General features: G+C 40.6%; 3 protein-coding genes across 5 annotated transcripts; 2 read left to right on the top strand and 1 right to left on the bottom strand.

Annotated features, from left to right (window-relative positions):
• Window positions 1-2,709: 2,709 nt before the first annotated feature.
• Window positions 2,710-11,678, bottom strand: umad1 (UBAP1-MVB12-associated (UMA) domain containing 1). Of its 3 annotated transcripts, XM_026156596.2 has the most exons (5): window positions 11,546-11,678; window positions 8,899-8,987; window positions 4,514-4,599; window positions 3,942-4,106; window positions 2,710-2,899 (listed from the first exon to the last, which is right to left on the bottom strand). In XM_026156596.2, the coding sequence occupies exons 2-5, from the start codon at window positions 8,978-8,980 to the stop codon at window positions 2,846-2,848; spliced, it is 387 nt and encodes a 128-aa protein (XP_026012381.1). In that variant the 5' UTR covers window positions 8,981-8,987; window positions 11,546-11,678; the 3' UTR covers window positions 2,710-2,845. The 3 variants fall into 3 exon arrangements, with proteins under 3 accessions (XP_026012381.1, XP_026012379.1, XP_026012380.1); XM_026156594.2 differs by lacking the exon at window positions 2,710-2,899 and having other exon boundaries at window positions 3,564-4,106; XM_026156595.2 differs by lacking the exons at window positions 2,710-2,899; window positions 11,546-11,678 and adding an exon at window positions 11,348-11,473 and having other exon boundaries at window positions 3,564-4,106.
• On the top strand, window positions 11,647-14,515 carry rpa3 (replication protein A3). The gene is made up of 4 exons (XM_026156598.2): window positions 11,647-11,966; window positions 12,101-12,175; window positions 14,149-14,260; window positions 14,341-14,515. Exons 1-4 carry the CDS (start codon window positions 11,868-11,870, stop codon window positions 14,421-14,423), a joined length of 369 nt encoding a protein of 122 aa, XP_026012383.1. The 5' UTR covers window positions 11,647-11,867; the 3' UTR covers window positions 14,424-14,515.
• A 6,251-nt stretch (window positions 14,516-20,766) lies between these two features.
• sdhaf3 (succinate dehydrogenase complex assembly factor 3) lies at window positions 20,767-22,657 on the top strand. Its single transcript, XM_026156273.2, has 2 exons — window positions 20,767-21,102; window positions 21,882-22,657. The coding sequence occupies exons 1-2, from the start codon at window positions 20,926-20,928 to the stop codon at window positions 22,074-22,076; spliced, it is 372 nt and encodes a 123-aa protein (XP_026012058.2). The 5' UTR covers window positions 20,767-20,925; the 3' UTR covers window positions 22,077-22,657.
• Window positions 22,658-60,948: the final 38,291 nt, after the last annotated feature.

The raw sequence follows: 60,948 nt of genomic DNA, 5'->3' as shown, positions 1-60,948 counted from the left end.
CTAAATGCAATCCATTATTATTATCTCACCGGGCCTTTCTGTGTGGAATTTGCATGTTCCCCTGTGTTTGTGTGGGTTGTCTGCAGATAGTCCGGCTTCCTCTCACAGTGGGGTTAGGTTAATTGATGATTCTTAAATGCCCAAGAGGTGAATGCAAGTGTGAATGGTTACCTGTCTCTCTGTGTCAGATTACCACACCTGTCCAGGATGTACCCTGCCGCTCACTCTATGGCAGCTGGGATAAGCTTCAGCCCCCTCATGACCCCCATAAGGGCAAATGGAACGAATGAATGGATGGACTAGACATTCACTTGAAGCTCTGTGACAACAAATGCATCCAACTAATCTCCCAACATGGCAGAACAGAAAGGCATGTTGCTAGCTGAACAAGGAGATGTGTGTGTGATGTTTAGTGATACATGTTGTACCTTCTTCCATTCATGGCTCACAAGACATTTTATAGAGTAAAGTAATCAAGTTCCAGGTCGAGAAAGATTAGGTCCCAAAACCAAACAAGTAAGCAGGTCAGTATGAAGACGGGTAAAGTTCTAAGTTTATTTTTGAAACTATGACATTCCCCAAAGAAAGCAATATAAAGAGTAGCAATAAAATGTCCAGATATTTTAAAAAAGGAGACAAAATAACTATAAGGACACAAGGTAAACAATGCTCAACAACAATTTAATGGTGAAAAAAAAATGTCCCCAGTCACAATCAAGGCCACACATTACCAACAGATTCCTCGAGGAATAGGATGGGCCAAAAAAAGATTCCATCTCAGCAAACCTCAACTTAAGAGGTCAATCTGACCACTGCTACACACACACAGCACACACACGCCCGTTCAGCTATCTTAGTGAGGACCTTAATTGACATAATGGTTTCCCTAGCCCCTTACCCTAACCCTAACCATTAAAAATGAATGCCTAACCCTAACCATAACCTAATTGTAACCCTGACACTAAAACCACATTTTGAGCATCAAAAAGGCCTTAAAATGTGTGAGGTGTGTGTGTCCTCACAAGTGACTGTTGGTTCTCAAAAGTATAGTAGAATGCAGATTTTGGTACTCACAAAGATAGCTAGACAGGAACACACACACACACACAGTGACGGAGTGCCACTAGTAACTGGTTAAAAAGCTTACAGGATGTTGAAACTACATCCATTGTAGAAACCCATCTGTGAATTCAGCATATTGATAATTTAATATGAATTTACCTAAAGGTAACGTTTGAGTGTCACCCATGACTTGCATGAATCCTCATGACATCTGAAGTACAAGTATCAATATATTAATGCTGATTACAGCAGTGAATGTTTAAATGCAAAAAGTGGGATACAATTAACCCGTGTATAGCATATATTCAATGCTCACAAGATGTTTTGCAGAGTAAAATGTGCACTAGCTCAGGAAAGGCAAGGTACCATTAGCATGTACATTTACTGGATTAAAAATACTGGGGGCTGCCAGGTCTACCTCTCAGCCTCCTAGTAAAAATATCCATGATAATGAAAATCCCAAGAGAATTTCAGAAAAGTTGACATCTGACGTTGAGGTTAAGGTCACAGAGACTCAATCTGAGAGTTTTATTAGATGAATCCATGGTATGAATTTGAATTTCCCAGGTGACTTCCTTCCGAAGTTTTAGAAAACTTGACCTCTGACCTTAAGGTCAAGCTCACTGAGAGCTTGACCTAAAGGTCTTGAAAGTCATTCAAGATTTTTTAGTAACTGCACCTAGGGTATGAATTTCAGAATCTGTTCAAGTGACCATGTTACTGACCAAGTCAGTGCCTTTTCAACCAAGTTCAACATCCTCACATGACGAGGGTTTACATTTCATAGTGTTTGAATTGTTGGCAAACAGACAAATACAAAAATTAGTTCTTTCTTGGAGGAAAAATCGAATTCATAACTTAGGCCAATTTTGTAACAGGGGCCACCATGCAAATGTTCAACCCCCCCCCCAAAAAAAAAGCAAAAAAGAAAAACAACAACAACAACAACAACAACAACAAACTTGACATGTTAAAAATGTTGATGAGGAAAAATAGGGACATTAGTCTTGTGAAGCAAGAAGGCAGTTCTGGGCATATCCAAAGATAATTTACTTAACTGGATATTAAAGGCTGGATCCAGTGCCAGAAAACACACCAAGCAGCTGGCACTGGCCTGGAACCACAGAGTTGCTGAGCACTAAACTGGAATCAGTGACATCAGTTGTTATGGGGATGTAAATTTACCAGTGATGTGGATTCTGCTACTATGTAACATTCAGTTCTTTGTCAAAATAATGGATAGTTCTTGGAAGACACCAAGGCAGAAGTTGCCCCTTTATGGCACAGGAACCAGTAACAGTGGGTTTAGGTCTCAGAGCAGATGTGCTGAGACCTGAATCCAAAGTGTATCTCGATCTTTACAGAATGTCAGTCCTCACTTAGACTGTCACATATTGTCAGGCAGTTGTGCAGGAACTCTGCACGTGGAAGATGGTGCGAACATTCGCATTAACAGCAGCCATTCTATTTTCATTGCAGTGGAATCCAGGCTAAAGATATAAGGTATGTAGCTATGGCTCTACAACAACCGTGAATGGTTGCAAGCTGTCTGCTGCATGTCTGTTTGTTGTCTGCCTATATAATGACTTTTACATAGTTATAGACAGCAGCAGTCTGTTTTATGAGAGACTGCTGGTTTCTCAAAAATTGTAGTGGCTCTGATTTTTAAGGAATCTGTTTTGAGCCCCAGCCAGCAGGTGGCCTGGTAATGGATGCTTGGAGGTACCCATTTTATGTTATGGTTTTTCTTCCTGAAGAAGAAAAACCATAACGAAGAAATGTCCTACAGCAGCGGTTCCAACAGTCGGAATGAGCCAATGTGCCTCAAACAGATTCTCTGGTACAAAAGAGAAGAAACAAATAAAATTAGAAAAAGAAAAACAGCAGAATAGCAAAAAAACCCAAACTGTTTGCTTTACTGGTTATGCAGTACAGCAAACTTTATAAACATGCAATGACCAACAAAACGGTCATTGCATGTTTATAAGGAAAACAAAATAGACACAGAATCTCTTCATTTTAGAGCAGAAATTGCGACATCTTATTGTGGTGGAGGTGTTTGTATGTCGTGATCCTAGGAGCTATGTGGTTGGGTCAATTTGCCATGATACGCTTTCCCAATTGTTCCTGGGTGAGGAGACCAATAAAGAGCAATTCAGAAACCATTGGTTTCTTTGCTGTCTAAGCAAAGAAACCAAGGAACAAGTCTACACTTGGGGGGAGGTTTCTGGGCTCTCACCCTGAAGCCAGGCCCGGGGAGTGGCCGCTGGCTGGGCCTTAGCCCGTGGGGCTGGAAACAGCTACATGGAGGTGAAAAAAACATGATCTTAACTGCTCAAAGGGATAGCTGAAGCGCTGACAATGGGGCCAGAGTTGTAATAACCTGGAGTTTTCCTTTTGCTAATCACAGTAACCCTATACTTCATTATATCTACAGAGTGTAACTTGAAAAAATGTCTTACCATGTTTTAGGCAATCACAACCTAAACTGTCCGTCTGCGTTTAAGTTAAGCAGCACACCATGAGCAACACACAGAGTTTAAGAAAGCCTTTCATTTCCTATAAAACTGTGACCTTTTTGGGATCAACAGTACAATTTGACCATATATTCATTATATTTCAGTAACCCTACATTTAAATTAATTTAATTTTGTGTCATTTAGATGAGGTTTGATTTGTTCTCTTCAATATGTTATAAAGTCAGCTATGGCAGCCTACCAGCTCTGTTCCCCATAGTGTGAACTATGGAATATTGCAGTTCAAAGAAACTAGGCGTTGTGAAGAATAGAATTCTCTAAAGTGAAGTCGTATTGAAAGCTGGCTAGATTATAATTTATGTCCCGGGACAGCAATATATCAGGGATGAGGGGGAATCCTGCCTGCATGGCCAGGACATGAGGAGCCAAAGTGAAGGGGACATCCCCGAGGAGATCTGGAAGAGTCGAATGTGCTTCCACTGCTCGAGGTCTCATCGTTGTCCCCGTGTTGTGAGAAGTTGCTGGGAACTTTGTGTCATACTGCGGATCTGGAGTTGAGCAGGACGACTATGAAGAAAAGGAGAGATGTTCCTTGTGAGTGTACAATGTTGAAACCAGTTTTGTGCAACATTCTGCCCGAATTCTGCCCTGAAGTTCAATTTATGTCTTATTCTGCTGGATAAGATTTAGATTACTGGGTTGTGTCAGACATTTGTGTTAATGTGGAGGCTCTGAATAGATGCATCTCACAGTTTTCTGTACAGTGAGACAATGGCGCAAACAGTAATTCACAAACATGCAGTTACAAGTATAATTAGAGTCTAAAGCAAAGTGCCCAATTAGACATAAAGCAGTCAATGCTAAAGTAGTGAGGCTTGGGAAGTAAATGTGAAATGATCAGAAGGCGAGCGATGAGGCTTCTGCTTAAGCTCAGTGTTAAAGGGCTTGAAGAGTGATCGTGGCATGCTGCTCACCTTTGATGCTTGCACTATGACATTTGTTGAGGGCTGTGTGACGTTCATGGTTTGCAGCTTCTGTCTCTGTTCTTCAACTGTCTCGGCTGGAGATCAAACAGGACAGACAGCTTAATGTTTACTAGAAACAAATACTGAAGAAACAAGAAGAAATAAGGCTTCTCACCCAAAAAAAATATATATTCTATTCATTAATAAATATTTATTTACCTCATTTTCAAGATGCATGTGAACATGAAACATCATAATCAGCAAACACAATTAACAGCTATGGTATCAATTATAAAACAAACAAATTAATTAATTAATTAAAAAGTTAAATCATACATTCCCTCGTTCTTGAGTTAACGCGTTCAGAAGATTTTCAGAAAACTGGACCTCTGATTTTGAGGTAACAAATAAGGGAATTCAGAATTTGATGGCAGCAAGAGGTCTTAAAAGTCGGCAAAACTGGGAGACCAGTGTATAGCACAGAGTCACATTACAGGTCAGTAACGTGATTGGTACAAAAAGACCGTCACAGAAAAGTAAAGCTAGACAGAGATCCACCAATCTTCAAAAAACTACAATAAAGAGAAGCCAAAATGAGACAAATATGGCCTCTGTGTCGAGTCCTGTCAGTGCTCTTGCTGTATCGTTTTAAATTAACTAAAGGTTGCTCAGAGAGTTTATATGGAGAGTTTTTCTTTAAAAACCAACAAACAAAAAAGAATTACAGTAGTCCAAACTAGAGGTAAAAATGCATGAACAGGATGATATTGTGCAAATGGAAGAAAGCAGTCCTACAAATTTGTTTAATAAGCAAATTAAAGGACTTATCCTGGTCACAAACTACTCCAAGATGTCTCATAGTGTTACTAGAAGCCAAGGCAATGCAATACCTGGTTAGACACTGTGTTTCTGAGATTTTTTAGGTCTAAATACAATAACCTCAGTTTTATCTGAATTTATAATTAATTATAAATTATATAAATTACTTCTAATTTATAAATTAGAAATCATCCTCTCTTTGTCTTTAAGACATTCATGTAGTGTAACTAATTGGTATATGTCATCTGAATCTGGATCCTTAGCTGGGAGAAACTGGCACTAACAGCAGCATTTCTTTGTTTATCAAATGTGAAGCTGCTTTTCCAAAGGGCCAACTTTGGAAAAGACTGAAATCCCCCTGGCTGCCTTTACTATCAAAGCTGAGGGGATAACAATTTGATGAAAGTGGTCAGAGTGCTAAAACAGAGCTAAGCAGATCATGATTATTCGTAATCAAAGACAAATAAAAAATACAAGTCTGATCAACTTGTTAGTAGAGAAATGTAGTCTGAGTAGAGGAAATGTCTATTCTAGTTGTCTAGATTTTGTGTGTATAGACTTGATCCATCATCAGCCCTTTTTACTCATGTCTGAGTTTGAGATGATAAGAACTGTGTGGCCGACCCATCATTATATTTTGGAACAAGAAAAACAGTGTTAAATGTTGGAAGGGTTAAACACAGAATTATGATGTGAATTATGTGAATTTGCTGAGAGTTAATTATGCTCAGTACTGATCAGCACATAATCAGTTAAATATAAAGATGTTTGAGTTTGGCTAAAATGATGAATAAGAATAAAAGTAAGAAAATAAAATAATGATTTTTTGAGACACGCCTAACTCAGACCTAACTGACAGCCTGTGTAGAAACAGCCTTGAGAGATGTGAGAGTGGCTGTGTGTGTGTGTGTGTGTGTGTGTGTGTGTGTGTGTGTGTGTGTGTGTGTGTGTGTGTGTGTGTGTGTGTGTGTGTGTGTGAGAGAGAGAAAGAGAGTGAATGAGAGCACATACAGGACACAACGCGCTGATTTCTGGATGTCTGACTTTTAAAGTGTGTGATTTAGTGAAAGGGGGATTGTACTCAGTATATTGTGTTGAGTAAATTGTGGTTAACAAACACAGATTTTTAAAGCATTTAGACATAAAGGGAGTATGCTAAAGAACGTGCTAATAAAATCTGAACTGAATGAAATGTGAAGTAAATCTTATTGATATGTGACTGAATGATCAAATGTAATTAAATTTTCCATGTTAACAGAGAACGATAGAGAGAGAGATAAGGTGGGGCTGAAGATTAGTGAATCTTATGTAAACAACTGATGGGTTAAATAGATATTAGAGAGAGAGAGAGAAGGGTGGGGCGAGTGGGGCACATAACAAGTATAAACTGGGATGCCTGGAGGCGTTGGGGGTCAGTCTCCGGAGCCCTGCGTGATGAGCAGTTCAAAGGACTGGATTCCAGAAGTTTACCGTTGGAGATTCCAACAAAGGCGCCAAGGGGAGTTTGTCCACGGTGGACTCACAGATTGCATTTGGCCCTATTTCATCATTATGATCATCATCAGGGTTGGATTATAATTCTGAGAAGGATTTGAACTTCCATCGTTTTCTAAGTGGAAGTTGCAGCTTCTCAAGACTTCCAAGCTGTTACCTGCTTTGTTACCATCTTTGAGAAGATGTGGAATCTATCAAGGAAACCTGGTTTACTGATTATTCCCATTAACACAGAGCAGTGAAGTGGAACACATCTTCAGTGCTGGAAGTGGCCACCACACCACCAACCTCTCTCCCCTCAAAGACAAGAACAAAACATGCATATAACCTTAAAGTGAGTTAATTAAATTAATAGAATTTAAGTGATTTGATTATTTTTTTAATGTTTTTCTTTTTATTATTTTATTGCTCCCGCCCAGCTGCTTTAATAAAAACCTGCAATTAAAGTCTAAACTGTCGACATTCCCTTTTTGACCCTTTGTGGAACAATAAAGGTATAAATCTAAGTATTAATCTATATTAGTCCAAATGCTCTGATTCGCTGCTCAAGCCTTTCCAAGTAATATTTTCCCTTGGGCCTGTTGTATGGGCCTCTAAAACCAACTCAGATTAACAAGTGCCACAAACGACACGGGAGCTGCAATAACAGGTGTTACTTATAAGATCTGACCTGCAAGGCTACTCTGGTTTGTTCATATCAGGCCAAGCAGGGAAGACACTTGGACGTCAAGGGAGTCAGGCTGAGCAAGTGGCCTCAGCCACATTGACTCCAGAAACCTGCACTATCTGGGTACGGATAACAGGATCAGGGATTAGATGTTTTAATGAGACAGCTGGAATCAACTTTCTGTATAGGGGTTTTGTGGGTCTACTGAACAATAGGGGATGACATTTAAAAGAGGAGTGAGTGTCAGGAAGTCCAAAAGGTACCACTTCTGTTTTTTCTCTCTTTTTTTTAAACTAATGGAGTATTAAGAGTTAAAAAGAGCATTGGACTTAAAAATGGATCCTTGGGGGATCCCACAAGTGAGGCGAGCAGGTGTTGAAGAAAACTCAATTAACCTGACAGAAAGCTTCTGTCTGTTAAATAACATCTAAACCATCAAAAGCAGTGACTCAACACAGCTCTCTAGTCTAGAGATTAGGATAACTGTCTCAGCACTTAGGTCTAAAAGCGTGAGAATTGCCCAAGTCGGTAATTAATAAATGACCATTAAAAACTTTTAAAAGTGCTTGTGCTGTGCTATGATGTGGTTTGAAACCAGACTGAAATGTGACACTATTAGCTTTCAGAAAAGCCTAAAGCTAGTGGAAGACAACTTTCTATAGCACCTTAGAGAGAAAGAGCAATTTAGAGATCTATCTAAATTGTGCGTTCTGTGCGTTCACATTTGCAGTTTTGTCTTGTTATACAATATTTAAAATTTTAAAACAACAAACAAAACATTTTTGGAAATATTTGTGGGTGTTTTCTTGTTTGTTTGCTTTTTGTACCACTTGAACAGTGGCCCTCACAAGAGGTGACAGTGCCAGCAGTGGCTCACAACTCATTTAAGTTTGAGACACCAGTCAGTAAAACTGTGTGTAGGCTCTACATAAGAGCAATGCACAACACCACTGGTCTTTTGTCATGCAGTACATGCTACAGGGTATGATGATGGTTGAAAGGAACAAAACACACAACTCCAACCACATTCATCCAGAAATGCATATACTATTATATATTGGACATATATTTATTAGTTTGAATGAATGTAGTCATTCTTGTATTTTGCTTGTTTACATTATTGTATTTGCACAACTCTGTTGCTTGTGAAGCTCGCACACAAGAATTTCACTCACATGTGCTGTACCAGTGTACCTGCACATGTGATGTGACAATAAAAGTGATTTGATTTGATTTGATTTGACATTCTGGAGTTGTGAGTTCATTTTAACATTACAGTGCTTCCTGTCAGAGGTGCATACCTGTATGTGAATGTGCAGATAACCATACATCACTAAGAAAAACTCTTAAAAATTTGTAAAACAAGTTGTAAACTTCAGCTTTATATATAGTTTCATTTTAATATGTTCCTTACCAACAATAACAAATCCTCCATCTACTTCCTTGTCTGGGGTTGACTTCTTTGAGTCCTTACGCAGTCCAAACAAGCTCCACATGATAAACCTGTGTAAAGAAAAACCCAAAAACAGAAGAAGCAATAGGTTAGATGAAGAGCCAGTGCATTATACGTTTCGCATTCATTCATTTTATCATGCTTACTGTCGAGAAAGCATAACAACAGACTGATTCACTCGAAGTTCAAATGTCAGTAAACAGAAACAGCAACCTTCAGGTTGTTATCTGAAGGTTAGTTTTGTAGAAGCTTCAGGGAACCCTTAGGAATGTTCTCAGGTTTTTACATAACTTGAGAAAAGTTTTAGGATTGTGCTTTAGTTTCTTGTGTGGTATGCAAATGCAAGTGATAAATGTAATAATGTCATGAAAAAATATACCCATGTCTTTGAATAACTCAGTTAACTGAGGAGACAGTTTCCCCTTTTTCTTTGTTTGAAATCACTGAATTTGCTACTAGACATTTAAATCTGTAAGTTCTACCACTTCTACCACAGTCAGGTAGTGTACCAATTTTTAGTCTAGAAAAGGGTCTCCCAGCACACCCTCAAAATATGTTTGGATGTGCCAGGTCTGGAATTCCAACATGTGAGTTCACAGGCATTACCTTCAGAACAACAAGGGTAACATTTTAAGGGAAAACTGCTTAAATTTAACTATTTTTGGTGCTGCTAATTTAACAAGTTGATGATTCTGTCATGTGTTCCTTACTTTGTGTGTTTTGGTGCAGCCCTGAAGGTGTACCTATCTGTGACTTTTACCACTGTGAGAGCAGCAGCACAGAATCCTTAATATTTGTTTAAAGATAAATGTCTCTCTGTTGGCACCTATGAATTCCAGCAAACAAATAGCACTACAGAGTACACTATTTGCACTTGTAAAAAAATGTATTCCTCATCCCAGCTTAATGGTCGCCTTCTTTTTTTTTGGCTGCTCCCTCTTTTAGGGATTTTAACAACAGATCATCTGCCCCTATCTCACTCTATACCCAGCATCCTCTGCTGTCACACCCATTCCAATGTTAAGAAACACAATTTTTCTTTTTCATTTAGCCTCTGAAACTGGATTCAAACTGAAAACCTTCAGTTGATCTACCTTTTAGGCTATACCTGTTACTTGTAGCTGTCCACCCTAACACAGCAGGCTTTAAAACTAGCTCTGATCCAAAAAGCAGAATCCATTCTTATTGGAATGCAACCAATATTGTTCTTTTTTTCTACTTTGAAGTCAAATGGTCTGCTATTGAAGAGGTCTGACTATGTATCCCATACATATCAGGTATATCACTGTTTACAGAAGATCTCAAGGAGCCGCGTGACAGGAAGAACACGAGATAGAAATGAGTCCTTCAGCAAGTCATCTAAAAATACTTCCTCATAAAGACATCTACTACACCACACCGTAACTTCGCCACGATATATGCATCCGGTTCTGTCATTCACTTATCGTTCTGCCATGCCTAGATGTTCTGCCACACAGAATATATCTTTCTACCCGCCTTTATATAATATATATAATTTATCAACATCCATTCTTTGACTTGAGCAGCCACACTGTGCTACTAAACCACTGTGTTGTTACACCATAACTATTATAGGCTGACATTTCATGTGATCAGTGCTGTGAATATCTGTTAGTGACAAATAAATTCATTAATAGAAATTACAGAAATATTGCACTTGCATTTGTTCAAAGTTTATGCTGGTTGAACTGCAGCAAACATTTAGAGAAGCAACCAGGAAAATATTAAACAAATATATTAAGAAATGATTTTATGCTGAAGAGTGAGTGCAGGTAACGTATTTCGGTTCTGGATCCCATCTTTGGGCCATTGTTTTGTCTCAATCCAGTTTATTTTTTTCCAGTCATTGTATTGGAACCACAAAAATAAAAATACATTATGCGTAGTGAACCACAGTATATTTCATTCGGTATCTCCAATGTGTGGAATCCCATTTTGAAAGACGCATCTCTTTAACTTCACAGAAGTCTGCTAACGACTTGTGAAATGTGTATTCTGCTGAGATCTCACTACATATTTACAGTCTCGGTGCTCTACAGGACTATTGCCTGATATTATCAAGAATGGAGTTTCGCTAAAAAAAAAACGTTCACAGAACGTCCTTGTTTGTTGAGACTTCACATCTTTGTTCTGAAAACTGACGATAAACGTCAAATCCGTTCTACACATAATTTAGTCAAAGAGAAAGCCAAGGCGAACGACGTTGAATCACTTTAAACAAACGGGCGTATTTAAGGTTTTCATGGGCATATGAATGTAGAAATGCATCACAACTTATTAGTGATACATTTCTTTTAAAGTGACCCTGGTCGCTGTCTACCCTTCGGTCGTGTTTTGAGAGCCCAAACAACAGCCATGGCTCTATAGAAAGTGAAAATGGCACTCTTACTATCGTTACTTGTCGAATTCAGAAAGCCTTAATAAAGTCAGTTCTTGTTCCTTTAGTGTTTACTGCCAGTTATTGGTGCCACTCGTTTACTTCCTGTTCGTGTTACCTTCGCTCAGCATTACAAAAAATATCAGAATATTCTATCATATTTTCGCCCTTTAGGATCACCCGAGTTATTATGACGGTGAATTCACTGACCTTAAAGCGGTCCTTGTCCACGTAGAAATTATCAGTGTTCTTTTTTTGTAAAATTCGTGCTGTCAGCAATATGTAGCGGAATGATTCGTTGTCGTTTCCGCGGAAGAAAATGTTAGAGCACAACGGATATGGCTTGGAAAAATGAGAGGCGCTTGTTTTGTATTCCCCTTTGGCCGTAATTTCAAGTGCCGCGTTTTTTCATGTAATGTGGGTAAGCCGCCCGCCTGAGCTGCGCCTTTGTACTAAAGGTCAGGACTACGCGTTTCCCGCGCTGTGTTGCGCTGTCGAAGGTCCAGGAACGTGAAAGAAGCTAACTGTAAAGATGGCAAGTCTACTGGACGCTTCTAAACCAAGAATAAACTGCTCTATGCTGTCACAGCACATTGGCAGAGGTGTCTGCTTCGTTGGGCGCGTTGAAAAGGTGGGTTTTGGCTGGTGCTAGTTAAATTATTTTTAACAATTATAAATATGGATTAACCTACACCTGCATATATGCACTGGCCCACTCTGTTAACAGCAAGGACATAAAGTATTAGTTTTGCTTTTCTTGACCAGGTTCACCCAACAGGAAAAACGTTCAGTGTGTCTGATGGAGAAGGAAAGAGCGCTACGGTAGAACTGAACGAACCTGTGAGTACTGCCATAATTTATGGCATCAGTTTGCCTACACGTTTCAGGGTGAGCGGTGCTGGTGGTACGAAGTATGTGGTACAACTGGTCTGTGGACCACTCTTGTTTGCTTGTACCGTTGTTGTTGGTCATATTCTCCGCGTAGGAGCTTCGCTCGCCGCCGCATCGTCATCACACAGTCACTTCTATTTATGCCTGCCCGCACAGGGAGTCGCTGCAGTATTCTGAACGACGTGTCGGATAAGCTCAACTATACAGCTGTGACTGTAATTATGAGGGGAGATTTCAGTGTTAATGATCAATTCCTAGATAGATTTCCTCCCGAATACAGCACTCATAACTTTATTCTGTCATAGTTATGTAGTTAGTCACAGTATGTTTCTTTCCGTGGTCAACACTACACATTTAATCAGTGATGGGAATAAGAGCGTGGGGAACATCACAAGCCTGATAACTGCAAGCTTGCCCATATGGAAAAAAAATATATAAATCTTATAAAGTTTGTATCTGTCTTGTGTGAAACTTGTATGAAAAGCATACAAGAGTGAAAACAGATATAAGATCCCTTGAAAAATTATATAATGAAACTTGTATGTTTTGGATACTTACTAAAACAATATATGAAAGTAATGAGAAAGTGGCCACTTTCATGAGTAAATCATAAGTTTTTACTATTTCTTTTCCATATGGGCCTTTATCTTATAGTGGACAGAAATTATATTTTGAAGAGGCAACAATAATTTATGTCCCATCTTATTTGATGCAGAATACCTGATTGTTCTGAATAGTTTGAAATGGTTGTTAGAAAAATGCATTGGCTGCATTTTTAGGTAAATAGCTGCATTTAACTTTGTTGTTTGCAAAAACTGTGCATAGGTTTTTAAAATGTACAATTTCTGTTTGCATTTCAAGTTATGAAAATGATTTGTTAAACAGTAAAAAAACGTAACTCTTCTACTCGGATTTTATGTTTTTAAGTCAGATTTTTAGATTATTGTGCTAATACAGAATGCCAAAATGGAAAAACTAACTGTAAATTCAGACATGTGAGGTTGTGCTGAAAAGAATGATACCAAACAAGTCAAGATAAACAGTTTTTAAAGGTGAAATTTAGAGGTAAATGAAAAGTAGTCAGAAACAGCCAATTATACCCTGGACCCCACAGGGTTAAACTTTTTTTTTTAAAGTAATGCTATAGTTACTTTACCAAGTAATTAGTTACTTTTAGAATATAGTAACTGAGTTACTAATTCACTTACTTTTTTAAAGAAGTAACTATTACTAATTACCTTTGCAAAGTAACTTGCCCAACACTGCATTTAACAAAGAGCATATCAATAAAAAAAAGCAAGAATTCACGAGACAAAATAAAAGAACTGAAATTAAAAAGGGTGCTCTTTTGTGCTTATAACATATAAAAATTGAAACAAACAAACAAATCAGTTAAGATACATCAAGCATATTCGATATATCCGCCCACCCGTAGTTGGTTGCAGTTGATAGACTCACATTAGTTTATGTTAGCTAACTAATAAGAGAACAGTGGAGTCAAGGAGACTAAAACAAAAAACAGTCTACAGGGGTCAGTGTGGGCTGCCCATGGCTGCAACAATGAGTTTTCTGTTAAGAAACCTACTCTAGCAGGGGAAAGAAGTATGTCCTATTTCAGGCAAGAATGAAATTCAATTAGAGCATTAAGGATTACTGGACAAATGAGTACAGACCAAGCCTTGATTGCTAAAGATGTAGCTTTGCTTTATTATATTAATCTGCCTACATCTATATTGTTTTAAAAGTATATTAAAATATAAATAAATTTAACTGAATTGAAAGTCTTGAGCAGAGATTGTTGACTTTCAATAAACACAGGGGGGATTAAAATATTAATGCAAAATGAAGGTGGAGTGTTGGCAAAATGGCTGGTTTAAAATTTCATTCAGAAACTTTCAATAACTATTTGGTTCTTTTCTTAGCTTGAAGAAGAGCTGAGTGGCATTGTGGAGGTCATTGGTATGGTGTCCAGCAAAGGAGTAATAACCACCACCACATACAACATCCTACGAGAGGACAAAGGCATTCCCTTTGGTACGTCTCTCTAGACTGATTGAGTAAAGTTTTGTTCCTGATCTGTGACTCACAGTGTGCTGTGTCTGCTTATCCCACAGATTTGGAGCTGTATAATGAAGCCCTGAAGGTCATTCACGACTTTCCTCAGTACTACCCGTTTGAAGTGGCTGCAAGTGGATGAAGATTGGCTTCATTGTTTTTGTGTCTCATTTTACATGTTGGAGAGAATAGTGTGGTACAAAATATTTGCATTAAAATGAAAACCTTTGTTAATCACATGTCACTGAAGGTTCTTTTTTTATGATAAACTGTAAAATAAGTGGGTAATACTTTATGTACTCACATATAAACAAATTTAAAAGACACAATAGAGTGACAGCAACAGCAGAATTTCATGTCCACAGTGGCACAGACTGGAATTTACAGCACTGACACTTGAATGGGAAGTGTTCAGCTGGCTAATTTTACTCTTGTCAGTTTCAGCTAGTTTCACATTATGTTTAGCTGAGCTTTCAAACCAATCGGAGAGTAGAATGCGTTACACTTCATAATTCATTTGTAATACATTTTCTTGGCAGCACAAGAACTAAGAGTCATAAAAAGGTTAAATGTAGAGACAAAATATAGAAGCTGAATGGCTTAACCAGGGGTCAGCAACCTTTAACACCCAAAGAGCCATTTGGAGCCAGTTTCCACGCAAAAGAAAACACTGGGAGCCGCAAATACTTTTTGACATCTAAAATGAAGATAACACTGTGTATATTGTTTTTTACATTTATGCTTTGTGTGAACAACTAAGGTGTGCTGCTTATGAAATCCATGAAGTGCTACAGAGAAAATGACATTTTATTTATGTAATTAACACATTTTGAACTGAAAGAAATATAACAAAAGGAAAGCTGAACTAAAATGATCCAGCAAACAAAAACTGTTGTGAGCCGCCACCCTTATATCGGCTTTTGGAGCCTTGACCTGACTTTAAAAAAATAATTGAAGAAAAAAACATTCTGCCTAAAAATGTATTTTACCTGGTTAATGTGTGTGGCGGGGCGTGGTCTGCAGCGCCGCTGCAGGGGAGGCGACGCACCTGAGCTGCACCCGCAATCACGCCTCGTCGCCTTAAAGTCTGTGCTCTCTCTGCTGTTGTGTTGGTGTGTGTCGGGCTGTGAGCTGAAAAGCTACAGCCGGCTGTGTGCGTACAGCAACCGTGTGTGAAAAGTGGTCAGTAAAGAGATGCTGAAAAGCGTGTTCATGGAAACATCGTCGGGTCTGCCGTGATATGTTTACAATGGGACTTCTGCTCCTGAACCTCTGCGCACAGCGTCTGCAAATCGGGGCTGTACGAAGTCACTTCATCTTTACGCAGGACTGTAAGCTGTCCTCTGTGAGGCGTGAGCGTGTTTGTTTTTAACATAGTTCACGGTGAAGAACTGCTGCTGACGTAATGTTGATCCGAAGATCCATAACTGGCCTACCTGGGGTTGAAAGTCTCGATAAAGGCACGCCGTTTCGGCTTCCGCGAGTGTGACGCTTATTTTGAGCGATGAAAAAATAATAGAATATAATTTTATTTTTATATTTCAATATCACAATAATCTTCCAGTTTAGAACTACAAGTTAAAAAAAACAGAACTAACATAAATAAAATACAGCCAATTACTTCTAATTTATTTTCCCAAACCACGCGGAACCGCAGTATAAGGACTAAGGAGCCGCAGGTTGCCGACCCCTGGGCTTAACAAACCCAGTTGCTAACAGGAAAAGAAATTGCGTCGAGGTAATTGTATTGGAAAGGAGTGGAATAGCCATTTTAAATGTTTTGCTGCTGCGATACATTTAGTCTCAGTTTTAGCAAAGTTCTGTATTGCTCTACATTCCTTATTACTAAAATTACTGTTGTAACAAATTTCCAAAGCTAGGCTAGGATAAATAAAAATTTTTTTGCCTTCTTTCTACACTCCCCCCCCCCCCCCCCCCCCCCCCCCAACAGCAGCCAAAAACAGTAAACACTTCTGTTATGAGCGTACTTGGCAGCAGAGGACAGTATAATCAGAGAATTTACCCTGAACAGAGAAGTGTTACAGAGGCATGGGCCAAAAGTACCTAAAAATAACGGGTTCTGTTATGTTGAAAAATATTTTTTGGGTGCAACAAATGATGGGAGCATAGAAGCTAAAGTGAAGACCTGTAATATGAACACATATTGGTTGTTTGGTTCCAGAACAACTGTTCTCTGAACAGTTCTAATAATAATGGATTGCATTTATAGTGCTTTTCGAGGCCCTCAAAGCGCTTTACAATTCCACTATTCATTCACTCACATTCACACACTGGTGAAGGCAAACCACAGTCGTAGCCACAGCTGCCCTGGGGCAGACTGACAGAAGCGAGGCTGCCATATCGTGCCATCAGCCCCGATTTGACAGCAAGTAAGATCAGTATTAAAGCAAGTAGGCCAGTTTAAACAGGTAGGTTTTGAGCTGTGACTTAAAAAGGAAATCTATATTTCTATCTATATTTCTATAAGAGTGTACATATATATATATATATATCTCCCCGCTCACCCCTGTGGGCGGTCAATCCTTCAAGCTCAGGTCCTGTACCAGAGACCTGGGAGCTTCAGGGTATATATTTATATATATAAATATATATTTCTTAAGACTGAAGGAAGTGAGTTTCAGAGCCGAGGAGCAGAGTGACGGAAAGCTCTGTTCCCCACAGTGATGACACGAGCAGAAGGAACAACAAGATGAGTGACAGACGAAGATCTGTGAGAGCAGGAAACAGTGGTGATATGAAGCAGATCACAGAGATGAGGGGTAAAGTTATGGATGCACTTACATATGAGATGTAAGATTTTAAAGTTTATCCTTGCTTCTATGGGCAACCAGTGAAGCTATTGAAGAAATGGGATAATATGGTCTCTTAAGGGAGTACGAGTTATGACCCGAGCTGCAGAATTCTGAAGAAGTTGAATTTTATGGAAGGACTTACTGGGGAGACCAAATAAGAGGGAGTTGCAATAATCGATCTGGGAAGTAATAAGACTATGGATGAGGATGGCAGCAGCATGGGGAGTAAGGAAGGGACGAAGTCGGTTAATGTTACGTAAGTGATAGTATGCAGAAAGGATTATGTAATTGATGTGAGACTGAAATGAGAGAGTACTGTCAAGTATGACACCCAAACTCAAACCCGTAAGTATTTGGACAGCGATTCAGATTTTTGTAGTTTTGACAATCAAGTGAAAATTGGTTAAAATGTGGTTGAAAGGTTTAAATGGTGATCACAGGAAGAATGCTAGAAACACGTTTTTCTTCCACTCAGCCTGAGCTCACATCTCTGCAACGGCTCCTCCTCTTTGCTGCGTGTAAACAGACTCCAGCTCCATGTTAAACTGCCAGAGTCATCATCACTGCTGCTGTTGTGTTATTAATGTTTTTGTTTAAAACTGGCAGCTGCTTTCTGTTCACACGCTTTTGGGTCAGGTGGGGGGGGAGGATGCTGGACAGACATGGCACACCCAAATGTATTGTGAGGGTGCTGGGAATGCCTAGCAGAGGCCCCAGTTCAGGAAATCTTCAACTCCCACCTCCGAAAGAAGTTCAACAGGGAGGGAGTGAGGGAGGCTTAGGACATTGAGTCAGAATGGACAATGTTTTGCACCTCCATACCTGTTAATCTACGTCCCTACCCAGACCTATGGGCATATGCTTTGGGTAGTCATCGAAAGAACAAGACTGCGGATACAAGCAGCAGAAATGTTCCTTCACCTGGGGGTGGGTGGCTTCTGGCTGGCTCAGAGTAGAGCTGCTGCACGTCCACGTCAAAAAGAGCCAGTTGGGGTGGGCACCTCCCAGGTGAGGTTTTCCAGGCATGTTCCACCGGGAGGAGGCCCCAGAGACCCAGGACAAACTGGAGTTCCCCTGGGTAAAGTGGAGCAGGTGGCTGGGGACAGGGGGTCTGGATTCTTTGCTTAGGCTGCTCTCCTTGTGACCTGGCTACAGATAAGTGGAAGAAAATGGATGGATGGAATTATTGTTTGTTTGTATTAAATTTGCAATATTGTTTTGGCAACAGTGTATTAATGCAGCTTGATTGTCATTCTTTTTTTCTTGTTTTTTGTTTTTTCCTTTTCTGGAAATGATCATGGGAAGCTGCAATAATGCTCCCCAGGAGCCAGAGGCAGACAGATCCAGGAGATCCGGGTCATCCGCAGCCCCCAGGACTACTGAAAACATAACAGTACATCTCAGCAACAACTGCACATCTAATCCCAGCAGGAAAATGAGGGAGGGCACCCACGGCCAAATTGTGTGAGAGAGATAACAAGGAGCCAACCAGAGCCAGCCGCCCTGGCACAACCTGAGAACAGGGCACTAAGTGCTCAAATAACCAGCCAGCGTCCAGCAGCACCCAAACCACCAGTGGACCTTCGTCCCGGGCAGGGTGTATGAAACAGGGATGCAGGAAGACACCCCCCCCCACGTCACTCATTGTTGAAAGTGATATCTTGAGTGGGTCTGTTGGTGAGTGTGAGTGTATAAAGTGTACTGGATGAGTATGACAGTGTGCTATTAAAGTTGGGAGGGAGGGGTCGTTGACATGAGATGTGTCGCAGTAAATGTGTTGTTTGAGACTTTACTTGTAACTTAACAATAAATACTTTTTATACTGATCGTATCAAATACAGAGTTATGGGAAACTTAAACTTAGTTTCAAAATAATTAAATATGACTCTTGGTTTAAGGTTATTGCTGTTTTAAATTGTGTAACATATAAATAGAAGATTTGAATTAGATAAAATAGTGGTGCTATACATGGTCCAAAACTGGGCTGATTTAACTGCATCATAAGAAGTGTTTTTACTAATTTTTTAAATCATACTTACAGTGTTCATATTGATTAAGTGTTGTACTAGAAGTCTCTTGAGTTCAAAGTTAATAAAATGTAAAATGATTAAGTTGCATTCAATTTGTATCAAGCAAATGTAAAAGTCTTAATGTCTTGATGCATGATCGATCATCCAGTAAATCCCAAAGGTTGATTCTGTTCATCTGGACGTTTTCAGTGGGAGAAACATTTCGTCACTCATCCAAGTGACATCTTCAGAATATTACGTAACTGCAAATTATGTTTTTTTTTATTTAGTTGAACTTCAAACCCATAAATCATGTTATTCCTAGTATTGTGTATTCGCTAAGGGCTAAGTCTGATTTGCTCAATTAAAGACTCAGAATACTAGTGTGCATTGTATAATTATTCATAGGTTTCAGACACATACCCGACGCACTACCCTACCCTAAAGTAATGTTCTTTTCATCTATCCATGGAGGAAAAATTAAGATATGAAGAGAAACTATGAATTTTGGGGACTTGTGATCCATATTCTGGTCTGACAGCTTTATTTAAATCCCTGAAAGTGGCGACTTTTATTTACAGTTTCAGAGTGAAAGCAAAGCAAACTACAAGGTCCACATTTATGGGAACTTTGCAACAGATTTGGGAAGAACTTTCTATTGTAGAAATAATGCCACGTGTGTGTTCAGTTGTTATATCTGCAAGAAGTGGCTACTTTGATGAGTCAAAAGTTCAGAATATATTTTGGTCTATAAATTACATTACTTCTTTTTTGAACTCAAATTGCTTATTGCTTATGCTTTTCATTTCAGAGTGCAATGAGACATTAAAGTGCATAATTTTCAATAAAAACTTAGCAGTAGAGTATGTGTGCATGTGTCCCCAAATTTCAGTTATATGAGAGATTTACAGTTGTGAGGAAGATTTTTACCTTTCTAAAGCCTTTGGTTTGATAATAGAGACACTGAGGACAATCTGATGATATTTACTCAGTGAAAACTCTAACTCCTCTAAATGTATCGCAATCAAGTGAATTTCCAGGTCTTTGAGGCTAAGTTCCTTCAAATCCAGCTGTCAACTGATATTCAACTTTTTTTTTTTTTTTAATCTCTATCAAGAACTGCAGTGGATTGAAGAGGCTGATAGAAAAGCTAAACAGTGACTACAGTGATTTTAATGAGAGTCATTTGGAGGAAACTGAAAAATGATCATGTCTTTTGTATCTCTAGCCAGGAATTCAAAGAGAGACATATTTTGTAAATTGAAGATGGGACCTAAACTACATGTCATAGATGTTTGTAGACATAAAAGCTTAAATGCCCAAAACTGAAATAACAACAAGAAAGTAGTTTCTGGGACTTGATCAAATGAGAATGAATAATGTCTATTTGGACTGCCTATAAAGAAACGCACACAAACAAACAAAAAAATCCTCAAATTACAGAAAGATGATAAGAGTTTTCTCATAGCAGACTTTTCATGATGCAACAAAGAATCAGCCACACTGGCTGCTGATCTTGCTTGCTTCTCTCGTTCATAATCAAACATGAAGTTTTCATTTTGATGAAGTAATTTTTAAAAGTTAAGAGATGAAAATACTTTCCAATAAAAAGGTTTTTCGGCTGAAATAGTCTACTGCACCCAGGAGGGGGCGAAAATGCGCCAGTCATCTACTTTGTTGACTAGACGAAGAAGACCAATTTCCGGACTTCAGTTGAGTAATTGTACTTGGGAATGTTGTGGTCTGGTACTGTGTCCTGTCTGTCGCCGTTTTCCTTTATTTCTTTAACCCTGCCGTGTTAGATACGGTTTCTGTGCACTTGATGGCGGTGTGCGCTCACGTCTCCAGAGTCCGTTCACTTTACAAGAGAATTTTGGTCCTGCACCGCTTCCTGCCCATAGAGCTCCGAGCCCTTGGTGACCAATATGTGAAGGACGAGTTTAGAAGACATAAGAGTGCAGGACCCAAGGAGGTCAAGAGCTTCATGACAGAGTGGGAGGTAAGGCGGGTCACGGCGGTCAAGCCAGCCGCGGCTAGACTTTTGTTGCACTATATTTCAGATATTACGGTACAGGTGCCGACTGTCTTCTTTATCTGCAGATTTTCACCATTTTACTTCATAGTCCAATAGACATTTGGTTATATTTGCAAATAGAATAAATTATCATCCTTATGTTAACGCATTGTTGAAAATAGAGACAGAAAATGACAAAATATGAAATAATTTGTCTTCTCACAGTATTCTACGTGTATTAAAAAAAAAAAAAGTTACCAGAAGGTGCTATAACTATTTCACTTACTCTGGGTGATCTCCTCTCGACCTCTGGTGACTTATGACCTGTGACCTTGAGCTCAAGGATCTCAAGCATAGCAAAAAGTGCATCATGAATATCCGTTACTGCTCAAGAACATTTAAATACATGTCATTTGACTAATATTACTGCTTTTCCTCATTTTCCTACACCACTGGATGCTGTTTTAGCAATGATTTGATGATTAGTAGTTATTTAGTGTGATTTAAATTAGGCCCTAATCCAAAGAAACAATAAAAAATATATGAAACGTTTCTCACTGATTCAAAAAGGAAGACAGGATTTCAGATCATTTGAATATAATTATTCCCAATAAAGATTTTTTCCATTCATGTTAATGCATATATTTCATTTCATGGCAATAAATGAAATCTAGCAGCCACAATGTTTAATAAGTGTGTGGGAGAGCAGATGCTAAATGCTCAAACCTGATGTTTGTTTCCTTCATCCCCAATCTCCCTTGCAGAACTACAAGAACACTCTGCAGACTCAGGTTCTGGAGTCAGCTGGGGAAAGATACAACTCAGTAAAGTTTGGAGACCACTTGTCACAGAAAAAGCTCAATGATTTCCAGGATGAACAGATCAGCCAACTGTATGAACTCATGGTGGAATCCACCAAATCCAAAAGACAGTTTGACATACAAGAGGACAGGAAGTGAAGCTGCAGGCCAGAGAGCAGTGCTTGGACAGAAAGAAGACAAAAACAAACAACATATGACTATGATGAATTTAAACTCGTGAGTGCTTTAGGTAAAGGGTGGTGCTCTAAGGAGTCTTTTAAGAATATTTGATTACGTTAAAATGCTGTGTACTAATTCTGTGTTGCTTTGTGTGACCCTTTTTTGGTGCAAATAAAAGTGATGTCATGCTCCTCCTGAAGTACATTAGCACGCTAGTAATGTAAGCATAATGGTCACTCCACATCCAGCCGTATCACAGTACAGCTGTCCAGTGACCGTTTGCATTTTGCCCTGCATTTCTTCAGCATTTTCTGCCCTTTAAAATCTCTAGACAGCTCTTAATGTCTGCCACGTAAATGTGCTCCAGCATGTTTAGAGTAGGGTCATCTACTCATTGGGGGGGTCAGTGTTTTGGTCCTCAATTGTCCTTGGGCAAAGTACTGAATCCTAAATTCTTCCCAGTTCATCAGAGTCGTGAGTGTGAATGTTAGATTTTTCACAAGTGCTAAAAGGCATAGAGTAAAGTGATGTATTAAAGTCTATTTGTGTGAATATGAAAATGTGGCTTGTAGGATCGAATTCTTTGAGTGCTTAGTAAGACTAGAAAAATGCTATGTAAATATTACTACATTTGCTGTAGCACTATTAATTTAGTTGCACTAGGTTTGTGTTTATCTAAATTGGTAGCTCTAATAGAAACTAAGCAGTTTTCTTGTTTATCTCTTAAATATTTTGAACATCTGTGACACAGCACAGAAAAAGCAACCCAAGGATGTGGACTGAGACAGCCAAGCAGTCAAGACAAGCGTACTTTTTAATCCCAAAAAGTTGATTCTGTTCATCTGGATGTTTTCAGTGGGAGAAATGTTTCCTCACTTATCCAAGTGAATTCTTTAGTCTCAGCTGGCTGCAGGTTTCCACAGCTTTATAAAACATACCTTTGCACAATTACTGAAAGTATCACCACTGGCGAACAATGGGCTGTGAGATGAGTTTTTACTCCAAGTTTCCTCACAGCGTTACTGGAAGCCAAGCCAATGCCATTCAGAGTAAGCATCTGGTTAGATGTTATATTTGTAACATTTTTATGGCAGAGTACAATAACCTCAGTTTTATCTGAATTTTGAAGCAAAAAATTAGAGGCCATCCAGGTCTTTCCTGCATTTTAACTAATTGGTGTATTTTATCTGGCTTCATGAATAGATAAAGTTAGGTGTCACCTGCATAGCACGAAATGTAATTCTATGGCTTCTGATGATGCTGCCTAAGGAAAACATTTATTATGTAAACAGAATTGGTCCTAGCACTGAACCCTGTGGAACTCTATAATTAACATTAGTGTGTGAAGAAGACTCCATTTACATGAACAAATCTATTAGATAGATATGATACAAACCACTGCAGTGCAGTACCTGTAATACCTACAGCATGTTCTAATCGCTCTAATAGGATATTATGGTCGACAGTATCGAACGCTGCACTGAGGTCTAGCAGGACAAGCACAGAGATGAGTCCACTGTCAGAGGCCATAAGAAGATCATTTGTAACCTTCACTAAAGCTGTTTCTGTGCTGTGATGAGCTCTGAAACCTGACTGAAACTCTTCAAATAAGCCTCTGCAGATGATCTGTTAGCTGTTTGACAACTACTCTTTCAAGGATGTTTGATATGAAAGGAAGGTTGGAGATTGGCCTATAATTAGCTAATGGTTAACTGATGGCCTTTTAAGTAATGCTTTAACTGCTGCCAGCTTGAAGACCTGTGGTACATAGCCTATTAATAAAGATAGGTTGATCATATTTAAGATTGAAACATTTGTTAATGGCAGGACTTCTTTGTGCAGTCTTGCAGGAATGGAGTCTAAAGGACACAGTGATGGTTTGGGGCAGGTGTGTCAAACTCAGTTACACACTTTAGGTCGGATATAAATGTATGGGTTGCATTGTTGTATTTTGTCATGTTTCTCAGGTCTTTGTCTGAATTTCTACGAACATTATTGCTAAGGATTGTCTTATTGCATTGGAGTCACACTGGGTTAAATATGTACACTTGGGTTTTAAGGGGTATTTATTATTTTCTTCTTTTTTTTGGGTTGTATGGAAGCCCCAAACGCAATTTCATTGTTCTTGACAATGACAATAAATAAATAAATACTAAATACTAAAAATAAATGTGGCCTGCAGGCCTTGAGTTTGACACATTTGGTTTAGAAGAAGTAATTGCTAATTCAGAAAGATCAATTGAAGACAAGAAGAGTCTAAATAAATGTCAGTAGTATTGAAAGAAGCTCTACATAATATTACGCCTGGGAGATGGCTATGAGAACTTTCTCTAAATGTTAAATACTATTTATCATGCAGCCGTAGAACGAACTCGTTATACACATAAAACAAAATCTATATGTGACTTGGATCTTTACACATACCTAAAAGACAAAATGCAGCAGCAAAATCAGCCGACACACACACAGCAGTAGGCCTCTCTTCATAAGATAACATAAGAACTTTATCCCAAGGGAAATTCTTTTATCATACACGTGCTGAATGCAGCAAGAGAGACAGAGGAATAAGATATACAATATATACAATAAGAATATATTAGTAGTATACAGTAATATACCGTAGGATAGTGCAAAATATAATATCAAATAACTCTAACGAAGTAACTATATGACTATATCCTGAAAAATAAATAGTTATGGGAACAGAATAACTTTGGTATTAATCCTCAGGAAAATCCGCTACAGAGTGAGGAAGAGCTGTACAGTCTTAATGCCACCCGTACGAAGGATTTCCTGTGGTGGTCAGTTCTGCATTTCGGGGCAATGAGTCTTTTGCTGCGTTTGCTCTGATAGTCCATCATGGAGGCATGCATGGGGTGGGAGGGGTTGTCCATGATACAATGATGGCAGTTTTGAATGCTGTTTTTCTCATTCAAAGTAATCAAAAGCACTTTGGGGACCTTTAGCCTTAAGAACTAATACTTAGTAAAGTAAAATACACCAAATGTAAGGAGCTACAGAGAATGTGCCTTACCAGTGTGGAGTCCATGCAATCTGGCTGGGAACCCCCACACATGCAACATGCTTAACAGCAGTGTCCCACTGGAAACAACAGTGACATGTGGACCCTTAGTATTAAAAAAATTCTATTTAAATAGTAAAGTTTGAGAAAGTTCACTGTGACTCACTCAGTACATTATATCTCAGCTACACCTGCCCTCCTGAATCCTCCGGACTCTGAAAAGAACAAGGATAGGACATCTTGGCTTCTCACTTCACCTCTCCACCAAACATTCACCTGGATGCATGCTTCCAGAATCACTGCTCTTAAAATTTCAAAAGTAAGAAAATCTGCCATGTTTACTCCTTAAAAAAATATCCTCCTGACTTACCTGTTCAAATTCAGCGGAGTAATACGCTTCTCCTCTCTTACAGGGATCAATCCTCTGTGATTACCTGTGTTCAGTGTTGAATAGAATCTTTATTCTAATTAATCAGCTATTGTGTGTGTGACACAATATGACAATATATAATAATACAACAACACTAAATGGAATATGTAAGCAACACAAAAAAATGGCAATAATGTTAAGCTGTCATTGCCACTATCATCGTCTTTTCTTTTAGCATAGCTGTTTGTAGTAAAAATTAATAATTCAAATATTGGATTGTGTTAAGGATTATAATAACAACCAGCAACAACAATAATGACATTGGTAACAAGCCAAGAAGGAAGAACAGGAGTGATTAATAATAATAATGATGGAAAACTGATTTAAGTTAAATATTAGATATTCCAGAAAATGTTTCCACGAGGCTTTTGTTGTATGTCTGACCAAGTAATATATGATGGGGGAAGATGGATCCATTTGAGTATGTACTGCAGTTGATTTGCCAAAGAATAAAAAATGTGGAGTTCAAGTACTCTTTGTGTTTTTGTTTTTTGTATAGTTGCCAGTTTTACTCATGGGTGTCTTGTTCTTCAAGTAGAATGTTGAAATGACTGAATCTAGAGGAGCGAACCAGCTCATTGCTGGATGGGTCAGAATTATAGAAAATAAGTACAGTGTAGGCTTGTAGTGAAGACCGCCTAAACCGAGACCAAGACCGAGACCAAGTCGAGACGAAACCAGGACAGAGACAAAAAGTCTTTAAACTGCAGCCAGATGCTGCTTCATTTACGGGTCTCAGGCATATTCATGTGTTTTTGCTTTCGCACAGCCCTCCTCACCGCTGTCTACTGTCTCACTCACTTACTGAGAGGACAGACGCACTCTCCACCTGACTGTTGCGTCTCTCACCCTCTCTGTTTTTCACATACTGATATTATCCTATATCCTCGCATGTGATTGGCCACAATATGGAGGGATTGGAGCATAGCTGAGCCACTGAGAGCTGAGCAGCGAAAGGAAATTAAGTGAGGAGCCGGCTCTCGCTCAATGGCTTCTGACTCTTCTGATTCACTACAAAGCACTCTCTAAGCACAGCTCTTAAAGCGGATGCTTTTGAAATGACTGAAAGATTTATTAGGCTGTGTTTTGAGCTTTGTTTAAAAAAAGAATGACTTCATATAGGAAAAAATATATATCACATATGCAGGACACCTTAAACTAGTTTTTTAATTAAGCAGCAAGGCAGAACAAAGTCAAGGCTGTATCAAGACATAGGGACTAAACCCCGATTCAACCAGACCCAGAACTGATCCGGAATTAAAACAGGACTACAACAGTTCAAAATCAGGACTATTTAGGACTTAACCAAAACAGAACCACAATCAGAACTAGATGATAGTGGCACTAAAATTCATCATAGACCTGCACTTGCCTCTGTCAGTGCGCCCCAGGGCAGCTGTGGCTACAATGTAGCTGCCATCACCAGTGTGTGAATGACTGAATGTAGTGTAAAGCACTTTGGGGTCCTTAGGGACTAAGTAAAGCGCTATACAAATACAGACCATTTACCATTTACCACTACACTTATTTTTTAATTCTACCAAAGTACAATATTTAGATTGAGAAACGTTTATATAATTATTTAGCCTTGTTGTGCAAACAAGCCAGCATAACTTAATAAATATAGAATTTGAAAAGTAACAAATGGCATCTAAAAAGATATACTAGGTCAGTGGTTACCAAACTTTTTTTGCTAGGCCCCCCTTTGTTTTACAAGAAAAATGTTGCCCCCCCGCACGCGCACGCGCACGCGCACGCACAAGCACATCCTCCAACCACACACACACATATTTTGCTTCATTGCGGTTTATTTCACACCTCAAACATTTAGTAAACAATTAAGCAAATACAAGTAAACTGCAATAAATTACAGGTAGTAATAAAATAAACTACTAACTCTGTTACGCTATATCCGCACCTACACGGGTATTTTTGAAAATGCAGCTGTTTCTATGCATTTGGACCTTTCGTCCACGTAAACAGCGTTTCAAATCACCGAAAACTGAGATTTTTTAAAAACGCCGTTTTTTGCGTTTACGTGTGGACGAGGAATACAGAGTTCGTCACACAATGTCAAAGGTATGTTCCTTTTTTCACGTCACGCTGTGGCCACGTTATTGTTTACATGAGATGAATTGCAGAATGGCAGATAGAGACAAAATACTGTTAACCTGACTATCTTCAGTTTTTAAACACTTAAATATAAACACACAGTTACTGTCCCTCCATTTACAAAGGCAGAGGCGTCACGGTGTGATTATTTTACATGTAGTTGTTTTTTTCCTGTGGAATAATATTCAACATTACTATCAATACATTTTTCAAAAAATGCCTCTCTGTGCAAAATGGGTTTAAAAACATAAACAGCTGTGGGATCCTGTTTGTCTGTGATTTGAACCGAGGGAACAAATCGTGGCAGGATCAGCCTGATGTTATTTGTATCCCGCTGTAACTTTACTGTATAAAGAGCTAACATCTCCAACATGTCAGGAGTCGTTAGTCATTACAACAAGTATTTGTGAACTAAAAATCAAGGATGTGGGATCCTGTTTGTCCGTGATTTAAACAGCCAGCAGCCCAGCGCTGCTCCCGACGCAGGGAAAACCAATCCTGCAGGGAGACCTACCTCGGCACTTGTGCAGGTGAAGCCAGAGGGAAGATTTGCTTCACCATATTTTCTAGTCTTTGGCTTAGAATGAAGTTGGTTTGGAAACATATTCAGCGATGCTTCATCTCCTGCTTTGCGTTTGTGTGGGCGCCCCGTGCTAGCAGTGTCCAGGTGGTCCCCCCCCTTTTCATACCGCCCCCCCCGCAATGGCTCTGCGCCCCCCCCCCCCGCAATGGCTCTGCACCCCCCCTAGGGGGCGGGCCCCACATTTTGGGAAGCTCTGCACTAGGTAATAGATACATGTTCTGATGAGTTTTGGCAAACAACCATTTGACTAACATGTGTGTCTCACCTGCTCTTGTTCATCTCTGTTCTGTCCTCATTCTCCTCTCTCTCTCTCTGCTCCTCTCTCTCCCTCTTTGTTCTGACAATCAAGCCAAACACCAACATCATCAAATATACAGTTGAAACCAGATATTTATTACTCTTCAGATAAAAACAAAAACACTTTTTTAATTGTAACATCAAATCAGACTAAATGTTTATTTTTTTAGATTGATAAATATAAAAACATATTTGTTAACTTTAAGAGTAAAGAGAGAAACTTTCTGTATTTCTTAATTGCAAATGGCACCAAATTGTATTCAAACTGAGCCACACTTATGGAGCTCCACAATTCTTTTCCAGGTGTTTTGGTTGATATCTCTGGATTTTCCCATGTCAAAGAAACAGGCTCTGTGTTTTGCCTTATATGCATCCACAGCTGTGCCACCAATTTACTCACATGGACTCTACTAACCTATCAGAAGCTTCTTCAGCTCAGAATGGAATCGTCTGGAGTTTTCTTATTAATTAACAATAAACTTAGTGTATATGTACTCCTAAATTTGATGAAAGAGATAAAAAAAATTGACAGCTCTGTCTCTCTTTATTCTGACATTTAATTAATTCAAAAGATATTTCAATATTTATTTATCCAAAACAAAACAAGTTTACTCTAAATTCATGTTTAACAGTGTTTTTTTCCATAAAGTGTAAATATCTGGTTTAAACTGTGAATATACTGCTGTGTGTTGAAATTCCTCTTGTTTTGCATAGAGATATACTGAACAACATACAAAGCATAATATATAAAAAACCTTCTACCTGAGTTTTTTCTTTGTAAGAAGCCCATTACGTCCATTGTTGTGGTCATCAGTACATAACTGAAACTGGTTTAGAGAGCTTTATTTAGCCGTGGAGGGAAACAACTGAAAATATGAAATAAACACACACGTAAGCTAAGACTCTCTAAAGAAACAGCATTGTTGTTGTTCGGCTTTTCATTTCGCCATTTGTTGATTCACTCGAAGAGCAAGTAACGTAATATGGGTCAAGTGATCAGTTTGATATCAATCTTTTGTGATACACCATATTTACATTATTTGTACAGTACGAATGATTTGCTTTGGTACCTGCTCAAACTTAAGCTCTCCTCTGTCTGCCTGGCTGCGCTTCTCCTACAGCAAACTCGCAGGCAGCAGCTTCCCCCCCCCGCCTCACTCACACGTGTAAGTGCTGTGTTCAGTCGCCTATAGTGCCTGACCTCGGATCATACCGAAAATTAGGGGGAATTTACAACTGTGCGGTTTGTGCTTCGAATAATGTGTGTAGTTTTTGTTTTATACAGTTGTCAGTCAGGCATCTAACTATGAAACAAATTACACTCCAAAAGTAAAAAATTACCCGGGCTTAAGGCCAGTAAGTCACCCCCCCGCTCCGCCGATGGTTGACTCCAAATCTCCCGACCACTATGTTGATCTGAGAAAGCAAGACCGAGACAGCGAGACCAAGACAAGAGCAAGACCACGTAAGAGTGGCCTCGAGACAACACCGGTCTCGAGACATCCAACTCTAGTACAGCGGACCCTCACTATAACGCGTTTCACCTTTCGCGGCCTCACTGTTTCACCGATTTTTTTTTTTTACAGTGTCCTGATTGGCTGTAGACCATTGTCAACCAATCTTGTGCTGTGTCTCCTGTATAGTACAGAATGCTTGTCAAATTTACATAAATCTTTGATGCTAGCAGTGTGAGTCTGAAGTGCATGTTTGTAAGTTTTCTCCCCAACAAACACAACACATGTCGATGAAACGTTTTGCACCGCCAAAGGGTGCCTTTGGTTTCATTCTATAATACTGGACTTATTTCTCTACGAAGGTTTGAACTTTGAGAGTATTTAAACAAGGGAGAAAAGTGTGAAAATGTTCCTGCCTGTCTGAGAAAAGTGTGTAGTGAGGGGTTTTACAGCCTTAAAACATCTATAATAATTGTAAAAAATAAAGTTGGCTACTTCGCAGATTTCACTTATCGCAGGTTATTTTTGGAACATAACTCCCACGATAAACGAAGGACCTCTGTAGTTTACATTTGGAAGTACAGACATTTTGAGCAATGCCTGTAAGCAATAGTGGTAGGGCCCAACCAGTGTTTAAGGACATTATTTAATGTTTTAAGTAATGGTGTGAATGTCAGATAAACCAACTCAAACAGCCTGGGGGAAAGATGTAAATTGTCATGACCATTAATCAATTGACATTGATCAATGGTCACGACAGTTTGCATATTAATGATCAGAAAACTTGTTTGTCAGTGGTGCTCGTTTAGTCATCGTGCAAATGTACTGTGTAATTGGGAAAACCTGTATTGAGCTAAGACTGAAGAAGTCACTTGGATGAGTCGATGAGTAGTGGCAGGGCAAGTGTGGGGTTTGAAGGGATTTTTGTCTGGGCTGTGGAACATTGGACCAGGTCTGGATTCAAGAATCAAAGATTTATTTCTGACATGTAAAATGGCGATTTCACTAATTTTCAAATCTATTTTCTTACTGCATTTCTCTTTCCTGTTAGCGCATGGATTAGCTATCATATAAGTAAGTGTATTTGCTTTGGGATTAACCACAGGATTAGCTCTTGGATGAGATAACTGATTAACTATTAGATTAGTATTTCCGTGACTCTTCTGGTCCTTCAAAAAGCAATGCAAACTAGCCACAGAGATGTCAGAAACTCTCTGATTGATAATTTTATACTACTAAGAAGTGTGTGCTTGTACAAGGAGCATTCAGCCTTGGTGTTACACTCTGCCCAACACTGATAGCTGAAGAATAAAAAGGAATTCAAGCTGAACTTCTGAGTGTGTGCCTCTGGATTCAACCTGACCGCCATGTTGGCGAAAATTGCTAACGCTAGCATCACTACATGTAGTCACCCACTCTTTAAAGATCATTTTCTCAAATATAACTCAGGAAATGAGTAAAAGTACACACGTGAGGAAGTTACAAACATCCTTCTTAATAACTTTACATGACTCCTTTGGAGTGATTTGAATTGTGGGTTAAAGGAGAAAGAGATTAAGAGGTAAAAGCAGAGGACGCAGTAAGTGAAGGTGTGTCTCCTGTTTGAAATGGTAAAATGGCCTGTATTTGTATAGCGCTTTACTTAGTCCCTAAGGACCCCAAAGCGCTTAACACTACATTCAGTCATCCACCCATTCACACATGGCAGCTGCATTGTAGCCATAGCTACCCTGGGGCGCACTGACCGATGCCACCGGGCCCTCTGACCACCACCAGTAGGCAGGTGAAGTGTCTTGCCTAAGGACACAACGACCAAGACTGTCGGAGCCGGGGCTCGAGCCAGCAACCTTCCGATTACAAGACGAACTGCCAACACTTTAGCCACGATCGCCCCTCGTTTGAAGTCCAGGTGGCAGGTTTTTCTGTGTGCATGCTAGATGCCAAAATGCTCACTCAAAGGGATGTGAAAGCTGTAACATCCTCCATTACTATGGTACAGAACAGATGTGGGTGTGTCCTCATTTCCCAGAGAAGTTCAAGTTCTTGTCAACAAACACACACAATAATGTAAATGGATACATCGCCTAAACATCATCCGGGATTAAATAACCTAAATTTTTGTACTCTGTGATAATCATTTCTACATAATTTACTATATACATCTGTTTCGTTTCCCTAAAAATGTCCAGGGGATGAGGGAAGGTAACAAAAAGTGTCCGGGTCGAAAGGAGACAGGGAGGCAAAATGGTTAAATTAAAGAGTTTTATTATTGCTTATATTAGTAACTGAACCAAAAGAACTGATCTACAGAATTTAAGGCCTTATAGGCCTATGGAGCATACAGAAAAACATTTCACTAGTTGTTGGGTCTGCGCTTCCACAGGCCCCGCTGGTTTAGAAACTTATTCCCGTTAACGACAAGGAAGCAAGACAATCAGCGATCGATCGATTTTACTTGCACAAGGATCTCAGAGCAGCCCTTCTGCCCTTGGTCAGACCACTTCGACCTCCACTTGCTGCCTTTTATTGAAAACAGTTACAGTACACACAAGCACCACCCATTGTAAAACCCTCCTATGGTTATAAAAGATAAGGTACCATGTGTGTATGTGTATGCACGTGTGTGCATGTGTGTGTATGCCTGTGCGAGAATGTGTGTGTGTGTGTGTGTGTGTGTGTGTGTGTGTGTGTGTGTGTGTGTGTGTGTGTGTGTGTGTGTGTTTGGGGTTGCGTTTGTGTGACCTCCTGCTCACCAAAAGGGTCATAAAGGCGGGAAGTTTACTAAACAAGAAAACAGAACTCTCACATAGGATGTGCCCCTATAAAACACTACAGCCTCCCCCACCAACAGGCTGGGGAGGGTAATAGAAACAAAATAATATCTTTGATCCTATAGTTTGAACTAAGACTTACAAATTTAAGTAACACAATGACAACATTTAACAATTTGACTCCAACACTAGTTACTTCTATTTCTGTAAGTCGTTTGAAATTCAGGTTTTTTAAAATCTGGGATTTGAAAATGGTTTTTGAAGTTTTTATTATGAATTTAAATCTTTTTTGTGATTTCCATTTTTGATTTGAAATATTTATTAATAGATAACAATTACATTTGAATTAGTGATATAATTTTAAATTATATTATTAAATAATGACCATAGTCCTGTTTAAATAAATAAAAGAATTACATGATCTGTAAATGAATTTACAAATGCATGTTTTATTGCACAATTCATTACTGGAGCACAATATGCATTATTCTGATGCATGTGACTCTGTATTAATATTTAACACACACACACACACACACACACACACACACACACACACACACACACACACACACACACACACACATACAAAAAAACAGTCCAATGTGACAAAAATGTATATGTTTATATAATCTTTAAATATCTACTATATTACCAAAATTATTTACTGTTAGCTAAAAATGAGAAGTGTTGGATACATTTTTTTCAAACTCTTCCTTTAAGAAAAGAATCAATAGAACATCATGAGAATACCTCACTACAGATGAAACTGATATCAAAAGTAAAAATAACTCTGCAGAAAAATCTTCCACATCATTGCTGAATGGAAAATTACTGCTGCATATGTTTAAGATTGAGCTCATTTCAAATATTTTCATTGATTTGTAGTGGTAGTCCTGTGAGGACCAGGTGTCCTCCATCAACACTGGCCTACATCTAGAAGTATATTAAAATATACTTGATGAAACTCAAGGCCAATATTTTCTAATTCCATGTTCTGTACTTCACACATGATGATGAAGGTGATTAAAATTAATAAGTCAAAATTAATTTCTAACTGCTTTTAATTTTATGTATTTTATTAATAGATTAAAAGGGGTCTTTAACAAAGAGTTCACAAAATGTCATTACTAAGTTAAATGAATGATAAAATTCTTTTCATTACAATTCATCGCTTGGATTCATGCATAGAAAGCCCTCAGCTTGACCGCACTATCAATTGCCATCCCCAACAAGCTAGCTCCTCTTTGCAGGTTGTGTGGCTTTACTGCTTTGGTACACTGTAAAGACGTAAATGCTCATCAATTGAGTTTTGTCATGACAGCTCTTCTAGTCCAAAGAAACATAATATGGACATATTAAGAAAGTTGAACACTTTTTCAGATTTTCATTGGACATGTAGTTGTAAAGCAGTTTGGTTGACAGTTCTTGACCTTATCCCAGTTGTGAAAGGTGGTACATCTTTTTCCACTCAGTGGTAACCGCCACTGTGCTGCTGAATAACTGAAAGCTTTCAAATATAATTAAGGCCACACAACAGTGTGTAATGAGTTTAGTTTTTTTCTTGTGAATATCTTCAGTTTTTTACTGTCATACATGGAAATGCAAAATATGCAAATTTTGGTAGTGTGGGATGCGTTTGAAATTTTACAGCTCATATTACCTTTCAACGTCTGCTTCTTATCTACGTTTTTTTAAGGAAGAAAGAGGACAGCCCCTCTGTTTTTATATATGTTTTTATTCTTTATGGAATAAAAGAAGCTTCCACTGAAATGAGACGAGCTAGACAAGGATCCCCCTCCTTTTCTTTTAATAAATCACTATGAATAAAACTGAGCTGCAATTATAAGTATGTTCTGTTCTCAGAAGCTCATTAATCCCATTCACCTGCTTCTCAATGTTGAGCTATTTTTAGATAAGTCACACCCCAACCTAGACACGTCTAGATATAATGAAGAGATAGATTGGATTTAGTTTGTTTATTATTCTGTTACATGTAACTTTTACAGGGAAGATTTCTTTTTCACACTTGGTTACCAATACGCTTGTGCAATGTGTGATTTTGTGAACATTTACAAAAAGTCATTGAAACCAGAAAATTTTCTGTACATTTCTCAGATCTGTGCATCAATATAATTCTGTCTCAGAGATCTGCAGATAAGTCATTGTACATTTGTATGACATGCACTGTCAACTATGGGACCAAATCATATCCAGTCAGCTGAATTTACCACATGTGGACTCCAATCAAATTGTAGAAAAAGATGACAGGTGATCAGTGGAAACAGGCTGCACCAGAGCTCAATTTTATGGCAAAGTCTTTGAAAACTCGTCTATGTATTTTTTGTTTTTATGTTTAATAAATTTACAAGAATTTCCAGCAAACCTTTTTCACTCTGCCAGCATGGGGTATTGTGTGCAGAATCACAAAATATGGATGATGTGAACACTTTCTGGATGCATATCTATATCAAATAGCATCATTATAGTTTTCTTGATGTTAAGTGCTACAACTAAGGTGTCAGTGATCTGTTTTGGTAGCCCAATAAAGGCTCCTATAGTTTCCTACACAAAAATATTGTGTAAAAAAACACTGCCTTATATCCCTAAGAGTAAGAAGAACGCAGAGCAATAGGTGGTGGGTACAGTGGTTTGAATTACATCTGTTCTATCAATGCATCTGCAGCTACAAGACTCTCTTCCACCACTCTGATCCTCACACAAGTAGGCGACTGCTGACACAGTGGGATTAAAAGTGTAATGGAGAATTTTTCACCTTCAGTAACTACCAATTTCAATAACACAATATTGCCAGTGTAACCTTGAAGCGTGCTATTCCTGCATAGTCAACATGTCAAACTTATATTCAATGAACAAATCCCTGAACGCTGTCATGTTATAAAGACCACATAACCTTGAGTCTTGCTTTGGAAATTTTTAAAGAAAAAAACGTTGTGTCAGAAACAAACTATTCAGTCAAAGGTACTTCTAAGTTGTTTTCAAAGTAAAAATATATTAAATTCCGCTGAGATTACATGTAGAAATAAGCTTTAATAAAACAAGATGGAAACTCAAAGACACAAAACGATGAAACTCAAGGCCAAACATTTATTTACTGAAAATTTTTTTTTTTATTGAAAGAAATGTTGATGACTTTATCACAAAAACAGTCACCTTGAGGGACTTCATATTTTAAGGTAAAGAGCTTTGCAGTATGGATCTTGTAGAAAATATGGATGTTCTGCTTAGAGCCATGATTAGTGCCTCTGGGCTGTTTTTCAGTCCAGTTCTGTCCAGCCACTGTGGGGGATTTCTCAATATCACCTACTGATATTGTATTCTCCTAGCTCAGGGGTGGGCAATCTCAGTCCACGAGGGCCGGTGTCCCTGCAGGTTCTAGATCTCACCTTGGGTCAACACACCTGAATCACACGATTAGTTCGTTACCAGGCCTCTGGAGAACTTCAGGACATGTTGAGGAGCTAATTTAGCCATTTAAATCAGCTGTGTTGGTTCGAGGACACATCTACAACCTGCAGGGACACCGGCCCTCGTGGACTGAGATTGCCCCCCCTGTCTTAGCTTTTATCTAAATGCCTGCCTCACACAAATATCATTATTGCCTCACATAACTGTACAAGACCCTGTGGTGATGTGTGGGTGTTCATGTGCTAATGGGGTTTTGCCAGTAGGGGGCGCTGTATTTGAGAGGGCTCATGAATGCCTCTATAAAAGAAGACTGACTTGTGAATGAGATAATAAAAATGTTTGGAGCAGACGCTCGCAAAACACAAGTGGATGCTGTGTAATTATTCAAAGCTATACGAAGACAACACATGGTACCAGGAGTAAAAGTGGGAGAGCGGAAGCGATAGTAGCTCAAAGTTCTGTTTGAGATGGAAAGTTTGAAGCCTCCGGAAGGACTGAAACTGGTGGGGAATGTGGACAGCAACTGGCGGTGTTTTAAGCAGCAGTTTGAGCTGTACATGGCTGCCATGGGACTGGACTCTAAACCCGATGCCAGGAAAATTGCATTGCTGCTCACGGTAGCTGGTCCGCAAGCCATTGAAGTCTTCAACACGTTTGAGTTTGAGGAAGTTGGTGACAGGAATAAGTATGACAGAGTGGTTGAAAAGTTTGATGCACACTGTTCACCACAGAAGAACACAGTATATGAAAGGTATGTTTTCCAATCTCGGATGCAGCAACCAGAAGAGACTTTTGATTGCTTTGTGACTGATTTGAAGCTGAAGGCACAGTCATGTGATTTTGGAGAGCTGAAAGATTCTATGGTTCGTGATCAAATTGTGTATGGGATCCATGATAAACGGACTAGAGAACGGCTGCTCAGAGATTCCAAGTTAACTCTGGTTGAAGCAGAAAGACTGTGTCATGCAAGTGAGTTAGCCCTGCAGCATGCAAAGACATTTAATGAGACGAGCGTCGCTGCAGTACATGATGGTGCAAGAATAGCTGTGGTTAAAAAAAAATGAGGAAGAATATGTCGCAGAAGCCCAGCAAAGAGGATACAGTGTACTCCTGTAAGCGATGTGGTAGCAGACATGAACCTAGACAGTGTCCAGCTTATGGCAAAAGATGTTTGAAATGCGATGGAAAAAATCATTTTGCCAAACAATGTCTGTCGGAAGCCAAACCCAAATCAGTGCATGTAGTTGAAGAGACTGACTTAAGCGAGACTTTCTTTGTGGGCATAGTGTCACTTGAGGATGTAAAAAGTGAGCATAACGAAGCAGAGGACAGTGAGCGATGCTCAGATTATGAAGACACGTGGATTGTTTCACTCCCAATACAAGGAGCTTTGGTGGCACTAAGGATTGATACAGTTGCGCAGGCGAACCTAATCAGCATGACAGAGATCCATGCCATGAAACCAAAGCCCAAAATAATAAAGAAAAGAGTACCTCTAAAAGACTACAATGGAAAGTACAGTATATTGAGAGCAGTGGTTAATGCAGGCTTAAAGTGACAATAAAACATAAAGATTATGATGTATTGTTTAATGTTGTTCCAGAAGGTCGTGAATCACTGCTGGGTGGCGTGACATCCAAAAGATTGAACCTAGTAGAAAGAGTGTATCACATCAGCTGTCCAGAAACAGAAAGTGGACAGCGAGGAGCAGTTGACTCCATTGTACAGCATTATGAGGATATCTTCAAAGGTTTGGGATGTCTACCATGCAATTACAGTATCCAGCTGAAAGAGGATGCAAAGCCAGTGATCCATGCACCACGTAGAGTCCCCGCTCCACTGAAGGACCGTTTGAAGAAAGAACTTAACAGGATGTTACAGTTGCAGGTCATTACAAAAGTGGAAGAACCGACTGCGTGGGTAAACTCAATGGTGTGTGTGGATAAAAGGAATAAAAACAATGATTTGAGAATATGCATGGACCCTGGCGATTTAAATCAAGCCATAAAACGTGAGCACTACCAGATACCAAAGCGTGAAGAGGTTGCAAGTGAAATGGCGGGCGCCAAATACTTCTCAAAGCTAGATGCAGCACAGGGTTTTTGGCAAATAAAGCTGGATGAGAAAAGTTCAAAATACTGTACTTTCAATACACCTTTTGGCAGGTATAGATTCCTCAGAATGCCATTTGGCATAATCTCAGCATCTGAGATTTTTCATCGTGCCATGGACAACATGTTAGAGGGTTTACAAGGTGTTCGCTGTTATGTTGATGATGTGGTTATATGGGGCTCCACCCTACAAGAACATAATGAAAGACTGGTGAAGGTGCTGCAGCGGATGAGGGAGAATGGATTAAAGCTAAATCGTGACAAGTGTCATTTTGGTGTGAAGGAAATAACATTTCTGGGAGACAAATTCTCTGCTGGAGGTATTGAGCCAGATGAAAGAAAAGTAAAAGCCATCGCAACAATGCCACGCCCGACAGATAAGAGAGGTGTGCTCAGGGTGAGGGAATGATAAACTTTGTAGGAAAATTCATACCTAACTTGTCAGTGAGAACATCAGCACTAAGGGAGTTACTTCGTGATTCCATAGAATTTAAATGGTCAGCGAGGCATGAATGGATGAATGAATGGAATGATTTAAAAACCACACTGACAACGCGCCCAGTGCTTGCATATTATGATCCAACTAAGAGTCTGAAAATCTCAACAGATGCCTCAAAGGATGGGCTTGGAGCTGTTTTACTTCAGGCTGAAGAAGGGAGTTGGAAACCAGTTGCTTATGCTTCTAGATCCATAATACTGTACTTTCAATACACCTTTTGGCAGGTATAGATTCCTCAGAATGCCATTTGGCATATCTCAATCTGAGCATATCTGACCAGATATGCTCAGATTGAGAAAGAATGTCTCGGACTGGCATATGGACTTGATATTTTTCACTGTTATGTTTATGGTCTTCCTACCTTTACAGTTGAGACAGATCATCGTCCTTTGGTGTCAATCATTAAGAAACATCTGAACGAGATAAGATAAGATAGAACTTTATTAATCCCTCGGGTGGGTTCCTCTGGGAAATTCGATTTCCAAAAAAAGCACAGAAACGACCGAAGTTACAGTTACAGAATTGTTATATATATATATATATATATATATATACACACACATACACACACACACACACACACACACACACACACACATACATATATAAATACAGAGACAAATATAAATAAAATATACGAAGGGGATAAATAGAATAAATAGGAATAAAAAATAAAAATACAAGTGAATTGCACATTTCAAGTATTGAGTCTATTGCACTGTTGACTATTTACAAAGAGTATTGCACAAGGTATTGTACAGTGAGGTGAAGAGGCACTTCAGCTTAGTTGTTCCCCCCTCCTTTGTCCTCCTGTTTCCCCTCCCTCTCCCCTCCAGAGAGGAGTTAAACAGTCTGATGGCGTGTGGGACAAAGGAGTTTTTAAGTCTGTTAGTTCTTGTCTTGGGGAGAAGCAACCTGTCACTGAACAGACTCTTCTGGTTGTTAACGGCCGTGTGCAGAGGATGCCCAGCATTGTTCATAATGTCCATCAGTTTCTTTAGTGTCCTTTTCTCTGCCACTGTCACCAGAGTGTCCAGCTTCATGCCGACCACAGAGCTAGCCCTCCTGATCAGTTTCTCCAGCCTGGATGAGTCCCTCTTTGCTGTGCTGCTCCCCCAGCACACCACAGCATAGAAAAGTACTCCAGCAACCACCGACTGGTAAAACATCCTCAGGAGCTTCCTGCAGATGTTAAAAGACCTCAGCCTCCTGAGGAAGTACAGTCGGCTTTGGGCTTTTTTATACAGGTGCTCTGTGTTGCATGACCAGTCCAGTTTATTGTCCACCCACAGCCCGAGGTACTTGTACTTGTTGACCACCTCCACCTCCTCCCCCTCTATCTGAACCGGCAGTGGACCTGCTCTAGACCTCCCGAAGTCCACAACCAGTTCCTTAGTCTTTGAGGTGTTGAGTTGCAGGTGGTTTGTGTGACTCCATGCGACAAAGTTCCTCACCAGACTTCTGTACTCCTCTTCCTGATCATCCCAGATACACCCCATGATGGCCGTGTCATCTGCAAACTTCTGAATGTGGCATAATTCAGAGTTGTAGCAGAAGTCAGAGGTGTACAGGGTGAAGAGAAGAGGGGACAGCACAGTTCCCTGTGGTGCTCCTGTGCTGCTGACCACAGTGTCAGACGTGATGTCCTTCAGCCTGACGTACTGTGGTCTGTCGGTGAGGTAGTCGGAGATCCAGGCCACCAGGCAGGGGTCCACCTCCATCCTGTTCAGTTTTTCCTGAAGCATACAGGGCTGGATGGTATTAAAGGCACTGGAAAAGTCAAGAAACAGGATCCTGACCGTGCCTTTTCCCCCATCCAGGTGTGAGTGGGCTCTGTGTAGGAGGTACAGGATGGCATCCTCCACTCCGACACCCGCCTTGTATGCAAACTGTAGTGGGTCCTGGGCATGTTGTACCTGTGGTCGGAGGAGGTTGAGGAAGAGCCGCTCTAGAGTCTTCATAAGATCTGACGTCAGTGCCACCGGTCGGAAGTCATTCAGCTCATTGGGCCGGTTCTTTTTGGGGACCGGGACGATGCAGGATGTCTTCCATAGGGCGGGCACTCTCCCCAGTCGCAGACTGAGGTTGAAGACTCGTTGTAGCGGCTCCCCAAGTTCAGCAGCACACGCCTTTAGCATCCTAGGACACACCTTGTCTGGGCCTGCTGCCTTTCTGGGGCGAAGCTTCCTCAGTTGTCTCCTGACCTGATCCACTGTGACACTGGGAGATGTTTGGGAGGAGGGGAGGGGGGGAGATGTCTTGCTGCTGAGAGAGGGATTGGAGGAGGGGGGTGTCATGGTGTCAGGAAGGGGGGGAAGCGAGGGAGGCAGGAGAGTGGGGAGAGGACTCTGTAGTGAAGGTGAGGGTGAGGGTGGGGGGGTTGTGGGCTGGTCAAACCTGTTGAAGAAGTTGTTGAGTTCGTTTGCCTTCTCCACAGTCCCCCCCACTGTGCTTTTCTTGGTGTTGTGGCCTGTGATGGTTTTCACACCATTCCAGACCTCCCTCATATTGTTCCTCTCCAACTCCTGCTCCACCTTCCTCCTGTAGGTGTCCTTTGCTTCCCTCAGGCAGCCTTTCACCTCCCGCTGTGCTGCTTTCATCTCCTCCTTCACTTTGCTCCTGAAAGCCTTCTTCTTCATGTTGAGGACAGCTTTGACTTCCTGTGTTACCCACGGTTTGTTATTAGGATAACACCGTACCGTCTTAGCAGGGGCGACTGTGTCCACACAAAAGTTGAGGTAGTCTGTAAGACAGTGTGTCGCCCCCTCTATGTCCTCACCATGTGGGCTCAGGAGCACATCCCAGTCTGTGGTGTCATAGCAGTCTCTCAGAGCATCCTCCTTTTCTGGGGTCCATCTCCGGATGGAGCGCGTTGTGACAGGCTGCCTTTGGACGAGGGGTGTGTATTGTGGCTGTAGGTAAACCAGGTTGTGGTCTGACTTCCCTAGTGGGGGGAGGGGGGTGGCTCTGTATGCATCTCTCACATTAGCATACAATAGGTCAATTGTCCTGTTGCTCCTTGTGGGACAATTCACAAACTGGTGAAAAGCAGCCAGAGTAGAGTCCAGTGTGGCATGGTTAAAGTCTCCAGATATAATAATGAAAGCCTCGGGGTTTTGTGTCTGAAGTCTTGCTGTGACTGTGTGTATTTTCTCACAGGCAGCTGTTGGGTCGGCCCTCGGAGGGATTTAAACACACACACAGATCACATGACTGAACTCCCGAGGTAGATAATATGGCCGCAAGCTAACAGCTAGCAGCTCCAGGTCCGGACGGCATACCGAAACTTTAACGGAGACGTGTCCAGGGTTACAGTATCTGTTGTTAACGTAGACAATGAGTCCCCCACCTCTGCTTTTTCCGCTGGCCTGCGTGTCCCTATCGGCTCTCACGGATGTGAAACCGCATAGGTCTACGTTAGCCTGCGGTGTTAGCTCGGTTAGCCACGTCTCCGTGAAGATAAACAAGCTGCACTCACGGTATAGTCTGTGGTTGTTCAGAGCGCACAGTTCATCAATCTTATTCTGTAACGAGTTCACGTTGCCCATGATCACTGTCGGGATTGATGGTTTGAATCGCCTCCGGTGATCCGCTCTCCTCGCTCCAGCTTTGCAGCCTCTGTAGCTCCTCTTTAGCTCGGCCGGGATGTTGTGTCGCATGCCGGTCTGTCCCTTTGTTCTTAGTGCCAGCAGCTCCGCTCTCGAATAGATGAGATGTCACCGAGGATTCAACGTCTCATGATGAAACTGCAAAGGTACAGCTTTGACTTGATATACACACCAGGAAAGCATTTAGCTTTAGCGGATGCACTGTCGCGAGCATCAGAGGTGTGTCACGCAAGCTCCACTGAGAAAGAAGTAGACGATCATGTTAATATGATAGTGGAGTCTCTGCCAGTGTCTGACGCAAAGATTAAAACAAATATGTGAGGAGACAGCTGCAGACAGGGAGCTGCAAACGGTGATCGAAAATATCCAAGGGGACTGGCCCAAAGGGTCTTGTTCAAAGTATTATCATGTTAGATCGGAGCTCAATGTGGTAAATGGACTGCTGTTGAGAGGCAATAGGATTGTGATACCACATAGTCTGAGACAGCTGATACTTCAAAGAATACATGAGGGACATCTGGGAATAGAAAAGTGTAAAAGGAGGGCTAGAGACACTGTGTACTGGCCTGGCATTAATAAAGACATTGAGACCATGGTCGGAAAGTGTGAAACATGTAACAAGTTTCAGAGCAGACAGGCAAGAGAACCCATGATGATTCCTGAACTTCCTACAGCGCCTTGGAGGAAAGTCGGAACAGATTTATTTCATTTTAATGGGAAAGACTATCTGTTGGTGATAGATTATTACTCTAACTTTCCTGAGATTGCTCTGCTTACAAGTACAACTGCTAATAATGTGATCACACATGTGAAGTCTATCTTTTCCAGGCATGGAATACCTGAAACTGTCATTAGTGACAATGGTCCTTGCTATAATTGCAAAGAATGGCAGAATTTCGCAAGAGAATACGGCTTTAAACATGTCACATCAAGTCCTCAACATCCACAGGCAAATGGCAAGGCTGAAAAAGGAGTGCATATCATCAAGCAGCTTCTGAAGAAGGCTACAGACAGTCGATCAGATCCTTATTTAGCTATGCTGAGCTACAGGACTGCTCCTCTTGACTGTGGTTTATCCCCTGCAGAATTGCTGATGAATCGTAAGCTACACACAACTTTGCCCTGCTATGCAGAAAGCAAGCAGAGTGAAGAAATTATAAAAAAGCAAGAGCATCTGAAATGGAAGCAAAAACTGCAATACGACAAGGGAACAAGAGCACTTGGATTGCTTGCAAAGGATGATGTAGTGAGAATCCAAGATCAGAATGCATGGAGCAGGAAAGCCGTTGTTCTTCAGGAAGCAGGTCCGAGATCATATGACGTAAGAACTGAAGAAGGTCATGTGTTCAGAAGGAACCGTCGTAACTTGCTGAAGACTAAAGAGACATTTCAGGAGGAAAAATATGGCTTAATCTGCAAAGCTATGACTGGATTTGTTTTTATCTTATATTCTGATGGTGTTGAGAGAAAAAAAAATATTGTTGTAATACAAATATGTGTATATGTTGATTCGTGGGACCTATGTTGTCAGAGAAAAGGAGATGTGGTGATGTGTGGATGTTCATGTGCCAATGGGGTTTTGCCAGTAGGGGGCGCTGTATTTGAGAGGGCTCATGAATGCCTCTATAAAAGAAGACTGACTTGTGAATGAAATAATAAAATGTTTGGAGCAGACGCTCGCAAAACACAAGTGGATACTGTGTAATTATTCAAAGCTATACGAAGACAACACAGACCCTAAGAGCCTTCATTTAATCAGGAATCCAATGGAGATGTGGCAAGCAACACTAGAGGCCAGCTTCAAGCCAGTTCCACAAGTTCCCATCAACTTCGGGATTTGATGATGGAGAAGCTAGGTCATTAACAAGAGTGGCTATGGATGACATCAAGTTGTATGCCAGGAGTGAACAAGACATCAACTCACTGATCCACAGTACTAGGATCTACAGCAAAGACTTTGGAATGTCATTCGGACTAGAGGAGTGTAGTTGGATGTTAACAAAGAGAGGGAAGGTAGTCAGAAGTGGGGGGATTGCACTGCCAGAAGGCAACATTGCAGATATTGAGGACAGCTACAAGTGACTGGAAACCCCACAGGCAAATGGGACTATGAAGAGGCAAAGCTGCAACCACCAAATATCTGGAGAGGGTAAGGGAAGTCCTGAGGAGTCAGGTGAATGGGATGAACAAGATCTGCCTGGATACTAAGCTGGCCAAAGGAGGAGATGGAAGCCCCTGACATCAAGACAAGGAAGTTCCCTACCATGCATGGAGTGCATCACTCCAAATCACACCAAAGCATACCAAGACTGTATGCTAAGCACAAGGAAGGAGGCTGGGGCTAATGAGTGTCAGAACCCCTATTGAGGATGAAACAAAGATCCATGAGAACATTGGGAAGATGGCCCCAACTGATCATGTCCTTAGTGAATACCTCAGACAGCAGAAACCTGAGAAAGAAGAAGAGCAATCATGGAAGCACAGGCGCCAACACAGTATGCACCACTGGCAGATAGAAGAAGTGGCTTACATCGAGAAATCCTACCAATGGGTGCACAAAGCTGGACTGATAGACAGCACATAGGCACCAATCATGGCCACCAGGAATGAGCTGTAACCACAAAATCAATAGAGACAGGGTGCAAGATGCAGCAGACAGGGCATACATGGGACGCCTTAACCAAGTGGCTGGCGTAGTGTGCAGGAAGATCTGTGCTAGTCAAAGATGATGACTAGCACATCATCTGTGTTGATGAAGCGCTGATGTCAAAATGGGATAAGCCCTCCAGGGTTGAGAATGCCTGAGCTAAGATACTGTGGGACTTCTAGATATAGATGGACAAACTCGTGATGGATATAAAAGTGGTGGACAAGCAGAGTAAGTGGACCCAAGACGAGGGCGCTAAGCAAATACAGTGTGCACAAAACGATGGTTTAATAAAACTGGTGAGTTATCTACCTAATGAAAGTGGTTGTTAATCTCAGATACCATCAGTATGCTATCGAAGGATAAATGTAGATTTTGTAAAATGAAAATTCTACATAGACCTTAACCCCGTCAGGCAGATCATTAACAAGACTGCCTACCTATACCGACTACGGAAATGGTGCAATTATAAGCCACCCCCTCTGCATGGATGACATCAGGGTGTATGCCAGGACTGAACAAGACATTGACTCACTAATCCACACCACTAGGATCTGCAGCAATGACATCGCAACTAATAATAATTCACATTAGCAGTAATGACATCTGGTTACGTCATATGGAGGTCACAAAAATTTAAACTCGATCGGTATTGTCAAAACAATGCCAGACTGTAGTTTTCTCAGGTCTCATCCCCAATCAGACCCGGAAGGACATGTTTAGCAGCATGTTCTTGTTAACCTCTTAAACCCATGGGTTTTCTGCTTGAAAAAAAAGACATGCTTAACCTCCTAAGACCCAAACTCTTTCATGGCATTCATTTTTAATTTTTCTTTGCTATTTGGGTTGATTGGGACCTAAAGAGTGTAAAAACAAAGAATTACCTTTTTTTTTAAAACTAATTTTTGTTTATGAAAAAAATGAGATCCACATATGAGGACATTTGTTTCAACTTTTGATAGAACAGTGGCAGTATAATGTCCTCGTAAGTGAATATCAGGAGCTTGTAGAGAAAAATTAAGTATTTTGGTCTAGACGTCCCAAAATGTGATGTCCACATATGTGGACGGCAGGTCCTAGGAGGTTAAAATGAATTGATTATTTCTCTGCAATTAAACTCTGTAAACTATCTTGGTGTCAAAATAAAGCTAACACCTGTAAGACTTAGTCATAGGTGTAAGCATCACAGCAGATGCCAATGTGTCAAAGTACCTGAAAATATGCAACAGTAGACCAAAAACTGATGAAAACCATGAATTGGCAAACTTCAAAACCCACTGTGTTAAACGACCTACAGTAGCAACATTCGATGTTACTAATCAGATTTATTTTATAAAACAGTAGCTATTGCATGCAATAAACTGTATGCTTTACAGATGAAAGTCACAGGAAATAGAAAATACTTTGTTTTTCTATTAATGTTACATGTTTATACCAACAAATATGAGCTCCTGTCAGAGTAAGCAGTTTTGATTAGCCAACGTCTAAATTGTTCAAGACTTGTGCAATTAAAAACAACCCCCCCCCCCCCCCCAACAAACAAACGAGCAAACAAAAAAAACCACACTACTATTCAGACTCCATGTTGTGAAAATATTTATGAATGCATTGTTTGATTGTTAGCTGCACCCCTTTGAAGGGCTCTGTAATTCCTCTGAGCAGCTCCGGCAGCTTCCTTCAACAGGCATTATGGCTCCAGAAGGTATTATATGGGTGGAAGGATGACTTAAGTAGCATATTTTCCACCTGTGTCATGATCACATCTATCCTATAAATGCCGTTGCATTTTAAGATACACTAAACAATGACTAAAGTGTTGTATTAACTGATTTCTTCCTTTCTGATTTATTTTGGTGTATTACATTCAAATATTTCATAAAATGTAAATAGAACCTAAGTAAATGTAAAATTAGATCCTTTTGCAATCTTTTTATAATTCAACTGACTAAAAGAAGAAACATTTTAGATTGAGTCCTTCATTTATTTAAGGGTTGCAAAGTTTTTAAAGCCTGACCACTCTTCATTAACTGCCTCTCAGTCAAAAGTGCTGAAAACAAGAATCATATGGCATATTTTTGCTTAATTAATGACATAATTATCTGTGCATGCAATTTACATAGAAAACAAGGGAAGTTCATAATGGGTATGATGATGTTGGTTAGATTGACTCACTGAATTCCAGCTTTTATACCAACTTTATAGAAACCAAGTTTTGGGAAATCAATCAAACATCTCATACAACACCTGGTTATACCTTTTGAATTCAGCTGGCAAACCCAGCAGTGAGCCTAAGTAATGCTTGGGTCATGCTTGTTCCTGAATCTGTGTTGGAATTTGCTGTCCTGTGATGTTTAGCTGCTGAATACTTTGTCTTAGCACCTTTACAACGTCTGTGCAACTAATAAGCTAGTTAAAAGTGAACTTGTTTAAACCAGTCCAGCTCCAAGTAACAATAAGAAAGGCGTCATAACCACTGAGCAGGACTCAAAGGTGAGACTCAGGTTGCCAGTTCAGTGAATTTATTTACAGTGAAGTGCAGGTACTATTTACAGTGTCTATCAAATAGGGAAAACAATCCAGAGCCTCTATATACAATAATGCAAACAGGTGGTCTTGTAGAGTTATTCTCAAAGCACAACCATGAAACAGACTCCTTTCCAAACTCTCTCAACAGAATCCTTCACGAGACAAACGGATCAGGCTCCTGGATGGAAGAGAGAATGAGGGAGCAGAAAGGGAACAACAAAAAAACAAGTAAGCAGACAGAGGTGAATATTAACCATAACCAGTTTAACACTAAAGCCATGACTGTAGGAGCATCCTCTGTATTTAAAGTGTGCCAACTGAGCACCAAATGACAAACAGGTGAGTTGATTACTGATTGATTAATTACTAATTAAAGCCCTTGAAAATGTGACTGTCTCTCTCTTGAAAATCTCTGTTGATAGTGATTTAATAATTGATCAACATATTGACTTACTTTTACTTAAAGACAGCTGGTTACAGCAGGATGATCATGTTAATGTGACTTGCAGGTGATGATTAATTTAAACTAACTTTCATTATCCTGGAAGGAAAGGCCGTGGGCGGGGAGTGGCACTCAACCTTAGACCCAGACAGAATTTTTATTCATTTAAAAGCCTAACTCTAAGCCTTGCCGAAATCTCTGATTTCTCAGACTTTGTCTGATTTAGTGATCAGCTCAGACAAAATAATTATGCTTTTAACATCCATGTAGTTGCTGAAAATGACAACCTCAACACTGGATGTAATCTCTTATTAGACTCACTTGGATTCTCTCCAAATGTAAAAAAGCCAACCCTCACCTTCATTACACTCTGGGTTTTGTTCCGACAGACAGCATACAAACTGAACGTTTAACAGTATTCCCTGAAAACCTTTTTTTGTTTGATCATTTCCCAATTTTACAACAGTAGAGAATACATGTCATTACAGTAAATAACAGTATTGATAGGTCTGTGTAGCACGGGCCTACTGCTGGAACACCAAGACAATTCTACTACAACAGGGCTGGACTGGCCTTGGCCTGGTTGATTTTCTTGAAGGACATTGGGCTAATCCAATGAAATCTCTCAGCCCTCTTCGGCTCGTCCCCCCTCCCCTTTTTAACTAAGGTTATCAAATTTTGCCACTTGAGCTGACCAGAGTTGGACAGGAGTGGTTATGGACAATCCAAATGAGGGTGCAGGAAAGCTCAATGAAAAAAGGTAAAAAGGCCTTTAGGTGGATGCAGTGAAATGCACAAAACTTACCTATATGTTTGCCACCACAAGCTCTGCAGCAGCTGGTGCAGGACTGGAGGGGGAGGAGGCAGAATTAGCGATTCAGGGAGATAAGTCAGAGGTGGGAGATCGACTCTACTTGTGGCCCAAATATCGATGTAAAGAAATATAATGCAATTTGGTCATTGAAGTGACTTTTTTGTTAGGAAGGATTTGTTTGTTGTTGAATTCAGTGTTAAAATACGTTCTTTAAAAAGTAAAACATTATTTAATACCTCTCCGTGAATCGCTACCTTATCGTGGTGGAGGGGTTTGTGTGTCCCAGGGATCCCAGGGGCTATGTTGTCTGGGGGCTTTTGCCCCTGGCAGGGTCTCCTATGGCAAATTGGTCCTGGGTGAGGGACCAGACAAAGAGCGATTCAGAAGACCCTTATGTGAAAAACATCGAGGGAACAGTTTACCCTGCCCGGGATAGGGTTACCGGGGCCCCGCCCTGGAGCCAGGCCCGGGGAGGGTGCCTGAGGGCGAGCGTCTGGTGGTCGGGCCTTAGTCCATGGGGCCCGGCCGGGCACAGCCCGAAAAGGGGACATGGGCCCATCCTCCTGCAGGCCCACCACCCGCAGGAGGTGCCATAGGGGTCGGGTGCATTGTGTGCCGGCCGGCGGCCAGGGGCGGAGGCCCTGGCGGACTTATCCCCAGCTGCCAAGACTGGCAATTGGGACATGGAATGTCACCTCTCTGGTGGGGAAGGAGCCTGAGTTAGTGCGTGAGGTTGAGAGGTACCGGCTAGATATAATCGGGCTCACCTCTATGCATGGCTTGGGCTCTGGAACCAGTCTCCTGGAGAGGGGCTGGACTCTGTCTCAGTCTGGAGTTGCCCCTGGTGAGAGGCGGCAGGCTGGGGTGGGTATTCTAATATGCCCTCGGCTTGCTGCCGGTACGTTGGGGTTTTTCCCGGTGAATGAGAGGGTTTGTTCCCTGCGCCTTAGGTTCGGGCCACAGTTTGGCCATAACAAACACCTTGTTCGAACATAAGAGTGTCCATAAGTGCACGTGGCACCAGGACGCTCTAGGCCGCAGGTCAATGATCAATTTTGTAATCATATCAGCAGACCTGCGACCATATGTTCTGGACACTCGGGTAAAGAGAGGGGCTGAGCTGTCAACTGATCACCACCTGTGGTGAGTTGGACCAGGTGGCGGGGGAGGACGCTGGACAGACCTGGTGCACCTAAACATGTAGTGAGGGTGTGCTGGGAACATCTAACAGAGGCCCCAGTCCGCGAGATCTTCAACGCACACCTCCGGCAGAGCTTCAACAGCATTCCGAGGGAGACTGGGGACATTGAGTCCGAATGGACCATGTTCAGCGTCTCCATTGCCGAAGCTGCTGCATTGAGCTGCGGCCGCAAGGTGTTTGGTGCCTGCCGTGGTGGTAACCCCCGAACCAAATAGTGGACACCAGAGGTGAAGGGAACCACCAGGCTGAAGAAGGAGCCCTATCGGGCTTGGTTAGCCTGTGGGACTCTGGAGGCAGCTGACAGGTATCGACAGGCTAAGCCGAATGCGGCTCGGGCAGTGGCAGAAGCAAAAACTCGGATGTGGGAGGAGTTCGGAGAGGCCATGGAAAAAGACTTGCAAAAAAAAAAGACTGGTAAACCGTCAGGCATCTCGGGAGGGGAAAGCAGTGGTCTACCTGCACTGTGTATAGTGCTGGCAGAGAGCTGATGACTTCGACTGAGAAAATTGTCAGGCGGTGGAAGGAATACTTCGAGGACCTCCTTAATCCCACTGACACGTCTTCCGAGGAGGAAGCAGAGTCTGGGGATGAGGGGAATGACCCGCCAATTTCCGGAGGCGAGGTCACTGAGGCAGTTAAACAACTCCTTGGTGGCAGAGCCCCTGTTGTTGATGAGGTCCGTTCATAATTTTTATGGACAGGATTTCTAGGCGCAGCCAAGTGGTGGAGGGCTTTCACTTCGGTGGCCTCAGAATCTGATCTCTGCTTTTCGCGGAGGATGTGGTTCTGTTGGCTTCATCGGGTGAGGGCCTCCAGCTCACACTGGAATGGTTCGCAGCCGAGTGTGAAGCAGCAGGAATGAGGATCAGCACCTCCAAATCTGAGGCCATGGTTCTCAGCCGGAAAAGGGTGGAGTTCCCACTCCAGGTTGGGGATGAGTTCCTGCCCCAAGTGGAGGAGTTCAAGTATCTTGGGGTCTTGTTCGCAAGTGATGGGAGAAGGGAGCCGGAGATCGACAGACGGATTGGGGCTGCGGCTGCAGTAATGCGGACACTGTACCGGTCCGTCGTGGTGAAGAGGGAGCTGAGTGTAAAAGCGAAGCTCTCAATTTACCGGTCGATCTACGTCCCTACCCTCACCTATGGCCACGAGCTGTGGGTAGTGACCGAAAGAACGAGATCGCGGATACAAGCGGAGGAAATGAGCTTCCTCCGAAGGGTGGCTGGCCTCTCCCTTAGAGATAAGGTGAGAAGTTCAGCCATCCGGGAGGGGCTCAGAGTAGAGCCGCTGCAGCTCCACATCGAAAGGAGCCAGCTGAGGTGGTTCGGGCATCTGACAAGGATGCCCCCTGGGCGCCTCCTGGGTGAGGTGTTCCAGGCATGTCCCACCGGGAGGAGGCCCCGGGGCAGACCCAGGACACGCTGGAGAGATTATATCACTCGGCTGGCCTGGGAACGCCTTGGTATTCCCCCAGATAAGCTGGAGGAGGTGGCTGGGGAGAGGGAGGTCTGGGCTTCTCTGCTTAGGCTGCTGAGCATAGAGTACAAACATGCTGAGGGATTGGCTGTGTTCGTTCAGTAAGAGAGTCAAAAACTAACGTGCACACTTATGTCTGCATTTTTATTTTGTTAAATATGAATACAGTGATAGCAGAAGTGCTGCCATGTGTCAGAAAGAGAGGACCAATGTGTTTATTTGGTAGTTCAATGAAAGGCTTCAGTTAGCTAAGAGTGAGAAAAATAATTTGCATTCACATTTGCGGTTTTGTCTTGCTATACAATATTTGAAATTTTAAAAAACAAACAAAACACGACATTTTTGGAAATATTTGTGGGTGTTTTCTTGTTTGTTTGGGTTTTTTTGTACTACTTGAACACTAAAGTGGCCCTCACATGAGATGACAGTGTCAGCAGTGGCCCACGGCTCATTTAAGTGTGACGCCCCTGATGTAGGGAGTGCAAAGAGCTGGAGTGTGTATGAGAGCAAGTGGGGGGTGGGGAGTTTTTGTGCACAAATTGTGCATATGAGAGAGAAAACTGCTTTTATAGCCTTCATTTTAAATTATGTTTTGAAAAGATTTGGTGTCCAACTTAGTGGCATTTTAGCTTTGCCTAAAGTTACAGTTTGCAGGTGTTACAGCTTACAGTTATTATTAACATAAGCACTTGGTCATAGCGCTTGGTCATCTGATTATTGGTTTTTTTTCTTTCTTCTGTGTTGTTGTGATATATACAGTAAATAAAGTATATACAGTAAATAAAATTTAATTGACTTTAACTGAATCTGTCTTCTGCTTATTCAATTCAGGGTCGCATTGGGGGGTTGGAAGCTATCCCAGCTGCCACAGGCCAAAGGCACAGTGCATCCTGCTCATGGTGCCAATTTATCTCAGGGTTGGTATAAAAGCCACTGAACTATTTGAATACTAGTTATTTATAACACCTAGCATGTAAAGCTTCTTTCTAAACTTGAGCGGTTTCAGATGCTTTTTAAAAAAACAAACTCTGAGTTCTCTGATTGCAGGGTTAAGGTGCTTTTAACCTCTTGAAAGTACTTCTGCTTCTTGTCTTCCCCAAATGACAACATTTAATGCCTTTAATATCATTCACTGTACCTAAGGGCAAACCAGGACACAAAAGGACAAACACTTGCCTTCCTTTAAGTACATTCTAGAGAAGAAGCTGAAAAACAATCATCTGTCAAAGTGTGTTCAGTAGAGCATTGTTTGTTGAAAGCAAACACTGCATCTGTGGTATCATATTGGTTGCTCCCATAGCGTAGGCAGTGCTACACTGACTATAAATGGTTCAGCATAGACACACAGACAGAGAGGTAGTGTTTAAAGTTGAGGACTGTTAATTATCATTGTTAACTAAGTCACTGATCATTTACAGTATTTCCAAGAGTCTGGCAGTCTTTTGCTAGAATAGAATAGAATAGAATAGAATAGAACATCCTTTATTGTTCTTTAGTGAGGAAATTCAGGTGTTACAGCAGCAAAGTGACAGACAGATGGGGCATGCAGATTCACACAAAAGTAAAGAAAAAATAAAACACAAAAAAATAATAGACTCTGCAGGGCAACTTTACAACATAAGAAAAAAAAACCCGGTGCATTTATTAAAAATAACCTACTCAGATTCAAAGAAATGAGCTGAGTGAGATCATTAAAAAAGATGTACAAAAAGTGCTGTATATTTGTGCTTCAAAACAACAATGACAAGCTATTTACAGAAAACTGGAAAAACTGTGCAACAGCAGGGATGTAAACAACTTATTGTGTTTGTTGGGAGCAGTGATGGTTATAAAGTCTAACAGCTGCTTGGAGGAAGGACCTGCGAAAACGCTCCTTTATGAACCTAGGATCCAGCAGTCTGCAACAGCTTTGTGCATGGGGTGGGGGACATTGTCCAAGAGTGATGTATTGCCAGAGTTCTTCTCTTTCCTACCACCTGCACCGGGTTGAGGAGGCATCCTAAAACAGAGCTGGCCTTCCTGATGAGCTTATAGAATCACTTTCTCTCAGCTGTAGATAAGCTGGTGTTCCAACATAAAACACCATAGAAGATGGCTGACGCCACCACAGAGTCAAATAAGGTCGTTAGGAGCGCCCCTGCACTCTAAAATATCTCAGTCTCTTCAGCAGGTAGAGTCTGCTCTGACCTCTCTTAAAAGCATCAGTGTTGTGACTCCAATCCAGCTTAATGTTCAGGTGAACACTGAGGTGCTTATAAGAGTTCACTATCTCAGTGTCAGGTGCCTTGATGTTCACTGGTGTTGGTGTGGTGGGTCTGCACCAGCAGAAATCCACCACCAGCTTCTTGGTTTTCCCAGGATGATGGAGATCATGAGACGGTTCCGCTGGTACCAGTCCACAAAGTCCTGAATCCACTCTTTGTCCTCTGAGTCGTCCTCACCTGTGTAAGTCTGCACTGTTTAGGGTGAACAGGAAAGCTATGAGCACAGTTCCCTGCTGGGCCCCTGTACTGCACTCCAGCCTGTCAGAGCCACAGCCCTGTGTCATTTATACAGTGCCAAATCATAACAATGGTTGCCTCAAGGCACTCCTAACAGCTCTAGCTTGTCCCTCAGAAGTCCAGGCTGGATAGTGTTAAAGAACTGGAGAAGTCAAAGAACATGATCCTCACAGTGCTTCCAGGCTTCTCCAGGTGGGTCAGACCTTGGTACAGGAGGTAGATGATGTCATCATCCACCCTGATGCCAGGCTGGTAGGCGAACTACAACGAATCCAACGAAGACCTCAACAGGGAGCGGAGATGATTTAGGACCAGCCTCTCGAGGGTCTTCATCAGACATCAGCCTGTAGCTGTGCAGGTCCTTTGGATATGTAGACTTTGGTACAGGTACCACACAGGAGGTCTTTCCCCAGCTTCAGGACCATGTTGAACATGTTGAACATGTATCTGTGCAGCATCTCAGGAGCCTGGAGCTGATGCCATCTGGACCTGCACCCTTTCACACCTTGATCATTCCAACCTCACGTGTTGAAAGGGACAGGATGATGGTGAGGGAGCGGGCCTGTAGGATGGAGTCTTTTTAAGCCTCTTCAAAATCCCACTGATGTTGTTCTGCAGCAGTTGGTCCTCCATCTTCTTCCTGTAGATCTTTTTAGTTCCGTCCCCGATCTTCTTCTTGGTTTCTTCTGCAGAGCTCTTGGCTCCTCCTTATTTCCTGATCTAAAGACTCTCTTCGTCTTTTTTCATGGCTTATCCAGTGCTTGTTACTGCAGAGGGGCACAGTGTTAATGAAGTTAATGTAGCCATGGATGCAGTCTGTTATACTGTGAATGTCCTTGCCCGTGAGGAGCACAAAGCTCTTTCCACACAGTGGAGCTGAAGCAGTCCCTCGGAGCTTCTTCAGTCTCTTCAGACCATCTCTTCACTTTGCATGTCACAGCTGGTTCTCTGCGTACAAGGGGTGTATACATTGGCTGGGGATGAAGCAGGTTGTGATCTGAGGTTGATCTGATATCCTCGTGTTGGTGTTGTTCCCAGATCATCATACTAAATGTTGTTCCAGGATCAACATTGCAAGTGACCAATCAGAATGTTGTGACGTCATACTTTTGCGACTTCGGGAAAAACCGGCGTAAAACAAAAAACTGTACTAAAGCTGCGTGAAACCGCCTCTGTCCGCCGATCAACTGACCCTGACCCTAACCGTAACCCTTTAATAAACAGTAAGCAGAATTGATATTGTCCTTGCAACATTGGAATTTCATAAATGCACGAATGGCTTGGCGCGCAAAAAAATAACGTCACAACAATGTGGTTGGTCACTTGCAATGTTGAACCTGGAACAACATTTTCATGATGGTCTGGGAACAACACCAACACGAGGATATCAGATCATCCGTGATCTGAGTCCCCAGGGGGAGTTAGAGGTGATGAACTGTATGCCTCCTTGGTCTTGGCATGTATTAAGTCCAGCATTTTATTGTATTTGGTGTGGCAGAGACATGATTCAAATTCCCAGAGATCAGAAAAGGGCCTGGGCATGCTGTGTTTGGAGATACCCTCCTCTTTTCTTACCGTGAAGTCATTGCTGAGTTTACTGAATCTGCTTTTGGGTCCTTTCCCTCATGCCAGCCTCCGGGCCGCCCTGTGACAGACGTGGGTCCCACGTCTCTTTCTACCCAAGGAAACATGCAGCATGGAGAGCTACCAGCTGATCTCTGGTGTAAACAACTGAAGCATGGCTGCTCACACGGTGTCTGAGTACAAGGACCATAAAAAAGAAAACAAAAACAAAGTGGTCCAGATTCAGAAAAAGCTCCACTCCAGTGTGTGTACAAGCAAACCAGAAGAAACAGAAATGCACAGTATGTCCAAAAAAAATAAATTAATTAAAAATTGAAACTCAGTATTGAGTAGGAGCTGCTGTAACAGTCTGCCTGCTCCCCTGGCTCTGGAAGTAGATAATATAAATGTTAATGTAACTTTAACGCTTGCTTGCTCTTAGGGGCGCCAAGTGTGCCCACAGAAAAGAGGGCCCAAAGGGTATCCAGACACTTCTCATGCAGGATCAGAGGCCAGACTTTATTCAGACAGCTGGAATTTTATTTTACTTTTACCCTAACGCTGGGTCAATATAAACATGATTCAGTTTAAATGAATCACTGGTATTTGCAGATATTAAAAATTGATGCATTGAAGCTAATTGGGACTGTTATTGGAAATCTGTGGCTGCTGCACTACTAGTTACAGCAGTAACCTAAATAACTAGTAACTCAATGAGCGATGACAGAAGCTAAAATTTGTGTCATATCATCATTGAAATAGTAACCACTCTATTACCTTTGTGCAGTAACTTTAGGCTAGCACTACGATAACAGTAAAACACATCGTTACATGAACATAGGTATTAACACACATTAACATTTCTGAGTGCTTACTCACTGACTTATTAAAATCACTGTATAAATGTGTGTGTCCATTTATTCTCCTTACCTGTAAACCAGGGGTTTCAAAACACAAGCCCTGGGGGGCAGAATCAGACAGGATTTATCAGGGATTAAATGTTGTTTAGCTCCTTTACACTGATAGAAAGGGGAGTTTCAGTGATCTAGCTCCCTGATATAAACCCTGACCTCTGATGTAAACACTGCTATATCACCAGAAGTCAGCAAGAATGGATTCTGGAGTTTTCCCATACTTCTGTTAGTAACATTCTATGAGAGGTTTGGTACTGGGAGTATCACTTTAGCATCGATTAATTTTTGAAAAGTACATTATCATAACACATTATCCTCCATTTTATTGTAGATGCGCTTTTTTGTGTTTTACAACACAGCTTCATTCTGTGTTTACTAGCATCTGGGAAACAGGTTGAATATGTTAAAAAGCACATCACTAATAAAAAAAATGCTAAAGCGATGCTCCCAGTTGAAACAAACTTACACTGAACCACTGTACATGTTCAGGAGCAGGTTGAATGTGCAGCACCCATTAACCATAACCATAGGAGACCTGACACAGGGAAAATGCTAACACTTTAGGACCTTTGAAATGATGTTGAACTGATGAAACAACATCAAGCCGGAGTGAAAATCTCACAGATAGAAATTTATTATTTCTGTCTTATCAAAAACTAAAGAGCCAGATTACACCTGACAGCTAAGACAGCTTTACAAAATGTGATGCAAAGCAAAATGAAGCACAAAAGTGTCACATGCATTAAGTGATACTATACTGTGTACTCTGACCAGCAACAGGTTGTTTTTTACTAAAAGATAAAGGCTGGTCTGGCAATGTGATGGAAAGGCTTAAAGTGGTTTATATATGCTTGATATAATCGTGATAGTGGCAGAAATTACACTGCCAGTTTGAGGCTAAAGATGCTGTATCCCAAAAATACCACACTTTAATTTTAATGACATTAAGTACTTTAATGGTCTCTCTTTGTCAAGAAACACTAGATTAAAAGCATTACCATACTGCATGCCAGAACTACACAAATAGGCCTAAAAGTATTTTGATGTGAATTCCTGTAGGAGGATATGATTTAATGAGGTTTTCATATATTGTCTCTCTAAAGATGATTATTGAAAACAGCAATCCATTTAAGAGCTCTAAGGCTCGTGGTTAGAAAACAGATGATAACTCGCTGAGATCATGACCATTTGTACTTGCTGTTATCATGAATACACATGTGGCATAGACTGATGTCCTGTACACTTGATTTACACATGTCTCTGAAAGATGGTTTTCTTAGTCTAGTCTAGTTTATTTTGTTTTACACAAAGAAAGTGCCCATGTTTAGTGTGAGGTTTGTAGCTAACATTTCTTCTGCTCAAACTGAGTTTAGTGGTTTGTGAAGTGGAAAAGTGAGCACACTGCTGAACACTTGTTTTGGTGACATCACCTCCATACTGCTAGCTTTAAATGTGTATGTTACATTTATTCAATTTAAAGAAGTGTATGACAGAGTTTTTAGTGATCGATGGTGGTGAATGTGACGTGAGTGTTAGTATTCATCTTACTCATGAGCTTCTTTTAAAAGACATACATGTGGATTCTGAATTCAAAAAGAGATGTCTCTTATGAATGTATTTTTAATTGACAAACTGTGCATAGCCTATCTAACTAATTAGGTGTATGTATTTTCTTTACGGTCAGTGCTTAGAGACACTACATATAACTCAAAGTCACATAGACCAAATGATCTGACGGCCATCATAACGACCCACAAAATGATAAATACACGACTGACGAGAACAATAATTTCCGTTGTTAGGTGATAAACTTTTATGGGTAATAAAAGCTGTCACAATGCCGTCACCTCCACCGCCCTCCCACCTAGAGCTCCTTCACCTCTTTAAGAGATCATTTGCAGACTAAACTGTAACGTAAGCCTGGGTTTGATTAGTATACATGTGCTGGTGCCTTCTGATAAAATCAACATTCAATGAGGAAATTAACTTTTTTTAATGTCAACATACAGGAGAATATACCCCAGGAGTTACAGGTCTACATAATATTTGACAACTGTCTTTGTAGAGCTCCCATTGAAGAGCCACTCACGTACGACTACCAATTTATCTACTGAAAAGCCATTTCCTCTTGATACTGATAGAGGCCACGTTATCAAACATACGGTTAATATAAATGATGATGAAGATCTAAGCTGCAAACCCAAACGCTCCAAGTACTTAAATCAGTTAAGCAATGTAAACTTATTTTTTTAAACCTACCCTACTAACTCAATGGAGTCCTTGTCTGTTATCAGTTGCTCACTGGTTCTTTCACTAATAATTTTTATTTTTTTTCTTTGTTATTTTTTTTTTGTTGCTTTTATTTCTTTTTGAAACATTTAAAAAACAATTTAACTTGAAAATTACTGAAATAAATTTATTGGGCCTTTTAAAAAATCTGCCTTAACTACAAGCTTTTAAAACAATCAACTGGACATTTTTAATTTAAGTTGTTAATTTGGTTTTTTTTTTAAAATTATCTTTGATATCTTTATAATAATTAAATTATTTAATTACTAATTAAATTAATTGTCTTATTTGATTGAAGACTGAAAAGCCAGAAACACCAGCAGTAAGGTAGCTCTGAATTAATTGCTGTTGACCAGCATTGTTTGCATCACGGTAAGTATTCTAATTTTCTTTAAATCTTTCTCTTTTTTTTCCCCAAGCCATTTTAGATGGTCAGGAATTCTCATTCAGTGGTACCATTAGCTAACTGTTAATAAGCTAACAGCTAATAGGCTAACGCAGCCAATTCACAAAGTTAGCTGACGGAGTTCACAGTGGTAGCTAGGATAGACTGCTAAGTTTTCAAACTATAGACACCGTGCTATTCTGAAGTATTTGATTTTTTTTTCTTTATTAAAACAGACATCATAATCAGTGTTGGTAAGTTACTTTTAAAAAAGTAATTAATTACTAATTACTTAATCAATATTGTATTTAAAATACTTATCTAATTACTGTGTCTGAAAAGTAACTTAATTACTCAATAAGTAATTTAACTAAATACTTCTTAAAATCCCTATAAACCTTGGACAAACAATAGAAATTAAACTCTTTAAATAATAAATAATTTAAAAAAACATACGAGTCAACATGAAATAGTTTAGCCTTTTAGCTTTCTGAATCATCTTTATTACATTCTATAAAAAAACATTCTTTAATAATTACATTTTTTAGTAAGAAATGTAACTTTCTTTGGCTAAGAAACACAATTCCTGAATAACAAAAATATTTTTCTGCAACATATCTGAATAACAAAAAAGCTTAGCCTAAGAAATGTTAAATATGACATGTATCACGCTGTAAACATTAAAATTTTTACATTTTCAAAGCAATGAGTAACATATTCATACATAATGTATGTAATCATGTCATGTGTTTCAACAAAGTGAAGTTAACTCTGACATTTGGTTAACAAACAGAATTCCTCTGAAACTTTCTCAAACCAATGAGCACCATATTTCCTGCATGCTGTATGCACTCATGTTTTCCAAAACCTTGTTGTACTACTTAGCTGTCTTGTTTTTGAAAATGTTGTTGTATCTCATTAATGTAAGTCTCTCAAAGCGTTCACTTGACAGTCTGTTCCTTCTGGGTGTAAGCACAAGATTGCTGAGGCTAAAAAGCCTTTCGACTGGTGCGCTTGATGGTGTGGCTCTGTTGTACCTCAGTGAAATGGTCTTAATCCTGGGAAACTGGCTAAGAACACCCAGCTCAGACCCAGCAGATTTCAAATATTCCATCACCTCTGTTTCAGCAGAGTAGGTACAGTTGTCCTCCTCAAATGAAAAAAAGTCATCAGTGGAGTCAGCAGGGTTCTTGTGATCCTGAGCAGGTTGTTGGTCTTCAAGAGACAACCCTCTGTAGTAAGCATTGCCCTAACCATGTCTTTTTTTCTCTTCTTCTCTGGTCCAGCGTAACTTAAATTTAGGCAAAGTGACTGCAGCCAGGAGAGCTTCTTTATTGTCCATCATTGAGGAAAAGCGCACCTTGATCGCCTATGAGACAAAAATACATCAGACACTTCACATAAGAGCATGATAAATAACACAAAAATTTTGCATACAGAATTGCTCAGAGCAAGAAACCACACACGATAGCTGAGGAGCTAATACTCCCCGCAGCTTTAGATATGGTGTCAACTACGCTCAATTAGACAAGTGCTGCAAAATAAAGGCCGTACCTCTCTCTGATGATGCAGTTGCAAGCTGGATATGTGATATTTCAAGTGACATCGAAGAATAACTAATTGACGGGCTGTGGACAGCAATAAAGACTGTTGTTAATTGCTTATGTGTGCTTCTTCATGTCAGAGTCTCTGTGTGACGATTTGTTGTTTTGTACGTGTCCCAAGAAGAGCGACGCTGATGAGCTCTTTATGTTTCTTGACTGTTATCTTACAGAAC

This window comes from Astatotilapia calliptera, chromosome 22 (assembly GCF_964374335.1).
Source record: "Astatotilapia calliptera chromosome 22, fAstCal68.1, whole genome shotgun sequence".
In the NCBI taxonomy this organism is placed as follows: domain Eukaryota; kingdom Metazoa; phylum Chordata; class Actinopteri; order Cichliformes; family Cichlidae; genus Astatotilapia; species Astatotilapia calliptera.
The sequence above is the reverse complement of the archived record's forward strand: the minus strand, read 5'-3'. Positions and strand labels throughout refer to the sequence as shown.

Coding starts and splice junctions, on each gene's coding strand:
- rpa3 (XM_026156598.2), top strand. CDS start 11,868: ATGGCAAGTCTACTGGACGCTTCTAAACCAAGAATAAACTGCTCTATG. Junction 11,967..12,100: donor TCGTTGGGCGCGTTGAAAAG/GTGGGTTTTGGC, acceptor TTTCTTGACCAG/GTTCACCCAACAGGAAAAAC. Junction 12,176..14,148: donor CGGTAGAACTGAACGAACCT/GTGAGTACTGCC, acceptor TTCTTTTCTTAG/CTTGAAGAAGAGCTGAGTGG.
- sdhaf3 (XM_026156273.2), top strand. CDS start 20,926: ATGGCGGTGTGCGCTCACGTCTCCAGAGTCCGTTCACTTTACAAGAGA. Junction 21,103..21,881: donor GCTTCATGACAGAGTGGGAG/GTAAGGCGGGTC, acceptor TCTCCCTTGCAG/AACTACAAGAACACTCTGCA.
- umad1 (XM_026156594.2), bottom strand. CDS start 8,980: ATGTGGAGCTTGTTTGGACTGCGTAAGGACTCAAAGAAGTCAACCCCA. Junction 4,600..8,898: donor TGGAGGATTTGTTATTGTTG/GTAAGGAACATA, acceptor TTTGATCTCCAG/CCGAGACAGTTGAAGAACAG. Junction 4,107..4,513: donor TCATAGTGCAAGCATCAAAG/GTGAGCAGCATG, acceptor TTTTCTTCATAG/TCGTCCTGCTCAACTCCAGA.